The sequence below is a fragment of the Dromiciops gliroides genome, chromosome 3, assembly GCF_019393635.1.
Source record: "Dromiciops gliroides isolate mDroGli1 chromosome 3, mDroGli1.pri, whole genome shotgun sequence".
Taxonomy (NCBI): domain Eukaryota; kingdom Metazoa; phylum Chordata; class Mammalia; order Microbiotheria; family Microbiotheriidae; genus Dromiciops; species Dromiciops gliroides.
Genome location: NC_057863.1, coordinates 346,177,618 through 346,249,706, shown reverse-complemented (window position 1 = coordinate 346,249,706; position 72,089 = coordinate 346,177,618). Strand labels below are relative to the sequence as shown.

Below are 72,089 nucleotides of genomic sequence, written 5' to 3'. Positions count from 1 at the left end.
TTAAATTCATTACTGAGTTGCTAACTCAAGCTTTGATTAATATCACCACCCTCAGTCTTCTCTCCCCTCTGATTGGAGGGCAGAGTGCCAAATTCCTCACCAAACCTTTATTTTTAAAAAGTAGAAACTTCGGGGCAGCTAGGTGGTGTAGTGGATAGAGCACCAGCCCTGGAGTCAGGAGGACCTGAGTTCAAATCCAGCCTCAGACACTTAACACTTACTAACTGTGTGACCCTGGGCAAGTCACTTAACCCCAATTGCCTCACCAAAATTTTTTTTTAAAAAAGTAGAAACTTCTCTAAGATCACTCACCTTTGCTTCTTCTGCTCTTCCTGGTTTTAACTTCACAGAACAAGTAGTCCCTTTGTGCCCCCCTGACTAGACTTTCCTGCCCCCATTTATGTGTTGTCTCCAACTTCGGATAGTAAGCTCCTTGAGGGCAAGGACTATTTTATTTTTTTATTAATTGTACCCCCAGCACTTAGCACAGTGTCTGGTACACTCGATGTTTATTTAATTGGATTTGATTGAATCAGCCATCTTTCCATTTAGCTTCAACTTCCTTAGGTCTTCTGGTTTAACTTAATTTTGTAGAAGACCAATGACATCACAGGTGATGTCCTGATTTGCAAATGAATTTGATTTAAGTGAAGCACAGCTGCACAAAGTCATCAGCCTTACTCTCTCTTCTTGAGTTTTATCCAGGTTCAGTGGTAGGATAAAAATCAAGACAATGGGTGATAGCCTATAGCCGGTGGGTGATAGCAGTGGATTACCTTGGCATCTTCTATACCTGACCAAGCTCTAAGCACTCTACAATACCTGCTTCAGCTACCTTCATGGCTATTTGAACAAATTGTTCTCATCCAGCCATTCTGCCAAGAAAAGTCTTCATGTGGGATAGACATCCCCCAATTCACTGAAGGTTTTGAGGCATATTATTTACCTTCATCCTAGTTTAGCCCATCTGTTGAGATGGTTTACTGGGGTATGGCTGCTATATACCCTACAGATTCTTGGAGCCACAGGGGAGAACTGGGTGAAGGTGCACATCATAGATGGATGAGCAACCCTGAAAAAGGGCCAAGCAAGCCCTCACACCAGAGCTGCTAGTTTTATCTGAATGCCCCATATAGTGAAAATGTTAGTTTTTAAATATATATTGCTTAGAAGTTAAATGTTAATTCATGCCCTGCTGTCATTTTAATAAATAATTACATTCTTATAGAAAAACATATGACATATTATAATCCTGTTTTAATCCTCATTTATCCACATTTAGGGAAACTCTCTGTAGTGTGTATTGCCCCTGTATCTTATATACACTGTACGTATCTCTTTTGAAGCTGGAAGTCAGAAGAACAACTCTCCTCTCTGAAGTTCTTTCTGCTCCTTACACAGGCATAGAACATTGATTCATTAATCTCCTGAATAATGAGGAGAGTCTTATTCAAATACCCAGACTTGGGTCCTGGATCACTCTTATATAGCCACATATCACTGACCAGATGGAAATTATCCAAATACTAGACTCAATGCCTAGGAGAAAATAAACAACCTCTATGGGACTTGTCTAGTAATCACAACAGTATAAAGCAACAGTGACTATCCCATTGACTTTACAAAATTCCATGGGACCCAAACTATAGATCTGCAAAGAAGGTTCTCTTTCTTAATTATTTTTTTAATTTTCTGCACTCAGTCAGCAAGCATTTATTAAACACCTACTCTTTGCCAGGAACTGTACTCAGTACTGGAAATATGGTGTTCAGTTGTTTTAATTGTGTCCAACTCTTCATGACTCCATTCTGTGGTTTTCTTTTTCTTTTTTTTTTTGGTGAGGCAATTGGGGTTAAGTGACTTGCCCAGGGTCACACAGCTAGCAAGTGTCAAGGGTCTGAGGCCAGATCTGAACTCAGGTACTCCTGACTCCAGGGCCGGGGCTCTATCCACTGCACCACCCAGCTGCCCCTCTGTGGTTTTCTTGATAAAGATACTGGAGTGGTTTGTCATTTCCTTTTTAACTCATTTTATAGATGAGGAAATGGAGACAAACAGTCTTAAATGACTTATCCAGAATCACACACCTAGTGAGTATCTGAGGCCAAATTTGAACTCAGGAAGAGGAGTCTTTCTGACTCCAGGTCCAGCACTCTATCCATTGTGCTGTAAAAAAAAGCCAAAAATATGGCCCAGTTCCTGTCCTCAAAGAACTTACATTCTAATGTGGGAGACACCAAGTGGAAAAAAAAAAACTATGCACATATAAGATATATACAGAGTAGGTAGGCAGTAATAGCAGAGGGAAAAGGGGGAGTGATTGTAGGAGAGAGGGTATAGAGGGCAGGGAAATCCTCTTGCAGATGTGTGATTTGAGCTAACTCTTGAAGGAATATAAGGAAGCTAGAAACTAAAGATGAAGAGAAAGAGTATTCTAGGCATGGGTAAAGTCAGTGAAAATGGACGTAGGATAGGAAGTGTGTTATTTGAGGAACAGCAAGAAAACCAGTGATGTTGAATCATAAAGTATGTAGGTGGTATTAAAATATAAGAAGACTGGATAGGTAGGAAAAGTCCAGCTTTTGAAGGTCTTAAATGCCAAAGAATGGGTTTTACATTTGATTCTGGGAGTCATAAGGAGTCGACACTGGGGTTTAACACAGTGTGCTACAGAAGAAAGGAAATGTACTTAATAACTATTGAATTATTCATAGTACATAGATTTTAATCTTGAAGGGAGCTTAGAGAGCATTTTATTCAGGCTCCTTTATTCTGTATACCAGGAAATGGTGGCCTAACTAGGTAAAGCACCTAGGTTGAGGTCATGTGAGTTGTTAAATAGGAAATCCAGGTCTCCTGCCTTCCTTCTCTTATAGTCTTATGTATAGCATGCTGCTCCTCTTCCTCCTTTCCTCTTCTCCTCAACCCTCCCTTTCCTCCTCTTCTCCCTCTGTCCACCTGAGGAGCTATACCCTTACATGTGGGTGCTCTGTCCAAAGGAATAAAATTTTTGATCACTTACACTTTGCAACATATCATTGGGTTTGGAGAATAGATTCTTTTTCTTCCCTACTTATTTATTCTATCATTGGTGATGTTTCCTTTTTTTAAATAACTGGGACAATTAACTCTTTTGTCTCAAGTAATGTTCATTTATGGTTTCTTGAAATATAGCTCTGAAAAACCAGACTTTGATAAAGTCCATTGGGATTCAAATAGAGCTACTTGACCATGCATTTAAACCGGAAGCACTCTGGCCAATTAATAGGTCCTACCCCAAGTTTCATTTGTTCGTTGTGTGGGTTTTGTTGGCTCAAAGTGAGTGTAAATAGCAGTTGTTCCTGTTCTAGCCAGAAACTCTGAGGGTCTTCAAATTCCAGATTGATTCTTTTGTGAAGGCAAACTAAGCCATCTTTTACCTCCATTCTTACTCAGCCTTCAGTTATTGAATCATACAAATGGAGACCTGGGAAATACCTTAGCCTAAAAAGACCAAGGCCTCCCATTACGTCAGAGGCCATCACCAATCATCCTGACATATATCTTGCCCCTGGGTTCCAATGACCCTGGAGGAGAGAGCATGGCTGATAAATTTGCACAGTTTTGCTACACTTAAATTCAGTTCACTTGCAAGTCAAAACATCACCCTCTTCAAGAAGGAAGAACAAACAACAATATCTTTCTCATCTCACCTTATCTTATCTCACCTTATCTTATCTTATCTTATCTATCATGCTGAAAGAGTTTTAATTTTAATTTCCTTGGGGGAAGAGGTGCTGTAAAAGTATAACATAATTGTCACCACTCACTGTTATTGCTACTATTAAATTTTAATTTCTTAGATCTTAGTACAACATTCTTTGTACAGGCATTGCAGGTACTAAAGGTTGTATTTAGTGACAGACTTACCTGTGATTCTCTGGTTTGTGTTTTTAAAAAATAATTCTGTATCAGGAGTCCTCATTCTAGCTCCATAAAAATTAGTTGTATGACCTTGGGTAATTTACCTGATATCTTTCTTCTTTGGTTTCTTTTTTCATAAAATGTCAGGATTGAACTATATTAATATAAATCTTTTCCTGGTGTCAAATTCTTTGATTAAACACATGAATTTATATATTGCTAATGAACAACAATACTACATTGTCAAAATGTTAAATAATGCTTTATAAGTAATAAATGTGTTTAATATACTTAACCAAGCAGTGACATATTAATCGACAATCTCTGGGACTTCTGAGTCTTCTTGGCCTCTAGAAGCTCAAGAAGTCTCTCAGAAGCCATAGATTGTAAAACCTGCATTTGGAAGGTGTCAAGATCACCTAAGGTCTAAGGCTTTAACCCCAGTCCAGTTCACTGTGTTCTATAAAGTATATTCTTCAGTGATAAAAACCAGGAAGAATATTCTTATTTGGTTATACTTTGGAGGCAGTAAAGATATTAGCATCCAAGGGTCACAAGGAGGAAACTGCTTCTAAAGAAATATCAGTAGAGATTTGAATCAGTTCCAGTGACCTCCAATTGAGTCACAGTTCAGCTTATTAGGAATTCAAACTTGTCTTGAAACTTCTCTCCTTAGAACTTACTCTTGGTCTTGTAGATTTGGATTCCTTTTCACTTCCTCAATTAACCTCCTAATGCTGAGAACTACTAGATTCTAGGGACCTACTTTTGCTTCTGTTCTAAATCACTATCAAGTTACTAATTCTCTTAGTGCAGGTACATTTTCCTTCAAGTGAAAGAGCTTGCCCTTAGAGAACTCTGGCTGTAGGTAGTTTTCTGCTATTCACTACTGACACTGATTGATACCACTGAGTCATTACCAAGTTATCCAAGCCTGTTAATTCAACATAATCCCATGAGATCCAGGGAGCCAATGGAAGTGGGGATACAAAGAGTATTAAGGAGGTTGGTATACTTAGTCAGGCATGCTCCTTGTGGTACCATATGGCTACAAATCATGGAATACCACAATGGAATCACAAGTGAAATTGACTCAAAGAGCAATGAAGGCCTTGGGGGTGCAGGTGGTGGTGGAATTATGATATGTTCTACTACCAATGATAATATGAATCCAAGGGTTGAGGAACAAAACAACATCAAGGAAATGTTTGTCTGGAAAAGGAGAGTGGTTAATTATGTAGCAAGAACCTTGTATTAGACGACATCCCTGTCTCACGCTGCCAAATATGGCTGTGCTACTACTGGAGCCCTATAAGACCCGTGACACTCTATCTCATCTTGGATTTTCCATACTCATTCCTCTTATGCTTCTTCCTGGTGTGTGTGTCTGTGTGTGTGGGGGTTGTATCTTGGGCTCTTTCTTAAAAGCTCTGCAAGTAGTGTCTGGAAGGTCTTACTAAACTAGGAAGAATTTGTGTATGAAGTCAGTGAAGGACCATTCTAGGATAATTTGGAGTCTGGGTTTCAAAGAGCTTATTCTCCCAATTCTAGTAAAATTTAGGACAAAATGACTCAGTGGTGGCTAGATGTCAGATTTTTACTTCTTCAAATGAAACTCACTCTCTCTCTCTCTCTCTCTCTCTCTCTCTCTCTCTCTCTCTCTCTCTCTCTCTCTCTCTTTGGCAGGGCAATGAGGATCCAGTGACTTGCCTGTGGTCACACAGTAAGTGTCAAGTGTCTGAATCTGGATTTGAACTCCTGTCCTCCTGAATCCAGGGCCAGTACTTTATCCACTATGCCACCTAGCTGCCCCTAAAACTCTTAATTTTGAAAATAATTCAAATACATGAAATTGTACAAAGTGGGAGTGATGATGGTACAGTGATATACTGTCCAATAAGTCAAAATATGCTAAAAATCATACTCATGGAAATTGAGATTTGGAAAGGAAGCTCAGATGCACAGTGCCTGACATAGTACGTACCATATAAATCATTATTCTCTTCCATTCCCTACCTATTCCAAATCATTCAGGAAAGGAAAATCTACTGTAGCATATCGGGCAAACAGTTATTCAATCTCTGCTTGAAGATCACCAATGAGAAAGAATTTATCACCTCTTGAATAAGCTCATTCCATTTTTGGACAGCTTTAATTGACATCTAGTCTAAAGTCCCTTCTCTTTTCCCACAGAAACTTGAAGTAGAAATGACCCTGTTCAATTATTGGGATTTGGAGTAGGGATGATATGTTGGCATTTCACTGTGACTATAAATTTTCCTTTGTAAATTATCATATGAACATAATTACATAAGTCATCTTATATAGATCCAAGCAGAAACAATGACTCATGACCTTGAGGTAGAAATGATTAGATTCCCACCCAAGGATAAGTGAAAGCCATTAATCTATTTGTTCCAGTTTGTACCCATTAATTTAGCTTGTTAATGGAGAGGTAGAGGTAGATTTACTTGAATCTTCAAAATAAAAACTAGAGAACTCTGGAGAGACTTTGGGGGGAAATATGCTATAGGTATACATTACTCTTAGAACAGACTCAGGAGGGAATAAAGGCAAGGTGAGAGCACAAGTAGCTTCCAATGGGGCCAAAACAGAAAACTCCAGAGAGAGTAAAGGTATTATTAAGACCTGAAACCAAAACTTAGGTAGGTTTGGATTCCAGATAGGGAAAAGTTACTAGGAGTTTGGGTGGTGAGGACATTTATATAGACTTTCTCAGACCATGATCAGTCAGGGTCAGGTGGATGAATCTGAAGGTGAATGATCTGGGGCAGGATAGGGTTTGGGGAAGGTAGGAGTTATAAGAGGTAAGCCCCTGCCAAATTCTTATATGTCAAATAGAGGAGTAGAAAAGCAGATTTACAGAGGGCATGAAAAGGAATTATTTGGTCATCCAATATTGTGGAATGAATAAACAAATGAATGAATAAATGAAAAAGCATGCATTGAAGTGCTTACTATATGTTAAGCACTAATACAAAAGCAAGAAAATCCCTGCCTTCAAAAGGCTTTCATTCTAATAGAGTAGAAAATCATACAGGTGGTTATAATTTCAAGGCCTGGAGATGATTGGGGTACATCCCTACCATGTTGATGGATTGAGAATAGAGATCAAATCAAGGTCTGAAACCAAGAAATACAGGCAGGAAGGGGTTAAGGAGATTAGGTAATGTGAGAAAATAATTATTAATGAGTTTCTTGGGGGCACCCAGATCAGTTTCAGTTCCTTTCTCCCCCCACTTCAGAAAGTTCAGTTCTTGAACTTCAGTTGATTTAGGGTGAATCCAAGGTGCACAACAAGAATGGAAATAGATTCTTTTGTCTTTGAAGGACTGATGGGATTAAACCACACCTAGATAATGGACTTTGCCATGAGCACCTCAGGGGAGAGTCTTTTTGCACACTTTCCCCTGATGACTTTTATAGAGATCATTTTAATTTGGACCACTCTCAAGTCATGTCAACGAATGGAATTGAACGATTCTAAACAACTAGCTTTGATCAGTGTATAGTGACCCACCTCTATCAAAAGAGAATAAAAGCTGAGATCATGTGAGGCTCAAAGTGGTTGCCATCTTGGCTTATGCTCTTGCCTTGAGATGGTTTTCTCTTAGGACAGGGTAGGTTTGTATGCCATGTGCTCTCTCTCTCTGAGAGACCATATGGTACTGGGGCTTTTCTGCTTGTGTTAACTGCCATGTGGTCAATTTTTTTTTTACTGCTATTTAATATTAATTAATACTAAATAATTACTGATAAAATGGGTGCAATAGCCATTACTATATAAATAGCCATTAATATATAAGTAATAATTTAGAAAACCCAGATTAGCCCCAATAATTTGAAAAACACAGTAAATATGCTAAAAGTTTTTGTAAACCCTAAGCTGTTAAACTTTCCATCTGTTGCTGTAAGCAACAGCATCCCCTCCACCCCAGCCCCAAGTGTTTCATAGCAAATTCTTTTAAAATCAACAAAGAAATTGGTTTTCTCCCTATATGGCGGGGGCTTGGTTATGGGGAACCCCAGAACTCTAAGGGGAATAGTGACAGCTCAAAATATGCAGGGGAATCAGCGTGTCAAGGCCTGTGACTATGGGTAGGCAAATGATGGAGTTGTGGGGTGCAGGCAGCCTGTTGCACCCTCTGGCATCACAAGAGGAGGTTTTCATATCTCCTTAGCTCTAACTCAAAACTCTAAATTGGCCTTTCAAATAGCTGGAGGTTCTTCTGTAGGAGGAATATAGGTATTAAAGAGCTTATCATGATAGCTATAAATCCATTCATACTAAGGAATTGGTAATGTTCACATGAGACACTAAGAGAGAAAGCTTAGTGATATCAGTTCTGTCTCCAATTAAAAGCTAATAAGTTTCTCATAATGTAAGTAGATCCCAAAATGTGAGACTGTCCATCTTAACTGTATCATTACAAATGAGAGTCCTGAACGAAAGAGGTTATTATTTCAATTTATTCCTCCCTAGTTAAACCACATCTGTATTCAGTCCTAGGCAACACATTTTATTTTTTTTTTTTTTAATTATTGCTGCCTTTTCTTCTTTATAACACAGTTATTGTTTTTTCCTGCTACATTTCTTCCTTTGACCCTACTTTTGTTTGTTACCCCCCACCCCAAACAAACACCATGGAATTCTTTCTTGTTAAAAAAAAACAAAACAAGAAAAGCTACTGTGTGGGACCAAGAAGATATTATTCTGTATGTATAGTCCCTTAAAGAGAAGAAGGAAGTATATTTCATATTTTATTTCCAGAAATGATTGATCATTGTGATATAGGAGGCAAAAAGGGGTTAATAGAAAAACCTAAGATGCAAGCTCTAATTCAGATATTAGCTCCAAAAGGGAGTTAGACCCCAGTTAATGGATAACTTATGCTAGTTTATCATACCCACAGTGATCAGTACCCATAAATGGTCAGGAACCATAATCAGGAACCATAAATGGTCAGGTCATATAACAATAAAGGAAATGACAAGGGCATAGAAATTCTATTGAAAAATGGAGATATTTTGAAACTAGCCATAGGAATCAGAAAGAGACATGCACAGAAAAAGCCAAATTTGTCCTGATTCACCTTATGATGTGTAAACCCTAGAAACACACCTCCACTGAAAAAGGTACCCACCTTGGGGATTGGCTTAGGACCCCAGGAACTCAGGATTATTATTAGGATAAGCCCTCCCCTGTACCTTCACAAGGTGGAGAATATTATAATGAATATGACAGGCCCTCCCCTGTACCTCTCCAAGGTGGAGATTATTATAATGAGACTGATAAATCAATTTATCTATACCATAAATATAACTGTCTTTTCTTTCCTTATTTGAGAGATACCTTCCCACTTTTCTGGTTCTCTCCCTGTGATCACTCACAGCATTGCAATAAAACTTGGTAAACCGAGTCACTGAGTCTTGTAATTCTTTTGGAACAACTCACTATTAATTTGACCCTAATTCAATCCCATATCAATTGTAATTCATCTGAGTTTGGCTTGGACAACATCTTTTTAAAAGGACATTTGTAAACTGGTGTACATCCACCAGAGCAAGACCAGAAAGAGAAGTACATTTAGCCATACTTAGTAGTTGTAGATGAGAAGCTAACAAAAGACTTAGGCAGGGTCATGATAGCATTCAAGTATTTGAAGGGATTAAAGTTGTTTCTTGGCACCCAAGAGCAGAATTCAGAACACTGGATTATCTGATTTAAGTAATATATGAGGGTGGGGAGAAATTTTATTACAATTAGAACTGTCCAAGAATAGAATGGACTGTATTGTGAGGAAATGAATACCGCTTGAGAGGAGATCTACCTACAGGAGCTGGATAGATCACTTGTCAGAGATGTTAAAAAGGGATACTTCACTCAACATCAGGGGCAGCACAAATTCCCGATTCTCCTCCCATCTCCATCCCATTCATTTTCTAGATGTTGGATTGGACAAATGAGCTATTAGAACCTTTCCAGACATGAATTCCAGTTATTCTTCTACCCTGTCCTATACTATACTTCAACTCTAGGGTATATCAGTAAGGAAAAACCGATTGTTAGGGTCAAATGAGAGTAAGATGCAAGCTTCTTCATGTCATGGACTCAATCTTGAAAACATGTGGCCCCCAAGAGCGTCTCCAAGAAAAACTATCCTGTGAGCCCACATCGGTTCAAAACCAGAGCCCATGAGCCCTCACTGATGTGCTTACTTTTTCCAGTTAGCCAGAGGATATTAAAAGCAAAGGCATATAACAAAATCATATGGTAGGGTAAATAGCCCAAAGCTTTGACACACTGTGTAACCAATACACACTCCATGAGTGGGAGAAGTGGATGTATCTGGGGAACCCACATGAAGAGGGATTCAAAGAAGAAACATGAAACCAGAAACTGCACATGGAGGAGACATACATATAGCAAACATATATGACCAGGACACATCAGGGGAGGGACAACTCAAGTCTATACCACTGGAGCACCATGCAAATCTTTCAGGATTATCAGTGCCCTTTTCTAGCTATCTCTGTTTGCCAGTAAGTGCAATATGACATCATATCTGCTTCCTGCTCCCTTCTCCAGGCATCACAGCTCTGCTATTGTTCACCTCTATGTGTTCATTGTGCTTCTGTCAAAGCTGTCACCTACTAGGACTCATCTTCAACCTTTAGCTATGTCACCTCCATAAAAAGAGAAGAATGGACTCTACCATTTCTATTTTAGCTCTAAGCCCAAAGTCTATGTTTTCACTCTCTGAGGCAGTGAGGTGGCACAATGGATAGGTTGGAGTTAGGAAAATCTTAGTTTTAACCTAGCCTCAATCACTTACTAGCTGTGAAACCTGGGCAACTAGGTGGTACAGTGGATAGAGCACTGGCCCTAAAGTTGGGAAGACCTGAGTTCAAATCCAGCCTCAGACACTTGATACTTACTGTGTGACCCTGGGCAAATAACTCTGCTTACTTACTTACTTATTCATTTATTTAGTTTATCTATCTATCTATCTATCTATCCATCTATCTATCTATCTATCTGTCTGTCTCTGTCTATCTATTCATTCATCCATTCATTTATTTAACCATTTATTTATTCATTCATTTATCTATCTATCTAGTTATCTATTTATTCGTTTATTTTCCATTCATTCATTCATTTATCTATCTATTCATTCATTTAATTATTTATTTTTGTTTATTTATTCATTATTTATATATCTATTTATTCCACATTGATTTTTTAAATCTTTATTTTCCAAATTTTATTCTTCCCTCCCTCCTCACCCATCCCTAAGAAATCAAGCAATTCAATATAAGTTATACATGTTCAGTCATGCAAAACATCTTCACATTATTCAGGTTGTGAAAGAAAACAGACAAAATAACTTTAGACAGAGGAACTAACAAATAAAATTATACTTCAATCTGTATTCTGATACCATCAATTCTTTCTCTGTTGATAGACTGCATTTTTCATATGTCCTTCTGATAGCATCCTGCTCATCATTTCTTTCACAATTTCTATTGCTAACTTCTCCATCCTATTTGCTCTCCTTGACATTTGCTCTATTTTCTATCTTATCTCACCATACCCCTCCTCAAAAGTGTTTTTTTACTGTCCCCTCCCCCAATCTGCCCTTCCTTCCTTCACCTCACTCCCCTTATCCCCTTCCCCTCCCACTTTCCCTCAGGGCAAAATATATTACTATATCCACTTGAGTGTGCATGTTATTCTCTCTTTGAGCCAATTTTGATAACAATATGGTTCACTCACTCCCCCACTCCTTCCCCATTTTCCCCTCCACTCCATAAGCTTTTTCTTGTTTCTTTTATGTGAGCTTCTTTCCCCAAGTCCACCTCTACCTTTCCCTTTCTTCCAGGGCATTCCTCTTACCCCTTAACTTTATTTTAAAGATGTCATCATGGGTCAGCTAGGTGACACAGTGAACAAAGTACCAGTCCTGGACCCAAGAGGACTCGAACCCAAATCTGGCCCCAGACATAACCCACCCCACCCTGCCTGGACCACAAAAGACAAGGATAAGCAAAAAATAAATGCTTTACATTTATCATCCCTTAATATTCAATTCATACCTGTGCCCTCTAAGTATATTCCTTTCAGCTGCCCTAATACTGAGAAAGTTCTTATGAGTTGGAAGTATTATCTTCCCATGTAGGAATGTAAACAGTTTAACCTTTTGATATCCCTCATTCTTTCTTTTTCCTGTTTACCTTTTTATGCTTCTTTAGGGTCTTGTATTTGAAAGTCAAATTTTCTATTCAGTTCAGGTCTTTTCATCATGAATGTCTGAAGGTCCTCTTTTTTATTGAAATCCCATTTTTCCCCTGGAAGATAATACACAGTTTTCTAGGTAGGTGATTTTTGGTTGTAATTCCAGTTCCTTTGCCCTCCAGAATATCATATCCCTTGCCCTCTGGTTCTTTAATATAGAAGTTGCTAAATCTTGTGTTATCCTGACTATAGCTCCACAGTATTCGAATTTCTTTTTTCTAGCTTCTTGCAATATTTTCTCCTTGACCTGGGATCTTTGGAATTTGGCTATAATATTCTCGTAAGTTTTCCTTTTGGGATCTCTTTCAGGACATGATTGGTGGATTCTTTAAATTCTTTAAATTAAATTGGTGGATTCTATTTTACCTTCTGATTCTAGAATATCAGGACAATTTTCCCTGACAATTTCTTAGAAGATGATGTCTAAGCTCTTTTTTTGTCATAGTTTTCAGGTAGTCCAATGATTTTCAAATTATCTTTCCTGGATTTATTTTCCAGGTCAGCTGTTTTTCCAAGGAGATAGTTCATATTGCCCTCTATTATTTTATTTATTTGTATTTGCTTTATTGTACCTTGATTTATCATAGTCATTAGCTTCTATTTGTTCTATCCTAATTCTTTTTGTGTGTGTGAGGTAATTGGGGTTAAGTGACTTGCCCAGGGTCACAAACCTAGTAAGTGTCAAGTGTCTGAGGTTGGATTTGAACTCAGGTCCTTCTGACTCCAGGGCTGGTGTTCTATCCACTGCACCATCTAGCTGCCCCTGTGCTATCCTAATTCTTTTTTTTATTTATTAACCATTTATTCATCCTCTCAAGGCCCACTGCCCCAAAGCCCTTGATGCACCTTCTCTTGGACTGCCCACTGCCCTAAAACCCTTGGCCTCCTGTCTGGGAGAAGTTGGTCTGGCTTGGAAGAAGGCTACAGCTGAGGCCCATGGGACAGAAAGGCTGGTTCCAGCAAGAAGGGGCTGAGGGACATTTGGGCTTCTCTACTTGTCACCCTCTTCCTCCTCTTTTGGTGAGCAAGCCCATGGTGACCACACTGGTGCTATGAGGGGCCATCAGGAGACTAGGTAGCAGCTGGGGTGTGGTGGCTCCACTGGCTTTGGAAGGTACTCTAGGCATCATAGGCAAACAGGATGGCTGCCACCAGCCCCAATACCCCTCCAACCATACTGGCATCATCCGCATATTTGATAATGGTGATGAGTGAAGTGATGAAGAGGACAGATTTGATGAGAGCTCAGAAGTCAGTCCAGGGCCAGTTAATGAACTGTATCTGGTGATGCATGTTCAACATAAAGATGGCAAAAAAGACCCCAGTGAAGACCATCTGCAACACTGGTAACGTAAGGTAACCCATAACTCAGGAGGCAGAATAACAGATGACGATCAGCAAACAGCACCATCTTGGCTATGAGGAAAATCCCCTTGCAAGTGTGGGAGAACACAGTGCAGGTGGCTGAACAGACCTTCCCTGTCACCCTTTTAAGAAGTCTTTGGCTGGAAAATGGTTTCCTTCTGTTCTTTTGTGGGTTCTGCTGCTCCAAGAATTGTCTTATGTCATTATTTTGAAGGTATGTGGATGGCTCATGCTGGGAACTCCAAGGGTCACAGCCTTTCCTCCATCATTTTGGCTCTGCCACTTCAAGCAAGTCACTTAACCCTCATTATCCCACAAAACAAACAAACAAACAGAAACAACCAAGGGAGCATTGATTGCTCCTGAAGAATGGCTAAACAAATTGTGATACATGAATATAATTGAATATATTGCAACATAAGAAGGATAGATATGGAGAATTCAAAAAAGCATGGGGAGGTTCAAATGAACTATGGAGAATAAGGTTAGTAGAAGCATATACACAATGACTAGGATAATGGAAAGAATGACCAAAAACAAAACAAAACAAAAATGAAGGTGGTATAATTATCATGACTCAACTTTGCTTTTGAAAAGTGCTGAGATGGAGGAAAGGCAGTGAGCTCCCGAACTCATGACATCATCGTTCCAAAATACATCCAAATAACGCCATAGGAGAATGCCTGGAGCAGCATAACTCACAGAAGAATGTGCTGAAATCATCTTCTAACCAAGAATGGCTTGGAAGGTCAGAAGGAGGGAGCTGCTGTGCTGATATAGGAGTCAGGCCCAACCCCACAGTTATCCTGATACAGATCCAGTCTCAGGAAGTCCTCACCAGAGAAGGAGACCCCCAGAGTCTCTGAATCAGCTGAAGCACCAGTATCGTCTGGAACTAAGCTCACAGTCTGGTGAGTGGACTGAGCCCTGGGCAGGGGAGAGACTACAGGGGTCTATGCTGGTGCTAAGGGAGAACTTGGATTTTACACCCCTGCTGAGAACCAGGTGGTAGGCTCGAGTAGCAGTGGCCCAGGGTTGGGGAGGGGCACAGGCTCATCAGAGCTAACAACCACAACACACAAAACTGGTTGACTAGCAAGTTGGTCTGGGGTCATCTAGGACCAGGAAACAGGCTGAGTGAGGGAAGAACCTGATCCTCCTTAAATCGTACCACCTGGGACTTCTTAAGCTTGGGATACTGCAGCCTGGAAATAGTGCCCCACTTTAAGGAGCTAAAAGTCTAGTAAAAGAAAGGCAAGATGAGCTGACAGAGAAAGGTGAGGACCATAGAAAGTTTCTTCAGTAACAAGGAAGACTAAGGGGCACCCTCAGAGGAAGATGTCAACATCAGATCTACCATATCAAATGATAACTCATAAATCTCTTATGGATCAGCACCTATTCCATTGAGATTGCCGCTAATTTCATTCTAAACTTCATGTGACCTTGAAAAGATTATTCTCACACATATAAAGTAGATTGACTAAAGCAGAATATAAAATAACAAATACGAATTGGTCTCAGGCCATAGAGGTGTTCAAAAAGGACTTCGAAGATAAAATTAGAGAGGTAGAGGAAAAAATGGAAAGAGAAATGAGGGTGATGCAGTAAAGACATGAGAAAAAGTCAAGAGCTTGAAAAGTCAAATGGAAAAGAGGTACAAAAGCTCTCTGATGAAAATAATTGCCTAAGAATGAGGATTGAACAAATGGAAGCCAGTGACTTTATGAGAAACCAAGACACAATAAAGCAAATCGAAATGAATAAAAAAATAGAGGGCAATGTGAAATATCTTCTGGGAAAAACTGCCAACCTGGAAAATAGGTCCAGGAGAGATAATTTGAAAATTATTGGTCTACCTGAAAACCATGATCAAGGAAAGAGCTTAGACACCACCTTCCAAGATATTCTCAGGGAAAATTGCCCTGAAATTCTAGAAGAAGCAGCTAAAATAGAAATTGAAAGAATCTACCGATCACCTCCAGAAAGAGATCCCAAAAAGAAAACTCCTAGGAATATTATAGCCAAATTCCAGAGCTCTCAGGTCAAGGAGAAAATATTGCAAGCTGCCAAAAAGAAAGAATTCAAGTACTGTGGAGCCCCAGTCAGGATAGCACAAGATCTAGCAGCTTCTACATTAAAGGACCAGAGGGCATGGAATATGATATTCCAAAGGGCAAAGGAAATGGGATTACAACCAAGAATCACCTACCCAGCAAAACTTAGCATTATCTTTCAGCAGAAAAAATGGGACTTTAATGAAAAAGAAGACTTTCAGATATTTCTGATGAAAAGACCTGAACTGAATGGCAAATTTGACTTTCAAATAAAAGACACTAGAGAATCATAAAAAAATTGGAGATGGGGGACATACCTGGGGTCGTACAGTGGGTGACTGTCTGTGTCTGAGACTGGGTTTTGGCTGAGATCCCCCTGGGTCCAGGGGTGATGATTTGTCACTTAGCTAGATGATAACATCTTTAGGGTTAAATTGAGGGGTGAAGGGAATTCACTGGGGGAGGGGGAAGGGCAGAAGTGAAATCCTACAGGAAAATAACAGGAAAAGGCTTATGGAGTAGGGGAAGAGATGGGAGAGGAGCAGGGCAGTAAATGAACTTTAGACTCATCAGAAAAGGCTCAAAGATCTTAAACTCATCAGAGCTGCCTCAAGGAGGGACTAATAGACACACCCAACTGGGTGGAGTAATTTATTTAATCTGGGCAGTAAATGAGCCTAACACTCATCAAAATTGGCTCAAAGACCTCAATCTTATTAGAATTGGCTCAAGGAGGGAATAATGTACACACTCAATTGGGTGGAGTGATCTCTATAACCCTGCAGGAAAATAGGAGGGGAAGGGGATAAAGAGAGAGAGGGACAAAAGAAGGAAGGGCAGAGTGGGGATGGGGACAGACAGAAGCAAATCCCTTTTGAAGAGTGATAGGATAAAAGAAGATGGATAATAGAATAAATATCATGGGAAAGGGAATAGGATGGAAGGGAAACAGTTAACAATAGTAATCATGAAAAAGAGAAAAGGGGGGAAAATTGTACAGAAAATATTTATAGCAACTCTTGGTGGAGGCTAAGAATTGAGAATCAAGGGAATGTCCATCAATTGAGGAATGATGGGAAAAGCTATGGTATGTGATTGTAGTGGAATGGACTTGTGCTACAGGAAATGACAAACAGGATGATCCCTGAAAAACCTTGAAAGACTAATGTACATAGATGTATGGTGAAGTGAGCAGAGCTGAGAGGACATTGTGCATAGTGACAGCAGTATTGTTCAAAGAGCAATTGTGAATGACTTAACTACTCTCAGCAGTGCAATGATCCAAGACAATCCCAAGGAACTAATGAGGAACCTTACTATGCACCCCTATAGAAAGAACTGATAAAAAGAACATTTGCGGATTGTACATATATAAGTTGATTGTGATCTTGTGGAGGGGGGAGGAAAGGGAGGGAGAAAAATTTGGAACTCTAAATCTTATGAAAATGAATGTTGAAAACTACCCTTACATGTAAATGGAAAATAAAATAAATGTTTGTTGCTAAAAAAAAAAAAAGAAAGAAAGAAAAAAAAAGTGTTGAGATGAACTGATGCTGAGTGAAATAAGCAGAACCAGGAGACCATTGTACACAGTATCAACATTGTGTGTTGATCAACTGTAATAGACTTGACTTTTCTCAGCAATCTCCAAGATAGTTTCAAAGGATTCATGATGAAAAATGCTCTCTAAATCCAGAAAAAAACCAAAACACTATGGAATCTATATGCAGATTGAGCTATACTATTTCTATTTTGTTTTTGTTTTTCTTTTTTGAGGGTTTTCCTTTTTGCTCTGATTTTTCTTTCACAGCATAACTAATGCAGAAATATGTTTAATGTGATTTCATATATATAACCTATATCAGATTGCTTGCTGTTTTGGAGAGGGGGGAAGGGAGGGGAGGGAGAGAGAAAAAAATCGAAACTAGAAATCTTATAAAAACAAATGTTGAAAACTATCTCTACATGTAACTGGAAAATAATAAAATACTTTTATGGAAAAAAAGTGATGAGAAAATTCACCTCCTTCCCTACCTTGAAGAGTAAGGGCAAGATGGATATGAAGCTTTGCAAATACTGTTAGATATAGTTTATTTGTTGGTGAGTTTTACTGAATTATTTTTTCCTCTTTTTTTTTTATTATTTCTTACAAGAGATGGCTTGCTTCATAGGGGTTAAAGGAGATATGTATTCAGAAATAAAGGTGATATAAAAACAAAAGACTTTGAAAAAAAAACAAACTAAAATTAAACCAAGGCAGAAGGTAGACAGTGCTTTTTACTACTTTTGTAAAGGTAAGGTGTGAATCTTCCAATGTATAGCCAATACTGAAATTTTCTTTCCTGTACCCCTTTACAGACTCAATTCTTTGGCTGTTTTCTTGTGTACTGCACCTGTCTATGCTTTACAATCACAATTCACCTACTTGTAATATCACCTTCAAGTTGTTTACTCCAACTGATAATGAAGCCCAACACTTTGACATTTTGCACTAAGCCCCCACATTCTATCTCTATAAATACTGACAATTTGATTGTGAGCTTTTGTCTTAACCCTGTATGGTTAAAATATATTTTGTGATCCCTAGTTCTCTACTGACTTGGCTCAGCTCCTCGTGCTGACTACTCTTGACCTGCTACCATCACAACCAGGCTCTGATATTTTCTCTCCTTTTTTGTATTAGACTTAGAGTTGTGTAATTTAAAATTCTAAATGTGGGTCCTAATCTGTTCCCCCAGTTTTGGGGGAAACTGATTAAAATCACTGATAAAATGAGTTTAGGTTTTTAAGGGTTTATTGAAAGATAGTAAAAGAAGAGAAAGATTGAGAACAGAATTCCCACAACCTGGCAATGCTATCTTTCCTCAATTCCTCTGTGTAGTCCTCTGCTGCCACCACGGTGAAGTCAGGAACCCAAAAGAGACAGCACTCTCTGCACAGGCTCTCCTTCCTCCTTCTTGTCCCCTCCCAGAAATGGGAGGTTCTTCAAGCTGGTTGGTTTACTGGGCCAGAAGTTCAAAATTTTTTTTAGATTCTGAGAACCGTGCTTTTTTAAGTACTCTCAAGTGCCAGCTAGATGTGCTTAGAATCTAGTCAACTAGTAATCCAGTCAAATCAGCTAGTAATCCACTCAGGTGGGATCCTGAGTGTCTGCCAAATCTCATCTATCACATTCCATTATCTTGACAGAGTCAATAGATATGGGGTCTGGGATTCTTCTGCAATCTACCTAACTTTTGTGAGTTTTACTTTCCTTACCTATAAAGTAAGGATTATAATATCTGTCTAATCTAATTCAACAATTGATTGTAGATTTAGAGCTGGAAAGAAGTTTAGAGATCATCCAGTTCTTTGTTACATGTGTATAGTTCTCCTTTACATTCATTGCCAAGGAGGTTGCAATGCTGGAGGGAAGGAAGGAAGGATTTAGTAAGTGCTTAATATTCCAGGAACTGTGAAAGAATGACAATCCTTGCTCTCAAAGATCTTACATTCTAATGAGGGAAGATAATATACAAAATGGATCTGAAAAGTGAGGATCAATGATAATAAATGTCCCCAGAAGGACAATGCAGAAAATCAGGAACAAGGCTGAGAGGGGAATGAAGGTAAGCTGGTCTGGGTCCCTTCACAAAATGAAGGCTCTGGGAAGAACTCGCCAATGAGAGAAGGGAATGGGCCCTTCTAAAGAAAAATGCCATGGTAAGGAGACCACAGAAAGTGGATGATATCTGGTTGAGGCAGAAATTTCACCAGTATTCCAACTACCTTGACAAGGTCAAGGGGCACCATATACAAGTAATGAAGCAAAAGACCAAAATATTAAACGATTTGGCCAAAATCCTACAGGTAGTATGTGGTAGATTCAGACTCCATATTCAGGGCTTGTGAATTCAAATTGCGGTTCATCATATATTCCCACTGCAAAGCACTGATTATTATGGAGCTTAAATATAATGAGTGAATGAAAGAATGAATACATGAATTAAAATGTATTTATTACATGATTACGATATGCCAAGTTGTATATTAAATATTAGGGTTACAAATAGAAAAATGAGGATAATCTTTGCCTTCAAAAGAGCTTGTATTCTAATTCATGGAGATACTATATATCAGGGATTGATGAACATAGAGGAAGGTTTTGGGTTGGAAAGTTATGGGGATGGTGGTGGAACCATAAGGGAATAGTTAATAAAGTTGATTTTATTACAGTTCCAGAACTGGAAAGCATGGAGAGGGTTGGGAAGGAGGAAACCAAGTGGCACTATGGCCAAGAAATGAAGTGAAATGTGTCAGAAGTCAAGACCAGATATACTTGGTGATCCAGGCAACTTCCAATCAGGCCTTTATTTTGTTGTTGTTGTTGTTGTTGTGGGGCAATGAGGATTAAGTGACTTGCCCAGGGTCACACAGCTAGTGTCAAGTGTTTGAGGCCAGATTTGAACTCAGGTCCTCCTGAATCCAGGGTCGGAGCTTTATCCACTGCACTACCTAGCTTCCCCCCAATCAGGACTTTGAATTGAAGCTAAAGAGTAGAAAAATATGGTAAGCCAAGACAGAATCTTTTCTATATCCTTTAGCTTTGAGACCAAAATTCTTGAAAGGGCAGTCCATTATAAATAGGGTTTTGTTTTTGTTTGTTTGTTTGTTCGTTTGTTTGTTGTTTTTTGCGGGGCAATGAGGGTTAAGTGACTTGCCCAGGGTCACATACCTAGTAAGTGTCAAGTGTCTGAGGCTAGATTTGAACTCAGGTCTTCCTGAATCCAGGGCTGGTGCTATATCCACTGTTCCACCTAGCTGCCCCATTATAAATAGTTTTTGAGTGAGCCTGGGGAAAACCAGATCTTGGTAACCAGGTGGTGTGTGTGTGTGTGTGTGTAAGATTACCAACTCTTTTCAAGAGCAAACCCATTGCTCCAGATGTTTTGCTCTGTACTTTGTTATTTTATATTCTGCTTTAGTCAATCTACTTTATATGTGTGAGAATAATCTTTTCAAGGTCACATGAAGTTTAGAATGAAATTAGCGGCAATCTCAATGGAATAGGTGCTGATCCATAAGAGATTTATGAGTTATCATTTGAGTTATCAAATTGATATAGTACTGGAAAAAAGTGAAAGTCACAGAAATTTGTATTTCACACATGCTCTTTGATTAAGGTGGTATGGTTCAAGGTTTCATTGCCACCTAGTGGTTTGACTGTATAGATCAACCTACCTAGATAGTTGTTCATTTGTGCTTGCCCAGTGAACTGAAGCAGTTCAGGCCAAGATTGCCACCTTATGATTTATCTAATCACGTCTCAGTACTATTATCTTGCCTGTGTCAAAGTGAAACAAAGTATTTCATTTGGAATACCTTTGAAGAAGGAATTGCAAGGATGACAACTTGTTGTCAGAAGGCTATTAGGAGGCAATTCGAATAGTCCGAGTAAGAGGCAATAAAGACCTTGGAGTTTGTAGACTAGAAAAGAAGAAATAAGACTTGAGACTCATTTCAAAAATAAGAATCCACAACACTTGATGATTATGAATGTCTGTTAATGGTAGTCAGCCCTACTTGAGTAAGAAGGCTTTGTCAGTTCCCAAAAAGTAGTTGCAAGTAGGTTCAATTGAATCCATCCCTACCCTATTAAATTAATAATATTCCATGGATTCCATGTAGTTAATTGGTTGATATTCTCAGCTCTACTTTTTTTTTTTTGGTGAGGCAATTGAGGCTAAGTGACTTGCCCACGGTCACATTGCTAATAAGTTTCAAGTGTCTGAATTCAGATTTGAACTCAGATCCTCCTGAATCCAGGGCTGGTACTTTATCCATTGTGCCACCTAGCTGCCCCTTCATTTTTTTTAACTTGCCACTTGCCATCAGGTACTTTCTACCCATCTTTCCTCTCCTGGTACCATTTGGTCTAGTATGTAGTACAATACCATGGATTGGGTTTGGACTTGCTTTTCTTCTTTCTTGGAACTTCTCATCTGTATCTTTCTCCCTATCATTTCAGGCCAACTTCTTGATCAGGCTCTCAATATCCTGTCCATTTAAGTACCTATACTGGGCAGTGATGAACCATGAAGAACCTGGTATTAAGAGTGATTAGGGGCAGCTAGGTGGTGCAGTGGATAAAACACTGGCTTTGAATTCAGGAGGACCTGGGTTCAAATCCAGCCTCAGACATTTGACACTAGCTGTGTATCCTTGGGCAAGTCACTTAACCCTCATTGCCCCCCCAAAACAAAAACAAAACAAAAGAGTGATTAGATGGGAAAGAGTAGAGTAGAAAATGACATTGATTCTCAGTAACTAGAAGGATTGTATTATCATTAACACTAGCAATTAAGGCATAAGGAAGAGGTTTTGGGGAGCAAGATGATTAGTTCAGCTTTAGACACATTGAGTTTGAGGTGGCAGGGAGACATCCAGAAGCAATTAGAGTCTGGAGCTCTGAAGAGAAATCAGGGCTGGCGATATAGATTAAGGAGTTATCCACATGGTGACTTTATCCATAGAAACATAAATTTAGTTCATCAAAACCAATCTCTTCATTTTATTGAGAAGGGGAAGGAGCAAACCTATTTGTGAGGCATTATACCAATCATTTCACAGTTATCTCATTGATCCTTACAATAATCCTGGGAGCTAGGTGCTGCTGTGATGTGCCTTTTAGTAATGAGAAAAGTGAGACCCGGAGAGAGTAGCTTGCCCAGAGTCACAAAGCAGAATTTGCATCTCAGTCTTTCTTATCCCAATTCCTTATTTCTGTCCATTCCACCACTCTACTTTAATATAGATTGTTGTCATTATCAACCTGATGCATTTCCAGTATCATATGGAATATGATATTCTGGAGGCAAAGGAACTGGGATTACTCAAGGATGTGGAAAGCTATACCTGTCAATGAATATCCTTGCTGAGTGTGTGTGTGTGTGTTTTGGCAGGACAATGAGGGTTAAGTGACTTGTCCAAGGTCACACAGCTAGTAAGTGTCAAGTGTCTGAGGTTGGATTTGAGCTCAGGTCCTCCTGAATCCAGGGCCAATACTTTATTCACTGTGCTACCTAGCTGCCACCTGAGTATGTATATTTAGTTTTTTAGAAGGTGGCTCTTGGGGTTTTTGGCTTTTGCTATTTGCCTCATTAACTCAATCTTTCAAAATGCAAACTGTGTATTTGATTCCAAAATGCCCCATCCCCAAATATTTCATGTGGCCCATAGGATTTTATGATATTGACAATCAAACCACTGTAGGATCAATGGGCTGTGTTCAGGGAAAGCTGGAACCTCTGGCATGAGGGCTTGCTGAGCTCTTTTCAGAGCTGCTCACTTTGGTATCCACCTCTCACCCAACTCTTCCTTATGTCTTGTTAAGGGCTAAAATTCTAGCTAAACTGTCTAAAATATCTAATGAGTGGTCGCCAATAAATTATAAGCTTTAGCAAGAGTTAGACTTTTAAGCATTTATTAAGGAAAAGAAGAATTTGGTAAAGAGAGAGAGAAAGGCCTAGATTCCTATCTATTAAAGGGAGAGCACATTTCTAGCTCCGCTCTCCACCAGAGTCCAAAGGAAAGAGCCTGAGACCGAGCGCCCGTCTCTTCCTTCCTCCTCCCACTAGTCCGCGTCACTTCCTGACTCCTGGTCTTGCCCTCAAAGACCTTCCCTTCATGGGCAGAACTCTTCTACAGTAAGTATCCAGCAGGTGGCGTTATTCCAATCGTTACAGTCCCCCCTGTTGTTCCTCAAGAAACAAAATGTTTCCTTGACGGAACAGTAAAAAGAATATAATAACTATTGCTAACTAATAATATGTGAACAACAATATAGAAAAGGAAGAGAGGAAAGTTTTGTCCAGAGGGGCGATTTTTTTTTGTCCTCATGAACCGACGCTTTGACATTAGTCTTGCAAAGGGAGGGCCTCTGCAGAGAATACACGTTACAGATGGTGTATATTATAACAGAAAGAGAAAAAACACAACAAAAACAACAAATCAAAACTGTTCATTTAAAGTCTCTGAAAGTCTTTTCTCAGATGTCCTCTAGGTGTAGTCGTGGAATGGAAGTCTTTTCAGGGGTTGATGTGTGGATGCTGGTAATCAGCCAGGAAAATTTCCTACAAAATTGAGCTTAACACAACTTTAAAATAGCTTTGTCAATAATCAAATCAAACAATGAAAGTTCTCAATAACATGTCTAAGGGAATTCAGAATCTTAGTTGTTACACATGAAACATATAATAAAACAAAAATTGAACCATTCTTTAAAATTATAATATTACTATAGTCCCCCCCTTATGGAGGGTAATTGAGAAGACAATTGCTGCGATATTAATTATTAAAAATAATTTTTTATCTTTGTTTCATCACTTTTTGCATCATCTGCCTAATTATCCTCATGCCATTATGAGAAATTAAAAAATCTAATATAATTGGTAACAGGTGTCAAGGCCAAATTCAACACTGTATTTATCATGACACCTGAGATAATTATGGGGGTTACCATAAAAGAACAGAGAAATGATAGGATATGAGCATTCCCACACTTGAGCAATATGTACTGCCCATACAGTATGCCAGGCTTAAAATAGGTGGATGGAATATACGTCCATGCCACCGAACATATTGGAGGAAACTGAGTCAGACTTAATCAGATGCATGGGATTGAGATGGTCCATGGCATCAGGCATATAGGAGGGAGCATAGAAGCCAGGTGTAGAAGTGAGATGGGTGGGATCAATACTTCCAGCCATCTGTACAATATTGTGGGGAAAAATAAAATAAAATAAAATATTAAACCAAGAGAATCCAACCTCAACATTTGTCAAAAGCCGTTCCCTTGGCCATACCTTGACTTCGTGCATGTCTCCCCTCATGTGACAGTTCAGTGTCTACTCTTGCATGTATTCCTCTTGTGATTGGATGGCATCTTGGCCAACTGGCATCTGATAACTCAGAATAAAGGCAATTAATGTCTTAAATGATAAGTTCCCATAATCCAAGTCTCATATGGATTTAAAAATTGAGGATAATAAATGATTGCAAAAAATGTGAATACATCTTGACTCAGAACACAATATATAATTATGCAACAATTTCAAATAATACCCCTTTTTTTTACTTAGTATACAATTACTTTTTTGAAAAATCTGAACATATTTAAATAAAAGTTAAAGCACAACACAATCTCAAAGACAACTTTTACAAATGTTCCCCTCTTTTTTTTTTTTTTGGAATATGCTTATCAAAAATAATACTTCTAGAATCAATTTACACTTGCCATGGCAAACAATTTGCCAGGGAAATGCTTTAAAGAGTTTGATCAAATAATCAGTTGAGAAAAAAAAATAACAAAAACAAACAACTCAGAATATGGGAGCACAATACTCCTAGAATTAACATTGTATTATGAAATCAAAACCATGTTTCAAAATTAGATAGATGAATGAATAGAAGAAAATACACGTGGAATAATAAAAGACAATGAAATTCAAACTAGGGAAATCTAAATGAATATGAACTTAATATTAATAAGAGTATTACAAAATATAAACTTGATCGCATGACTATAAAAAGCTTTTACAAATATTCTCCTTGTTTTAGAAACTAAGTATAAGACACGATCTCAAAAGCATGAAAATCTCTATGAAAATAAACCCATACCATTAATTTCAAAATGTAGGTGTAATAGCATAGAAATTCTATGTAACCTCTGAACTGACATTAATACTCTGAGTGAATTCAGAACACTTCTGATTTCGGTATCTAAAATCCCCAATACTCATATCAATACCTTGCTGCTTACTTCTACATTTCTGTAAAATATATACCCTTCCATGGCAAAAGAAGCAGAGTCTTGAACTATGTTGATGATTGTCATTCTTATACAGCTTAAATTTTTCTTCTTTAACCCCTCTATATTGTCTGTCAGCCTTTTCACCATACAAATGCTTTATAAGATTACTAATTAAAGACAAAAGCAGGTTAGCAAAATTATGAACAAAACGAGCATATCTGGAATTTAAAGAGCTTTCTAAGATTGTCTCAAAAGCACAGCCAGGCCGGGGAAGGGCTGAGCCTGAAGCTGCAAATGCAGGTAGAAAAAGTTTAGCATGCGCACCAGATCTCTGGACTTCCCAGGCAGGGGAAGCTATGGGCTTGGCCATAGGAGGAGTAGAGGGTGGGGTCTGGAGAGGAGGGGAGGGACCAGAGCAATTTGAATCAGACTTGATTTTGAACTCAGGCCTGGATTCCTCTTCCCCCACTTTGCCTCCAGGTGCTAGGGGATTAAAAGCTTCTAGAGGGTGGGTCATTGCCTCCAGGCATGCAAAATTAGAGCAACAATTAGTGTTAGAATTGGGAAAAGCTGCAGGAATCTCTTCAGGTTTCTCTGAAAAAGCATGGTTGGGAGAGGGAGAGATATTTCCTTGTGTGAGTAAGTTGCTGGCTCTTTTAACAAAAAGAAAAAGAAAAATAGAAAATCCACAAAAACAAAGCATTAACATGATCTTATCTCCCATTTGTCTGGTTAAACAGACTAAAATCAAAAATAGGATAATTAGGGAGTTTAAAAGGTCCATTTGAAAAAATTTAAAGGGAAAACACCAGGCAATTCAGCAGTACTTAAGATTTAAAGGGTTAGGGTAGGGAAAATTTCTTACCCAACCGGAAGATCAGAAGTGAGGTTCAGCTTTCCTCTTCGTGGTCAGCCATCTGTTAAGGGCTAAAATTCTAGCTAAACTGTCTAAAATATCTAATGAGTGGTCGCCAATAAATTATAAGCTTTAGCAAGAGTTAGACTTTTAAGCATTTATTAAGGAAAAGAAGAATTTGGTAAAGAGAGAGAGAAAGGCCTAGATTCCTATCTATTAAAGGGAGAGCACATTTCTAGCTCCGCTCTCCACCAGAGTCCAAAGGAAAGAGCCTGAGACCGAGCGCCCGTCTCTTCCTTCCTCCTCCCACTAGTCCGCGTCACTTCCTGACTCCTGGTCTTGCCCTCAAAGACCTTCCCTTCATGGGCAGAACTCTTCTACAGTAAGTATCCAGCAGGTGGCGTTATTCCAATCGTTACAGTCTTCATATCAGTAGACAGGCTAAACCAGACTCAAGGTAACCAAGGGGCCTCAAACCTGTCATTGAGTTAGGAGGATGTCTACCCCAAGCATGTGAAGACTTCCCCTTGTGGAATGGGCAGATTAAAACAATTTGTTCCTATGGTTATGAAGTCCCATTTTTTCCCCTGAAAGATTATACTCAGTTTTACTGGGTGTGAGTTTTGGTTGTAATCCCAGTTCCTTTGCCTCCAGAATATCATATTCCATGCCATCTGGTCCTTTAATGTAGATGCTGCTAGATCTTGTGTTATCCTTACTGTAGCTCCACAGTATTCCTTTTGTCTAGCTGCTTGCAATATTTTCTCCTTGACCTGGGATCTCTGGAATTTGACTATAATATTCCTTGAAGTTTTCCTTTTGGGATCTCTTTCTGGAGATGAATGGTGGATTCTTTCAATTTCTATTTTACCTTATACTTCTAGAATATAAGGGCAATTTTCCCTGAACAATTTCTTGGAAGATGATGCCTAAATTCTTATTTTGATCATGGTTTTCAGGTAGTCCAATTATTTTCAAATTATTTCTCCTTTATCTATTTTCCAGGTTAGCTGTTTTTACCAAGGAGATATTTCATATTGCCCTCTATTTTTTTATTCATTTGGATTTACTTTGTTGTGTCTTGGATTCTCATAAAGTCACTAGCTTCCATTTGTTCAATCCTAATTCTTAGGCAATTATTTCTTCAGAGAGCTTTTGTATCTCCTTTTCCATTTGGCTCTTCAAGCTGTTGACTTTTTTCTCATGACTTTCCTGCATTGTTCTCATTTCTCTTTCCATTCTTTCCTCTACCTCTCTAAATCTTCCTTCTATCTCTCTTACTTTCTCCTCAAAGTCCTTTTTGAGCATTTCCATGACCTGAGACCAATTCATATTTTTCTTGGAAGCTTTGGGTGTTGGAGCTTTGACTTTGTTATTATCTTCTTCTGAGGGTGTAATCTGGTCTACCTTGCCCCAAAGAAGCTTTCTATAGTCCTCTGCTTTATCTGCCTACTCATCTTGACCCAGAAGCAGATGTTTGATTGAAATCTGATTCTCTATGTTCAGAAGCTTGGCATGCCTGTTCCCCTCCCCCACTGGGTCACTGCAACTCAAATCAGTTTACTGGTTCAGAATATGGGCACTCCACCTTAACTCCAGCAGAGATCACAGCCATTTCACCCCAGCCAACTGCTGAACCCCCTCACTGGTCTGTGAGCTGAATTTCAGAAGAAGACGCTGGAGTTGAAGATTCTAAGGCTCTAGAGGTGAGTTTTGCAACATGTACTGAGCACCTCTCTCAGCCTTAACAGCAGGTGATCCCAGTCACCTAATTAAGCTGTCTTTGGGGGCAGGGGGGTGGGGTTTGGCTGCTCTGAGAGTTGTCTTATGACATTATTTTTGGAGTGTGTGGATGGGTTTGTTGAGAGGTAGGGGGAATCAAAGCCTTTCCTCTGCCATCTTGGTTTTGACCCCTGTTCCTTATGATTATGAAAGCAGCTTAAGCAGGTACTCTGGAGTGCTTAGAGCTTGGTCAGACATCAAAGATACCCAAGGTCATCCACTGCATTCTGGGCTATCAATGCCAGTCATCTTGACTTTTGCCTTGCCACTGGACTTTGATTACTCTGAAAGAGAGAGAGAGAGGCTGATGACTATGTGAAACTCTGTCTCACTTAAATCCAATTCATGCACAAGTCAAGACATCACTCTGTGATGTTATAGGGCTCTTCAAAAATGAAGGCTGAAAAACAAAAGGGTCAATGGAGATTGTAAAGGAAGGAATGATAGGATGTTCCCAATTCCTAGGGTGGAATGAATTGGTCACTATTGCATAGACACTGCAGACATGAAAAACAGGGAAGAGGACTATACAAGAAACTGTTATTTTCCATGTGCTGTGGTATATATTTATGTAGATATAGCAATATGAATAAATTTAACAAGGTAGTTACACATTGTTTTATTTGTACCCATTTCTGTACCTTTCTTATCTTCCCTCTGTAGGAGTAAATAAGATTATCAATGGAAAGAACAAGAAGAGAGAATGAAGGACAAAACCATGATAAACACTAAGAGATAGAAAAGATGATGATTCAATGAAGGGGATGGAGGTAGGAAGAAAAACTGCAAAGTGTGGTATCTCTGAAGCTGAGCCAAGAGAAGGGGGTGGTCCACAAAAAGCTAGGACTTGGTCAAGGAGAATGAGTGAATAAAAGGTCAATAGATAGGGTAATTGGGTGGTTAAAAGGGACCATAACAAATCTTTCATAAAGTTCAGGGTTCAGATGCTGGATTGAAAAGGGTTGGGGATAGAGTAGGTAATAAGGAAGTGGGTTAGTTGGGCACAAACAACTTTATCAAGATGTTAAAGTGAGAAAGAAGAAAAGAGAAGGGATAATAGCCAGTGTACCACTTTAATTACAACAGAGTATGTTAAAGGTTGTATTACAAAATAAGAATATAAAGGAAAGCAGGAACCTTCCATAATATGTTGCTGAGGAATATATATATTTTATTCTAGTGGCACTTTTTAGATGGCAAGGGGGAGAGTAACCGGACCTGTGATTTTATTGGTAAGAATAAATCCTAGTGACAAAATTCTTTCTACCAGCAGAGATTGAAACCTACTCTTCAATTTATAGTTGAGAAAGTTAATTGTACTACTTAGAGATTGTGACTTATCCAGACAACCAGTATGTGTCAGAGATACAACTTGAATTCTTGTCTTACTAAACAGGTCTTCCTAATGGAGGCCAGTTCTCTATTCACCACAAAAAACTACTTCTGACCTCACAACTTAATAGAGTTGAAAAGGGTAGAGGAGAAGGATTATGTAGTAGCTATTAGGGCCAAAAATCTAATATGATCTGAGGATGCATTAATAGAGGGAAGATGATAATCATTCTTTACTTCTTCCTGGTCAGAGCACATCTAGAATAGAGAGTTGATTTCTTAGTGACATGTTTTAAGAAGGACACTGAAATACTGGAATGTATTCCAGAGAAGGATGACAAATATGGTAAGAGGTCTTCAGCCCATTCCAAGAATACTGTTTGAAGAAACTGAAGATATTTAACTTAGAGAAGAATAGATCTAGGGGAAATATGATAACTGTCTTCAAGAGGCATAGTAGACAAAGCACTTTATCTTCTTGACTCAAGAAAATCTGAGTACAATCTAACCTTAAATACTTCCTGGGTGTGAACCTGGGCAAGTCAATCAATCTCTTTCTGTCTCTTTTTCCTCATTTGTAAAATGAGAATAAGAATAGCACCAATCTCTGAGGCTTGTTGCGAGGATCAAATGAGATATTTTAAATGCTTTGCAAAACTTAAAGTGTCATAGGTTAGTTATTATTATTATTAGGCACTCAAAGACCTGTTGTGGGAAAAGAGATTAGACTTGTGTTTAGCCTGAGGGGGCAGGAATAGGAACAATGGGTGTAATTGGCAGAAAAGCAGATTTAGATTTAATATGAGGAAAAACTTTCTAACAATTATAGCTGTACAGAAGTGGAATGTGTTTCCTCAGGAGGTAGTGATTTTCCCTTAACTGGAAAATTTTTATGAATGTTTTTGGTAATTTTACTTTTTTTCAGTTAACAAGCATTTTTTTTCTCTCCCTCTTGTCTCCTTCCCCATGGGAGGGACGGGGAAGGAAAGAAAAGAAAGAAAAGGAAAAAACCAAACTGTTGCAAAAGCAAATAAATATGCACAAACAAAATAAATTACATGTCGGCCATGGTCAAAAAAGTGCATGTCTCATTCTGTATCTTGAGTTTATCACCTTTTTATCAGGAGGTAGGTAACAGGATACATACTTTATCACTGTTGTTCTGGAATCACGGTTGCTGGAGGTTTTCGGGGCTTTTTGTTTTTCTTTCTTTCTTTCTTTCTTTCTTTCTTTCTTTCTTTTTCTTTCTTTTTTGCAGGGCAATGAAGGTTAAGTGACTTGCTCAGGATCACACAGCTAGTAAGTGTCAAGTGTCTGAGATCAGATTTGAACTCAGGTCTTCCTGGATCCAGGATCAGTGCTTTATCCACTGCGCCACCTAGCTGCCCCCTTTTTTTGGTTCTTCTTTCTTATTTTAGAAGGTTTTCAATCAATGGTTGAATGATCAGTTGTCAGGCATGTCATAGAAAGGATATGGATCCTGAAGTATGGCTTAGATCAGATGGTTCTCTGAGGTTAGTTACTTCCAATATTAAGATACTGAAGTTATAGAAGCCTAGAGATCTCTATAAACAACTTCTCTTCAAAAGTGTTGCTCTATAACTCTTTTCAGTCTATAATTCTTTGTTCAAGTAATATTTCTACCTTTATAAATCCTTGGATTAAATACTTGGATTATTTGTATTTCACTTATAGGATTAGAGGATTTTGTTGGAAGGTGGGGAGTAAAGATGACAGATGAGTAAAAGGTAACATCTTTGTCACAGTTCACCCCAAAACTTTTTCACATGACCACAAAACATGTGCCAAATTAAATTCTGAGCAGGAAGATCAAGGAAATAGTCACAGTGAGTTGTTTCTCTAGACCAAGGCAGCTTAGGAAGATAGACAGAGACATCTATGGACATTGGAGTATGTGTTGACAAGCTGCCTAGGCAATGGATCAGAGGAAGGAGGCTGCTCATGAGGTCATAGCCATAAGAAATGCCATTGGGTAGTGGTAGCAAAAGTCAGGGAGTTAAGTCTACATCTTGAAGTTTTAGCTTTAAAAAGAAATAGTTTCCCAGTTCACCCAAACTGCATAGGAAAACATTACTTGTGACTGGAACAGAGAAAAAGCATACTGACATCTAGCGTCTAATTTTAACAGTTAGGTAATACTTTATATGCATCTCCCATTTATCCACAGAAGGGAACCAAATGAATGATGATCAAACTTTTCTTGTAAATGGAATTTTTCTTCTCTCAGAGAAATTCCTGTTCATGCTGCATGTTTCTTTCTTGAAGCAGTTAAGCCTTCTTTGCTGTTTTACCAAGTTAACCAAATGCTACATTTTGTGGTGGTTCTTGGTGTACCAAGAATGCACTATAAAGAATATTGAGTAGAAAGTGACCCAGATCTGGGCTGAATTTTACTTCTGACACATGCTGTCTGTGGAACTCTGGGCAAGTCATTCAGCCTCTCAGTGTTCTAGACAGTCCTCTAAGACTAAAAATTGCAGAGAGATTTCCATCCTACATTGGTAGAGGAAGTTTCCTCACCTGTGAATTCCCACAGATCTAGTCTCTATCTTGTTGCTGTTGTTGTTGTTTGTCCTTCATTCTTGAAGAGGCCCGTGAAATCAGGATGATGTCATGACTTGCTGTGAATTGGATTTAAGTGAGGGAGGGCTGTGTAAGGTCACCAACCTCACTCTCTCCTTCAGAGCCATCTGGGTCCAGTGGTAATATCTATCTATCTATCTATCTATCTATCTATCTATCTATCTATCTATCTATCTATCTATCTATCTATCTATCTAATCAGAATGACTGGAGATGGCCCTGGTTGTTTAAGGCAATTGGGGTTAAGCAACTTACCCAAGGTCAGACAGCTAGAAAGTGTCTGAGGTGAGATTTGAACTTAGGTCCTCCTAACTTCAGAGCCTGTGTTCTTTCCACCATGGCCCCTAGCTGCCCCTAGTCTCTAAAAATACACCAAAATACCTAATTTCACTTTTGCATAGGCTGCCAAAAAGAGATGCCCCTGAAAAGGTCAAGGCTGAGGAAGGACTTAGTAAGAACATGTCTATAGGTAACAGGAAACTTAGGTTCAATACCTTTGTTCTTCTCTCCCTGATTATTTAGTGGGTTTGAGCATGGCTAATATTATGTTTGAATTATATGGATAACTGAAACCATAGATAAGACAATATTACTAAATTCTGATTAGTGTAAATAATAAATCCTCTGAAGTGGTCACATTGAAAATCACTCTGCATATTTCCACTGGACTGGAACCAAGTAGAACACATTGCCAAAGGTGGCAGCATAAGTATTACAGTGGCAGACATGCTGGCAGTACTGGGTGCTGATTAATTTCTCTTCTCTGGGCCTCAGTTTCTTCATCTGTCAAAGAAGGAGATTGATACACAAACACATCACCACCTTTCTCCCTTCATAACTCCCTCTATCTTCAATTAAAGCCTTCCTTGTAACAAAGCAAAACAAATAATCAAAACAACCAATAACTGAGGCCATGTGTGATAATATATGTGATATTTAGCCCCTGCAATGCTCTATCTCTTTGCTGAGAGGAAAAGGGTATATTTCATTATATGCTCTTCATGACCAATATTGTTAGAATTTTTCTGAATTGAGATTGTTTTTAGTGTTTTTTAAAAATTTGCATCATTTTATGATTTCATGAGTTGTTCACCTGGTTCTGCTTACTTCATTCTTCAGTAGTTAATATAAATCTTTCCATGTTTCTCTGAATTCCTCATGTTCAACATTATCCCAGCACCTAGCTGAGTGTCTTGCACACAATAAATGCTTGATAAATACTTGTTGATTGACTTATTGTTTTTTTTACAGGGCAATGAGGGTTAAGTGATTTGCCCAGGGTCACACAGCTAGTAAGTGTCAAGTGTCTGAGGCTGGATATGATCTCAGGTCCTCCTGAATCCAGGGTCGGTGCTTTATCCACTGTGCCACCTAGGGGCACCCCCTGTTGATTGACTTATAATAGTATTCTGTTACACTCATGTACTACAAATTATTCAAAATACCTCAATTAATAGAATTTCACTTTGTTTCTAGTTCTTTGCCACTGCAAAATTGCTGTCAAGACAATTTTGACATATATTACACCTTTCTATTTTTTATTGTGTTGGAGGTATATGCCTCATACTAGGATTTCTGGGTCCAAGGGTTTAAATATTTTTTTCTTGCATGATTTCAGATTGTTTTTCAGAATGGATAGACCAATAGTTCCACCAATTATGTATTAGGACTTTTCTAGCACTCACTGCTCCTATTATTTGTAGTCTTTTTGTAATTTTTTGTAATCCAATTTCCTGGTTTTGAGGTAAAATTTTATAGGATCATAAAAGAATAGATTTAGAGCAAGAAGGGACTTTTAAAGTTCATCTAGTTCAAAAATGAGGAAACCAGGGCCCAGGGAGGTTAAGTGATATGTTTAAGATCATATTAGTAGTATGTAGAAGAAATAATACTTGACTCCAGGTTTTCTAAAACCAAACCCGGGAACTGTTTCCATTTTCTGCCTTGTCTTCTTTGTCATGAAGCCCAGTGAGTTCCTATAGCCACAAAAGTATAGAGCACTTTCTAACTGCAAGGAGAGTATATGCTTAAAAACCACCATAGCCATTGCACTTTGTATTTCCTGCTCTGGGATATAATAAGAGTATCAAGCACCAAGGTGGGTAGGGTTTATTATGCCAACTCAGGAAAATTTACTTTATGGAGGTAGATTGCACTTTGTAGAGTAACCCAACAGCAAGGATGAAAAGGTGATTGTGGTGCCTCGTTAGAAAAGGTTGGAGAAAAGATTGTCACCATAGCAATTCCTGTAGTCAAGAAGCAATCTATATTAAGCCCTCAAGTGAAAAGAAAGGTAGTCACATGAAGGTCATGGACTTACTGAGTATATGGAAGCTGAGATAAAGAATGTCTCAGGTCAAAAGTAGGGTATATTTGGAGCCTCTGTAAAAGACCTTGAGGACATATTAATGCCCTAATGGCCAGAAGTGACTTTCATTGGAACTGGTTCAGGCTGGGGTTATGGGGAAGGAGGAAAGATTGTTTTAATTATAGTTCTTTAATTATTAGTGAGTTACTGCATGTTTACATATTGTCATTGGTAGTCTGACATTTTTCTTTTGAAACTTTTCATAGCCTTTATATAATAGAAAATGGGTGATATAATGTCCAATATATATATGTCACTTTCTTATATACCTTGGATATCAAATTTTTTATGCTCTATTTTATGGAAAGATTTTTCTTTTCTAATTCATTCTATTTTTATTTTGTTTGTGCAAAATATGTCAAATTTCATATGATTTAAATAGTTTATCTGTTATGTAGCCTCTGTCTTTTGATTAGCTAAGGATTCTGACCCTAGACATAGCTATGAAGCTTACCTCCTATTTCCCTCAATTTTTAAATGGTGTGAATTTTTATATTCTAATAATTTATCTATTTTGAACATATTGTGCTACATTCTGTAAGATGTTAGCCAATGTAATTTCTTCTAAACTGCTTCCCAAATTTCCCAGCATGTCTTATCATGTAAAGAATATTTTACCTAATAATTTATGTTATTGGATTTATTAATCACTAGACTACTATTTTTGATTACCTCTGGTCTTTATTATTTAACCTCTTCCATTGATCTACTTTCCTATTTCTAAACACTACCAAATATTAATATAGTAATTTCTGCTTCATAATAGAGTTTGAGGTTTGGTAATGGCATGTGACCCTTCATTTTAACTTTTTTCATGGTTTCCCTTGAGATTTTCAACCTTTTCTTTTCATAAACAAATTTTGTTATTATTGCATGGAACTAAATCTATGGTTAATTTTGGTAGTATCATCACTTTTATTATGCTGGTAAGGCTCAACTATGAGTGCTGTCTCTCCAATTATTTGTCTTACTTTATTTTTGTAACAATATTTTGTAGTTGTATTTATATATGTCCAGGATGTCTTGGTAGGTTAGCTCCCAGATATCATATGCATTTTGTAGTTATTTTGACTTGAATTTCTCTCATTATTTTTATTAGTGTTCTTAGAGTCATCCTAGATTCTTCCCTCTCTATAATGTGCCCTACTATCCAATCAGTCTTATTTTTTTTTTGCGGGGTAATGAGGGTTAAGTGACTTGCCTAGGGTCATACAGCTAGTAAGTGTCAAGTGTCTGAGGCTGGATTTGAACTCAGGTCCTCCTGAATCCAAGGCCAGTGCTTTATCCACTGTGCCACCTAGCTGCCCCTATCCAATCAGTCTTAAATCCTACTCATTCTAATTTTATAAGATCTCTTGCATCTGTCCCTCTCTCTCCACCCACACCTCAGACCTTAATCACCTCTCTCCTGGACAACTATAATTTTCTCCCAATTAGTCTCCCTAGATTCAGTAAATCATCCATCCATTTCTTCCTTCACACAGCTGCCAAAATGAGCTCTCCCTTTTAAAAATAGTTTAGTTATTATCTTTGATTTTTGCATCATAGTCCTAGACTTTTAACTACCACTCCTTCACATACTAAACAAACCTCTTCCTTGTAACAACAGCAAACATTTAAGCACAGCCAAAGGATATAATACCATGTCTGCTTATTCACACTATTTTCCACGATATGTACCCCAATCCTGAGTTTTGTAGGACTGAGATTATTGCCCAAAATGCATCATTTTGATTGTGTTTCTAAGTTATCTTTTACATTTTTGAAGTCATTATAAATATTATTCTCTTGGTTCTATTTTCTGTTCTCCTCTTCTGTCTCTATCAAGAAGTCGACATCTTTGTTGTAAATCTAATGAGAAACAAAAAGGAATACAAGGTTTAAAAAAGGTATGGCTAACAGAAATTTATTAGAAATTACAGGTTAGGAAGAAGGAATGAAAAGGACCAAAGACTGGTAGAAGCCTCATTCACTTACATCATGAAAACACTCTTTTAGAAAAGTATCCGTAAATATCAGAAATGATGAACACTAAATATCATCACACACATAGATAAATTGATTAAATTTTAATGGACAGGAAAAAAAATTTGTTATTGATGTCAATTGTAACTAAGGTGTTGTAACTAAACCCTGTGCTACGGTATGAGTTTTATTCTAATTCAGCTGTGAGGGAACTGAAGGGATTAGAAAGCCAGGGATAGAAACTGAGTGTACCACACTGACTCTGATTTGTGACTTAATTCTAGAGCTAGCTCAGTTCCCTTTCTATTCAATTATGTGTCTAGTTCAATTTCTTTTCTGTGAGAAAACTTTATTCAATTGTGGGGAATTGTGAGAGGACTTTTTTGCGTTGTTTGAATTTAGCCCAGTATGGCTGGGAAACTGGATAGTAACTACCTATTGCTTACAGACCCTTAACTAAGGACCTACATCATGCTGACCAGAAACCCAGCCACATTTGAAGATTGGTAAAAAGGGCTTTATCATAATTATACATCTCAAGCAATCCATGTGTCTTATGTGAAAACTGGCCCCATACTGAGTACATTTTTTTTTTTTTGTGGGGCAATGGGGGTTAAGTGACTTGCCTGGGGTCACCCAGTTAGTAAGTGACTGAGGTCGGATTTGAACTCAGGTCCTCCTGAATCCAGGACCGGTGCTTTATCCACTGTGCCACCTAGCTGCCCCCCATAATGAGTACATTTAAAGAAGAAAATGGAAAGAAAACAACCCTCCCAAAATGGAAGAGCTATGCAAATGTACCTACAATAAACTTTTTTCAGCGTCAAAGATAATAGAGCCATCATATTTGGACTCTAGAATCACAGTTAGTTGTTATACGATATGCTTATTCTAGAGCGATAGAGAGTTAAGAAGAGCAAAGTTAGCTGTGTGATGCTGGGCAAATCACTTAACCTTCATTGCCCTGCAAAGAAAGAGAGAGAGAGAGAGAGAGAGAGAGAGAGAGCGAGCAAAATTGATGAAAGTATCTGTATTGGACCAAGTATACATGCAGGAGATCCATGCTGGAGGTGATACAGTTGTGAAGCAATTGAGAGATTAATTTAAAAGGAGAAAAAGACACTAACATCATGGGAAAACATCTTAGATTTTATTAGTACCCCCAAAATGTAACCATAAGAACATTAACATATAGGCGTGCTTTTTCATCTATGTAAATTCTTTTTGAGAATCTTTTACAGAAGCATTAATTGCATACTTTTTAAGAGTATTAGAAGGAAATAGGTAGCTTTTCACATGAAGTATTTGACAATGAACCACATCATTATGATATCACAATTAATTAAAAGATGTTCAGAATACAATATACTTATATTTTGTTTATTATAAAAAAGCACCTGATTTAGGAGAGCAAAACACTGCAATAAAGTCTCACCTTTAACAAACTCTCTTATCCACACATCTAAATCAATCAAGATTCTTTGAAAGATATAACAAGAAAGATAACCTTGTTCAATGATTCTCCAATCATAATCATCAAGTGAGGCAAAAACAAAGATATATATGCTTGCAAAAATGTTTCCATTGTATTGGAGGAGATGCAGCAAAAAGTCCAAGCTGAAGAGGCATTCCCTTTATGACGAGGTTCTAAAAGTGACCTAGTTTGTGGATCTCACTGTGCTGGTTGTGTGAAGTTCCAAACAGATAAGTAGGGGCAGCTAGGTGGCACAGTGGATAAAGCACTGGCTCTGGATTCAGGAGGACCTGAGTTCAAATCTAGCCTTAGACATTTGACACATACGAGCTGTGTGACCCTGGGCAAGTCACTTAAATCTTATTGCCCTGCAAACAAACAAACAAACAGATGTGTAACAACTCAAAAGAGGTTAGTGTTACCACTGACACTAGAAATACAAAGTGGATGAGGAATGTCTACTGCCCAGATTATGACATGCAATTGAATGGGCAACCTATAGAGTCTCTCTCTCTTTGTGTCTCTCTCTGTGTCTCTGTCTCTGTATGTGTCTCTGTGTCTCTGTCTCTCTCTGTTTCTCTGTCTCTGTCTCTGTCTGTCTGTCTGTCTGTCTCTCTCATTCCTGCCTTTTCTTGCTTCTTTGAAGTCCCAGTGAAAAAAACTACCTTCTACATCAAGTTTTTCCTAATCCCTCTTAATTCTAACACCTTTCCTCTGATAATTCTGATTTATGTTGTATATAGCTTATTTTTGCATAGCTTTTCGAATGTTTTATTCCTTGTTATAGACTTTGAGCTCCTTGAGAGACTGTCATTTGCCTTTCTTTATGTCCTAGCATTTACTACAGTAACTGATGCATAATAGGCTCATAACAAATGTTTATTGACTGGTCCATATATTTATCTGTCCTAGATGGGGGTGAAATTTTGCTATGGCAAAATCAAATTTACAAGATAAGTCTCACAGTGGCTTTGTGTTTCTTCTTCAATACTAAACATGCTGTTCTACCAGCTGCTGGAAGATGAACAGTGGTGCCTATTTGTGTTACCTTGGCAGTTATAGCTGAATTAGGAAAAGCTAATGAAGACTCTTTAAATTAAAAATAACATTTAAAATTTTTAAAAGGATAATACTGTGATTTCAATGGTATAGCGAGCTTTTAATTAGGAAACTCAAACAATATAGATTTAAACCTCTTCCATTAGGGAGACCAGGAGGTAGAGATGGGGGCGGGGCATGCCAAGAATGGAGGACAGTCAGTGAAAATGCCTGAAGTCAGGAAATAGAGTTTCTTGTTGGAGGAACAACAATGAGGCCAGTGTTACTAGATCAAAGATCAAAGAGATGTGCATGTGAATGGGGAGGGACAGCCAGGTGACACAGTCGATAGAGTGTAGGGCCTAGAGTCAGGAATATTCATCTTTCTGAGTTCAAACCCAGCTTCAGACACTTACTAGCTATGTGACCCTGGGGAAGTAATTTAATACTGTTTGCCTCAGTTTTCTTATATGTAAAATTATCTGGAAAAGGAAATGGCAAACCACTCCAGTATCTTTGCCAAGAAAACCCCAAATGGGGTCACAAGAGTTAGATCTGACTGCACAAAACAACAACAAAATGTGGGTGATGAAGTTGTAAGGAGTAAGAAACCTGAAAAGGAAGGAGAGACAAGTTATGAAGGGCTTTGAAAGCTTAACAGAATATTTTCTATTTGATTCTGGAACTGACAGGGAGCCTTGGAACTTATGAGGGGTTGAATAACTTTCTCAGGTTTATATAGACAAAATGTTGAAAAGGAACTTGAACCTAGGTAATCCTGACTCTGAGGCGGTTTTTCATACTAATGTATGACCAGAATAATAATGTGAATTAATGACTACAGGAAATGGAGAAAAACTTTGAGGATGGGTAATTCAAGTTGATGTGGAAATTTTCTCTAGTTACATAGATTGGAACTCTTACACAAGACTAGCTGAAAAATTAATCATGCTGCAGCCAAAGTAGAGATAACTCTCTCTGAATTTATCCAGGTTGGTCATCAGACAAAAGATGCAGTTTGTGACCAGACCTACACTTGAAGCCTTTCGATAGAACATAAGCTCATTGAGAGCCAGGTCTTTTTCACTTTTGTTTTGGTATCTCCAGTTTCTAGCAGTTGCTAGCTTAGAGTAGGTGTTTAAAAATGCTTGTTGACTGACTCATTCCAATTGAAAGGAGGTAGCCAAAGCTTTCTTTCACTAGGAAAATCTTTGAGAATCTAGTACCAACTCTACAATATGCACTGGAGTTGTTCATCATTCCTTTTTGAAGAGGAACAATGACAATCATCAGTGATGTCTTGACTTGGGTGTGAATTGGATTTAAGTAAAGCAGATCTATGCAAAGTCAGCCGCAAGTCCAGTGGCAGGTCAAAAGTCAAGATGACTGCCAATGGGATTTAGTGGATGAAAAGAAGAAATAAAATAAAATACAAGTTCCTTCAATTTGTAAAATGAAAGAATTAGGTAACCTTGTTATCTGAAAAGAACATTCCTAAACTATGGCATCTATAGAGGTAATGTTTCTATTATCATTTTCTCTCCTACTATGAGTGGAAGGCTATGCTAGGCCACCGCTGCTTACAGCTGTGAGCCAATTCATTCTCAACTCCTTTTCCCTCCTTCAAGATAAATGGGTCTCAATATCTTGTTTATTAACTTCTGAGCCTGGATGTTTTATAATTTGGTTTCGCTAACATTCTTTAACTTAAACTTTTTTCTTCAGATATTTTAAACCTATTTGGTACCTTCTTACAGTATAGTTTGTCAGAAGTTCTTTAGGCAGATTGATAGCACAGTGGACAGAGAAATGGGCTTAGGGTACAGAAGTTGTTGTTGTTCAGTTGTTTCAGTCATATCTGATTCTCTGTGATACCATTTTGGCCGTGGTTTTTTTTTTTGGGGGGGGGGGTGCGGCAAAGATACTGTAGTGGTTTGCCATTTCCTCCTTTAGCTCATTTTGCAGATGAGGAAACTGAGGCAAATAAGGGTAAGTGACTTGCCCAGGGTCACATAGCTAGTAAGTATCTGAGGCCAGGTTTGAACTCAAGAAGATGATTCTTCCTAATTCTAAGCCCAGTGCGCTATCCTTTGAACTACCTAGCTGCCCTGGTATTAGTAGTAGTAACATTCCAAGAGCAGAACTATTACTTGGGCCTTCCTGACTTTAAGGCCAGCCCTCTATATACCACAACAAGCTGCTTCTCTTTTAGAAAGTTATATACAGTTTTCAGAAAAGGGTTAGTTGAAGTACTACATGGAGGGACAAAGGTTGCCTAAATGCGTTTTTTTTTTTTTTTGGTGGGGCAATGAGGATTAAGTGACTTGCCCAAGGTTACACAGCTAGTAAGTGTCAAGTGTCTGAGACCTGATTTGAACTCAGGTCCTCCTGAACCCAGGGCCAATGCTTTATCTACTGTGCCACCTAGCTGCCCCCAAATGCTTTTTAATAAGATTTCCATTAACTGGGATTCTAAATTTCAATCTAAACTGGTTTGGATTGGCATCTGAAACACAGCCATGATAACTAGTTCAATATCCCATTATAGATACTCTGAAAGAAGGATAACAAATAATTTAAAAATGAACATTTGAAAAAGGAAGAATGCTGTTAATCCCTAAATCCTAATTGTGATGATTATAGCAAGCACTTTCATGGCTTATTAAGAATTTGAAAGAATATTCTAAATAATTATTTGACTAAAACTAAATTCAGTGTATTGGAAATAAGTGTCTCCCTATCAGTTCTAACAAAGATGGAGAAGATTGAGGGGAATGAAAGTCAGGTCTGCCTTCCACATGAGTGGTCTATCAGTGGGAAAGCATGCCTCTTGCCTCTTGGCAATGTGATGGTGGATAATTAATTATTAATGAAATAAATTAACATTTATCCAAATGTTTAGTCTTTATTTGTGTGTGTTAATATAATCCCTGGATTTGGCAGGTAGACTCCCAGGTATTTTATGTCGTCTGCAGTTATTTTAAATGTAATTTTTCTTTTTAGCTCTTCTTGCTAAGTTTTCTTTGCAATATATAGAAATGCTAAGGATTTCTGTAGGTTTATTTTCTATCCTGAAAATTTTCTAAAGCTGTTAATTGTTTCAATTAATTTTTTCATTGATTCTCTAGGCTTCTGTAAATGTACTATTATGTTATCTGCAAAGAGTGATAGTTTTGTTTTCTCTTATTTTTATTCCTTCAACTTCTTTTTTCATGTTTTATTGCTATAGCAAGCATTTCTAGTATAATATTGAAAAATAGTGTTGATAATAGGCATCCTTGATTCACTTTTGATCTTATTAGAAAGTCTTCAAGTATATCCCCATTAAAATTATTTGCTTCTGTTTTTATATAGATAGGACTTAGCATTTTAAGAGAGCTTCTATTCCTTTCTAGTGTTTTTAATAGGCAAGGGTGTTGTGTTTTGTCAATGCTTTTTCTATACCTATTGAGATAATCATATGATTTTTGTTGTTATTGTTATTTATACGGTCAATTACATTGATACTGTTTCTTATATTGAGCCAGTTCTACATTGCTGATATAAATTCTACCTGTTCATAATGTATGATCTTTGTGATATATTGCTTTAATCCTCTTACTAATATTATTGAAATTTTTTGCATCAGGATTCATTAAGGAAATTCCTTTACAGTTTTCTTTCTCTGTTTTTGCTCTTTCTGATTTAGGTATCAAAACTATATTTGTGTCACAAAAGAAATTTGGTAGAACTCTTTCTTTACTTGTTTTTAAGAAAAGTTTATATAGGGGGCTGCTAGGTGATACAGCAGATAAAACAACAGCCCTGGATTCAGAAGGACCTGAGTTCAGATTCGGGCTCAGACACTTGATACTAGCTGTGTGACCCTGAGCAAGTCACTTATCCCTCATTGCCCTGCCCCCAAAAACGTAGTTTATATAGTACTGGGATTAATTGTTTCTTAACTATTTGCTATAATTCATGTGTGAGTCCATTGTACCTGGAGATTTTTCATAAGTAAGCTCACTTAATGTTTGTTTTTTTAAATTTTATTTTGCTGAGATTGAGTTATTTAAGTATAATACACTTTCTGTTAATTTAGGGAGTTTATATTTTTATAAATATTCATTTCACGTAGATTGTCAGTTTTACTGGTATATAATTGGGCAAAATAATTCCTAATAATTACTTTCATTTCATCTTCATTTGCAGTACATTTACCTTTTTGCATTTTTGATACTTTTAATTTGTTTTTCTTCTTTTAAAAATCAAATAAACTAATGGTTTGTCTATTTTATTGTGTTTTTTCTCCATTTTTTGATTTTCAGGATTTCCATTTTGGTATTTAATTGAGGATTTTTTATTTATTTTTTCTTTTTTTATTTGAATTTCCAATTTCATTGATCTGCCTCCCCCCTCTCACCTTTATTGATGTATGCATTTGGAAATGTAGATTTTCCTCAGTACTACTTTGGCTGCATTCTACAAATTTTGAAACGTTTCATTGTTGTCATTCTTTTTAATGAAACAACTGATAGTTTCTATGATTTGTTCTTTGACTCTATCATTATCTAGGATTAGATTAGTTTCCAATTAGCTTTTAATCTATGCATCCATGGGCCTTTATGAAATGTAATTTTATTGCATAGTGGTTTAAAAAAGGTTAATTTCTGCTAGGTTTATATCCCAAATATATTCCAAAAAAGAATAAAAGACCTATTTGTACAAAAATATTTATAGCAGCTCTTTTTGTAGAGGCTAAGAATTGAACATCAAAGGAGTCCCCATCAATTGGGGAATGCTTAAACAAGCTGTGGTGTATAATTGTGAAGGAATATTGTTATGCTATAAGAAATGACAAGCAATGATTTCAGAAAGGCCTGGGAAGACTTGTATGAACTAATGTATAGTGAAGTGAGCAGAACCAGGAGAAAGTTGTGCACAGTGACAGCAATATTGTTCAATGAAGAACTGTGAATGACTTAACTATTCTGAGCAATACAATGATCCAAGCTAATCCCAAAGGACTAATGATGAAGCATACTATCCACCTCCAAAAACAAACTGATATTCAACACAGACTGAAGCGTGTTATTTTAAAATTTTCTTTCATTTTTTCTTTTATTCAAGTTTTCTTATATACAATGACTAATATGGTAATGTTTTGCATAATTGTACATGTATAACCTATATCTGGTTGTATACCATCTCAAGTGGGGGGAAAGGGGAAGGAAGGAAGGAGGGATAATATTTAGAACTTTAAATAAAAATGTTTATTATTAAAAATAAAATTAAAACTATGATAAAAAGAAAAAGATGAATTTAATATTTCTGCATTTGGTTGTGAAATATTTGTGAAGGTGCCATGTACAGCTGAGAAAATGGTGTATTTATTTCTATTCTCATTCAGTTTTTTCCAGATGTCTATCATGTCTAACTTTTCTGATTCTATTAATCTCCTTGACTTCTTTCTTATTTTATGATTAAATTTATCTAATTCTGAGAGGGGAAAGTTAAGGTCCCCCACTAGTATAATTTTACTGTCTATTTTCTCCTATGCCTCATTTGACTTTTCTTTTAAGAATTTGGATTGGGGCAGCTAGGTGGAACAGTGGTTAAAGCATTGGCCCTGGATTCAGGAGGACCTGAATTCAAATTCGACCTTAGACACTTGACACTTACTAGATGTGTGACCCTGGGCAGGTCACTTAACCTTCATTGTTCCCCCCGCCCCAAATAATTTGGATTCTATTCCATTTGGTTTATATATGTTTACTATTGTTATTATTTCATTATCTATGGTTCCTTTTAGCAATATACAGTTTCCCCACTTATCCCTCTTAATTAGCCCTATTTTTGCTTTTTGCTTTGTCTGAGATTATGATTGCTATCCCTGCCTTTTTGTTTTTACTTCAGCTGAAGCATAATAGATTCCACTCCAGCCTCTTATTTTTTTCCTTTCTTTTTTTCCAAGGCAATGAGGGTTAAGTGATTTGCCCAGGGTCACACAGCTAGTAAGTGTCAAGTATCTGAGGCTGGATTTGAACTCAGGTCCTCCTGAATCCAGGACCAGTGCTTTATCCACTGTGCCACCTAGCTGCCCCCTCCAGCCCCTTATTTTAACTCTCTATGTGTCTTTCTGTTTTAAGTGTGTTTCTTGTAAACAAAATATTGCTGAAATCTGATTTCTAATCCATTCTGCTATCTGCTTCTGTTTTGTGGGTGAATTCACATTCACATTCACAGTTCTGATTACTCACTGCATTTTCCTTCATCCTATTTTCTTCTGTTTATTCTGCTCTCTCTTTTTTCATCATGCCCCTCCTCAAAAGTCTGTTTTGTTTCTGACCACTGCTTTCTTTTATCTGCCTTCCTTTTTGTCACTGCACACCCCTCCCCCCTTTCTCTTATCCTCTTCCCCTTTTACTTCTTTGTTGGGTAAGATAGATTTCTATTACCAATTGAGTGTGTGTGTGTACACATATACATACATATACATATATGTATATGTATATGTATATGTATATGTATGTATGCATGTATATGTTGTATTTTTTTTATGAACCAATTTAGATTTGAATGAGGTTTAAGCATTGCTTACCCTCCCCCCCCAATTTCCCCCTCCACTGTAAAAGCTCTTCCTTGCCCAACTCTTTTATGTGAAATAATTTTCCCTGTTCTTCCTCTCTCTTCCTCCTTTTCCAAGGCATTCCTCTTTCTCACCTATAGACTTTTTTTGCATCATCCCAACATAATTGACTCACCCTTGCACCCTCTGTCTATATAGAATCCTTGCAATTGCCCTAATAATAAGTTGTTAAAACATGTGTGTCATTTTCCCATATAGAAAGGTAAATGGTTTAACCTTATTGAATCCTTTATGCTTTTTCTTTCATTTTTACCTTTTTATGCTTCTCTTGAATCTTCTGTGTGAAAGTAAAATTTCCTATTCAGCTCTGGTCTTTTCATCAAGAATGCTTGAAAGTCCTTTGTTTCATTAAATATCCATTTTTTTTCATTGAAGGATTATACTCCATTTTTGTGGCTAGATACTTGTTGTTTGTAATCCCAACTCTTTGCCTATGGGAATATCATATTTCAGGCTCCCCTGTTTCTTTAATGTAATAGCTGTCAAATCTTGTGGGATCCTGACAGTGGATCCACAGTATATAAATAATTTCTTTCTGGAAACTGGAAGTATTTTCTCTTTAACCTTGGAGCTCTAGAATCTGATTATAACATTCCTGGGGACTTTCATTTTGGGTTCTTTTTCATGTGATGATCAGTGGAGTCTTTCAATTTCTATTTTAATCTCTGGTTCTAGGATATCAGGCAATTTTCCTTTATAATTTCTCGAAATATGATATCTAGGCTCATTCTCATGACTTTCAGGTAACCCAATATATGTCTTAAATTATTTCTCCTTATTCCATTTTCCAGGTTAGTTGGTTTTCCAATGAGATATTTCACATTTTCCTTTATTTTTTATTCTTTTGGCTTTATTTTATTGTTTCTTGATGTCTCATGGAGCCATTAGCTTTGAATTTGCTCAATTCTAATTTTTAAGAAATTATTTTCTTCAATAAGTCTTTATACTTTTCTCCCCATTTGTGCAATTCTGATTTTTAGAAAGTGCTTTTCATCACTGAATTTTTTATTCCTTTTTACATTTGACTAATACTTTTTTAAAGATATTTTCTTCAGGACTTTTTTGTGCTTCTTTTACAAAGCTGTTAATTGTCTTTCCATAATTTTCTTTATTTTTTTAAATTTCTTTACATATTTTTTTCTGCTACCACTCTTATTTGATTTTTTAAAATCATTTTTTAACCTCTTCCTGGAATTTTGGTTGGGCTTGTGTCCAATTAACATTTCTCTTTGAGGTTTTGCTTGTAGCTGTTTTGATTTCATTGTCTTATTCTGAGTTTGTGTCTGGATCATACTGTCACCATAGTAGAATTTTATGGTCAGGGTTTTTTTTTTTTTTAATATTGTTTGCTCATTTTTCACCCTATTTCTTGGTTTGGAAATTTATGTTAATGTTGCACTCTGTTCCCAGCTTGGGTGTGGAGGGGAGAGAGGGGATCTGTCTCAGGCTTCAGCCTTTTTCCGACTGCTGTTTTTAGGACAAGTTCTGGGGGTTTGACATTTTCTGTTGCTTGTGTGACTTGGGGAGAGGTATGATCACTGTTCTCTTGGTCTGCATTTTGCTCCTTACCCAGAAAGGGCCCCAATCCCTTGGGATTATACAATCTATATTGCTCCCCAGGACCCCTCCTCCCTTGGGACCAGAAACAATACTATTCCTCAGGGTCCCTGATCTCTTTGGGCTGGAAGTGATACTGCCCTTCAGGGGTTTCACTGTCTCCAATCTGCCCTTGAACTATGACCCAGAAGTAGGTATAGGAAATGTAGTTGCCAAACAGTTGCCCCTTAGGGTTTCCCTTTCCTCTTGACTGAATATACTTCTCTCCATCCTTGAAATATGAACCAGAAGTGGATATAGTAAATGGAATTTCCCCAAAGCATCCTGTTCTGCATCCAATACCAGCACAGAGGCCCCATGTAATCCCTTTCTTAACAATTGTCAGGTTTGCTTGCTGTCTCTGGCTTGAAAGTCCCTGAAGCTTCTGCTTTTTCTGTCACCACCACCTAGTCCCACCACTGGTGTTCTCATCCACATGGGCTCTAGACCAGCCTCTATCCTCATGTCACAGATATCCCTTTCTGACCTTTTGTGTTGTCTTGGGCTGGAAGAATGTCTCATTCTGACCTTTTGTTGGCTCTACCACTCCAGAATTTGGTTTGAGGCAATATTTAAAATTATTTTGAGGGGAGTGTTAAGAGAGCTCAGTTAAGTGCTTCTCTACTCTACCATCTTGGCTCAGACCCCACTGCAGTTTCCTATTAATTACATTTTGAACTTATATTGTCTCCCTTCTCTAATCTACCTGCCAAAGTAATCTTCCCAAAGCTTAAGTATGGCCATATGCCACCCCCTTCAAGAATTTTCCATGTCTTCCTATCATTTTAAGATACTACACAAATTCCTCCGACATTTAAAGCTGTTCCTGCTTTTGCTCTAGTCTCCCTTTCCAAACTTATTTTATATTACTCTTTTATGTAATTTATGGTCAAGTTAAATTGTTCTACTTGCTGTTTTCACATCTCCCTTCCCTGTTCTTTTTCACAGATATTAATAATTTCTGAGATGTATTCTCTTCTTATTTCTTTAGCTTACTTCAAGACTCAAGTTATGTGCTACTTCCTACAGAAAGTCCTTCCTAATCTCCCTGATTGTTAATAGGCAATTTAATTTAGTTCATTTATTTATTTAAGTGTTATAGCCTCCAGAAGACTGTACATCCTTTGACATCAGGGTTTCTTTTTTGTTTTATATTTACATTCCCAGTACTTAGCACAGTGTTTTGTTTATAGTAGGTGCTTAATGCTTATTGTATCACCAAAAAAAATTGGATCAATAAGGAGTTTTGGCACAGAAGAGAGAGCAAAAGGAAACAGGTGTACTAGAATGTAGACTTGACCCCAGAACCTTACCATCCTAATGGGTGTGAAACAATTTACAGTTTCTGTCTCTGGTATTTCCTTGCTGCTTAGATTTGTCAGGTGTGAATGTGCCATTTTGTTAGTTGTCAGACCAAAGCCCTCAGAGCTGCCTGGGTGTTTTCATGTAAACACCTGCTATTTATTTACTGCAAGCCTTATGTTTAAGGTTGTAATGAAAAACAACCCAGCTTTCCTAGAGCAACTGCCCCATATGAAACACCATTAAGATAAAGTAACACATAAGTGGCCCTAATAAAAGGAATTTATCACAAGACATGGAGAGTAAGGTGTCTTTATTCACTAGGTGAATAACACCAGGCATTGTCAATGTGGCTTTTCAAGGCACAGAAATTATCATTCATTCTCCAAATTACCAACTGCACAAAAATTACTAAATGGTCCGTTATCACTACCTCTCAGTGAGAGAATGCCTTTGTTTAATGTCTGATTACAAATGGCTTTCCCATGATTATCGTCAATAAATCACAGGTAAGTGCATCCATCGGGATGGGGTGGGGGGAAGGGCGGAGAGATTTCTGAGCTTGTGGAAAAAGCAGGGAAAAAATTCAACACAAGCTGTGCTGTGGCCAGCCTCTAGGAGGGGCAGCCACCCTTTTAGGAAGTCTTTTCCTTATTCTTGATTTATTTTTGGTTGCCCAGGGGAAACAATCTGGGATATATATATATATATATATATATATATATATATATATATATATATATATATATATATATATATATATATATATATATAAAACTAATGAATTTAAATGAAGTAGAAGTTAGTGAAAAATCTAAACAAGGTATAAAAAAAGCTGTAATAGATTTTCAACCTATATTTTTATAAAGGAAAATTATCAGTAAATAGCACAGTGCTTTACATGCATGTATGTTGGAGGCTAGAGTTCTGAATCTGCTATTCTATCTGTGTAGAGTCTTCAGACTGAGAAATTTAGCACCAAAAATAGTTCACTGAGAGTTTAAGCCCAAGATAAGTAGGGAAAAGCAGATTATTAGAGAGTATTCTAACTCAATGGATTATTATTGGGACCCAACAAATGACCTCCCAGGGTGCTGAAAGAACCAATGGATATAATCTTTTAGACCCTGCTAGTCATCTTTCAGAAACAATAGAAAACAGGAAGGAGATAAACAAATACAGCTATTTTAAGGCAGATTCTTAGCCTAGCAGACTTGACTAATTTCTAAATTTTAACTAAAATTTAATAAACTCTAATTCTAAAATCATGGCTACATACCTATAAAGGAAAATGGCAAACACTTTGAAATGCAAGGGGATGATCCCTAAAGAATAGTGTGGGTCCATTAAGAGTAAGTAATTTTTTTTTTTTTGATTGGGTTGTTTGGTGGATCCAGAGAATGTCATAGGCACGATTTGTCTAAATTTCAACAAGTCATGTAAAAGAGTTTTTGATAATATCCTTTGTGAGTAAGAGAGAAAGATGTGGGTTGGATAATAGCAGACATGGATTTGGAATTGGTGGGAAAACCAAACACAAAGATTGAGGATTATGTGGTTGATATTAACCTGGAGGGAGGATTAAAGGCCTCTGGCTTTGGCCATATTCTGTTTGACCTTATTTAGCAGGGACTTATGAAGGCATAGATGGTCATGAAGCCATTAGAAATGGCTCACAGAATAGAATTAAGTATTTCAAATTATTTCAATAGGTTACTGATGATTCAGATCCAATAAGATTAAAATGATTAGAATAAATGCAAAGCTCTACTCTTGAACTCAAATGCACAATTAGCTATTCAGGGAGATAAGAATGGACAAGTGGTCACATGAAAAAGGCCTACGGATTTTAGTAGACTAAAAACTCAGGATCAATGAAATTATTAACATTGGCATAATGCATTACAAAATACTTAAGGTACACTCAACCCCAAAATCGTTTTCCAGTGGCTCATTCCTATGTGGAGGCAAACCTGACTTTTCAAAGGCCATGATAGTGGAGCAGAAACTCTGCCCAATTATAACAGGTAGGGTTTCAAGTATGGTTCCAGGAACAGACTGTCTACTCTCTAAGAATAATCCTGGCTAAATACAGAGAAACTCATTAATGGGTTGGCCTCTAGGCCATGAATTCTTTATTTATGGTAACTTAGAAATAAAGACAAATACCAAAAGACTCTCAGTGCTGAGTCCATCTTTTGTTTAGGAATATATGGGAGCAGAACTGTAGAAAATGAGGGAAAGAAAGTCCTAAGAATCACACAGTTTTGGACAACTTGTAAATATTAACTACTGTTATTTTCTACATGAGACCTTTTTATCCAATGGCCAATGCTTCTGGATGAATTAACTAGATCAATATTAATTATCAATTAGCCAGTACATTAACAAAAATTTTAAAGTGGTCACTTTGTGCCAAACAACGTTAATTCCTTGTAATATGAAGACAAAAGAGAAAGAGACTTCCTCAAGCATCTTAAATTATACAGGAGGAGATAAATGGATATGAAGAGGACATGTATCTATACAAAATAGATAACAGAAATATTAGCTAACATTTATATAGCATCTACTATATGCCAGGTACCGTGCTAAGCACTTTACAAATATTCTGTCATTAGATCCTTAGAGCAAACCTGTGAGGTAGGTGGCATTATTATACCTATTTTACATTTGAAGAAACTGAGGCAAACAGAGCTCAGGTTACCTCCCCAGGGTCACAAAGTAAGTGTCTGAGGCCAGATTTGAACCTAGATCTTCCTGCCTCCCATCCCAGAGATCTATTTACTGAGTCACCTAGCTGCCCCATTGTTAATAACAACAATTCTTGAGAGGAAATGTGTTAAAATCTGGGAGAGTATGAATGTCAAATGTAGAAAGTGAAGCATGAGGATTCAAAGAGATGGAGGGAAGAAAGAAGTGTATTCCAGGCCTGGGGAAAAGCCAAGACAAAAGCATTGAGACAGAAGATGGAAGGTCATATGTGAGGAAAAGTTTAAAAGTCAATATGGCTAAACCACAGAGGATGTGGAGGGCAATAAACATGTGAGACAGGCAGAAATGGAAGTTGGAGCTAGGTTTGAATACTCAGTTTGGGAATTTATATATAGTCATAGATGTGATGGGAAGCCATTGAGAATATTGAATAAAGGAATGACATGTTCAGACCTTAGTTTCAGGAACTTCATTTTAGCATCTGGGTGGAGGGTAGAGCTTAGAGTGAGGAGAAACTTGAATTAGGGTGAACAATTAAGAAGCTATTGCATGGGGCAGCTAGGTGGTGCAGTGGATAGAGCACCGGCCTTGGAGTCAGGAGGACCTGAGTTCAAATCTGGCCTCAGACACTTAACACTTTCTAGCTGTGTGATCCTGGGAAAATCACTTAACCCCAATTGCCTCACCAAAAAATAAAAATAAATAAATAAAAAAGAAGCTATTGCAATAGTTTAGATACTAGGTGACAAATAATTGAAATAGGGTGGTGACTTTGTGAATGGGGTATTTGGCACTGAAGTCCTTTCTCAGGCTGAACTGCCAAGCATTCAGACTCTACTGCAGAGGGTGCAATTCCAATGGTCTGGCTATGTTGTTTGAATGCCAAACGTATGTTTGCCTAAAAGACTAATACTCATATGGAGGTCAGAAGAAGCAATACAAGAACACTCTCAAGGCTGAACAACTTTGGAACTGACATGGGAAACATTGGTAAAGGACTGCCCAGCATGGCATGCCCATAGAAAAGAAGGCTCTATGTTCTATAAGCAAAGCAGAATTGCAGTAGCTCAAAGGAAATGTGAGATATACCATTTAGAGACATCTCTACTCTAAAATGTTGATATAGACTGTGCTCAACCTGTGGTACACCCTTCTCAACTCAACTTGGTCTGATCAGCAACAGTCAGACACACTGAACCTTGAGCCCAAAAGAGTAACATTATTTTGGTCTTTTTGAGAACAAAGGACAAGAAGCAATATTCTGACATCAGTCAGATGTTTCCCCCACTATCTTTTTCCTCATTCTGTCTTCTATGATGAAATGACCCTTCTCCTTGCCTAGGCAAACCCCTTTACATACAAAAGTGATATCATTCCATCTTGTCTTCTCTAGTAGATTGTCCCCTCCTTCCCCTCCATTATCTTTTTCCTGGTCTATTGGCAGCCTTCATGCTACCACCAAACATTCCCATGTCTTACCCATCTTTAAAAAAAAAAAACTCAGGGGGCAGCTAGGTGGCATAGTGGATAAAGCACCAGGCCTGGATTCAGGAGGACCTGAATTCAAATCCGGCCTCAGACACATGACACTTATTAGCTGCGTGACCTTGGGCAAGTCACTTAACCTTCATTGACCCACCAAAAAAAAAAAAAACCCTCACTTGGTCAGACCACCCATTAGTTATTATCCTATATCTCTCCTCCCCTTTGTAGCTAAACTCCTTGATAAACATATTTCCAAATGCTGCCTCCACTTCCTTTTATCTTATTTGCTTCTAAATCCTCTGCAGTCTGGCTTCCAAACTCATTATTCAACTGACATTGTTCTATCCAAAGTTACCAATGATCTTTTTTGTTGTCAAATGCAATGGCATTTTCTCAATATTCACCCTTGACTGATTTTCTGCATTTGACACTTGAACACTATCTTCCCCTGTATATTCTCTCTCCTCTAGGTTTTTGTGTCATTGTTCTCATCTGGTTCTCTCTTTTTACATTTTTTATTTATTTTTTCAATGAACAAGAATTTCTTCTTCTTCATCTTCTTCCTCTTCCTCTTCCTCTTCTTCTTCTTCTTCTTCCCCCTTTCTCTTTGCATATAGTCTCATTCAAATTTGAGCTTCTTAAGTGCTAAGATCATGTTTTTGCTTTTCTTTGTATCACTAGTGTTTAGCAGAATGTCTGAAACATAATACTTAGCAAATAATACTTCCCTGAGAAAGGTTGGACCAATTTATATCTTCACTTGACATTTATTAGTGTGCCTATATTTCCATAACTGTTCATTGACTCTTTCTATTTTTTGTCATTATTATCAATTTTCTGAGTGTGAAGTATGACCTTAGAATTGTTTTGATTTGCTTGTATTAGTCATTTGGAACAATCTTTCATGTGGCTGTTAATAGTTTGCCAGTCTTTTTTGTGTGTGTGGGCAATGGGGGTTAAGTGACTTGCCCAGGGTCACACAGCCAGTAAGTGTCAAGTGTCTGAGGTCAGATTTGAACTCAGGTCCTCCTGAATCCAAGGCCGGTGCTTTATCCACTGTGCCACCTAGCTGCCCCTGCCAGTCTTTTTTGAAAACTGTTCATAAACTCTGACCATTGAACATCTGGGCCATGGCTTTACATATTTCTGACAGTACATATTTGATCCAAAGATTTGATTGCTTCCCTTTTTATTCTGGTTGTATTTATTGTGCTGTTAAAAAAGCTTTTTATTCCCTATAATCAAAATTACCTATTTTATCTTTTGTAATTCCCTCTATCTCTTGTCTGGTTAAAAATTCTCTCTCTAACTATAGCTTTGAGAGATACTTCATTTAGTTCTTTTCTATGAAACAATGTGACTTTAATATTCAGGTCCTACATGCATTTTGAGTTGTTTATGACATATAGTGTAAGATGATAGTCTAACCTAATTTCTACCAAATAGCTTTCTAATTTTCTTATTAATCCTCATCAGAGATGAAGTTCTTACTCAACTAATTTTTTCCCATGAGTCTATTAAACACTGGTTTATTGAGTTCAATTGCTTCTCTTTCTTTCTAGTCTAGTTTGTTCCATAGGTCTTCTTTCCCATTTCTTAACCATCAAAAATTGTTTTGATATTTACTATGTGATAGTAAATTTAAGGTATGGAAGTGTGCTTCCCCTTTTATTACAATTTTTTAATTTTTCCTTTTGATATTTTAGATATTCTCTTACTCCAAATATATTTGGCTATCATTTTGTTTACCTGTATAAAGTATCCCCTTAATTGTTTTGTATAACAAACAATTTGTAAATTAATTTATGTAATATCAATAGTTTTTATTATGTTGGCATAGTCCAGTCATGAACACTGAATATTCTTCTAAGTGTTAACCTTTTTATTTATTTATTTAAGGAATATCTTGTAATAAGAAATTTTAAAGTATTGAGTGAACATCTTGGTAGAGCAACTTGGTAGAATAGACCTGGATATTTTATGCATTTTGAAGATATTTTGAATGGGGCTTCACTTTCCATTATTTTTCTTCAACTTTATTATTGCTATATAGAAATGCTTTTGATTTTTGTGGGTTTATTTTATATCCCTCAAGCTATTTTCTCAATTATTTTCTTTGCTGATCCTCTAGGATTTGCAATCATACCATCAGCAGATAGGAATAACTTTGTTTCACCTTTGTCTGTCTTTATACTTTTAATTTCATTCTCTTGTCTTACTGCAATTGTTAGCATATGTAGGGCTATTTCATACAATAGTAGGGAACCAAAATAGTAATTATTTACTCATATTTATTGAGAATTATATATGCTTATTTATGTATAAAGATATATAGAATATCCTCATATTATACACTATATATAATGCTAGCTTTCACTAATGATCTCTTAATTGCTTTCTGCAGATTATAATCTTAAAAGGTTGGCTAGAGCACAGAATTTAAATGACTTGCCAGACTCAGATAGCCAGTATGTGTCAAGGCGAAAGGTTGTCTCTGGATTGACATCAGCCCTCCTGTGGCCTGCTACAAATCACTGCTTGCCTCACTCCCACATGTGTAACTCTTTCTTCCCCCTCCTCTATCCACAACCACTATACATTGCTGTCCAAGCCCTGGAGTACTCCACTCTGAGGCTGACTCAATGATTGGAGAGTCCTTACCTAGAACATTCATAAAGTGAAAAAGCTGCACACCAGCCTGCCCTACCTTCACACCAGCTGCATGGCTCCCTGAGGACAATGATAATCTGACTGAACTCAGTCCTAAATGACTGGCACACTGTCACCCCACCACACTCTCCCCATCCTGGTGATTCTGAACTCTGAGCTTTCAAATCACATTCTCTGTTCTAATGGCCTACTTCCTTGTTCTCAATCCTATCCTCCCAAGCTCCAATTTAGATCTACACAATCCTTCCTCTGTTTGCTTTGGAATGCCTGCTTCATAGGTAAAAAAAACTAGTTTTTTATCTTGTAACTATTGGAATGACGCCCCCTGCTGGAGACTTACTGTAGAAAAGCTCCCGGATGAAGTGAAGGTCTTTGAGGACAAGACCAGGAGTCTTTTCTTTGGTGTCAGGAAGTGACGTCTGCTTGTGGGAGGAAGAAGGGAGGAACCTGGCGCTCTGACTGGGGCTCTTTCCTTTGGACTCTGGTGGAGAGCGGAGCTAGAAATGTGCTCTCCCTTTAATAGATAGGAATCTAGGCCTTTTCTCTCTCTCTTTACCAAATTCTTATTCTCCTTAATAAATGCTTAAAAGTCTAACTCTTACTAAAGCTTATAATTTATTGGCAACCACTCATTAGATATTTTAGACAGTTTAGCTAGAATTTTAGCCCTTTAACAATTTTAAAACTTTTCCTTTATCATTCTGTCTCTCTTGTACTCAATTGAGACCTGGATCTCTCCTGATGACACTGCATACTTAGCCATTCCTTCTAGCTCTGATTGCACTTTCATCCATACTCTCCAATTCACTTGTCATGGTGGGGGAGTCAGACTATTCCTTACTCTCCATTGCTACTTCCAAACTTTCCCTCTATCTCTCTCCTACTTAATAATTGCTTCTCTTTTGAAGTTCGCTCAAGCTATGTGTTTCACCCAGTAAAGATTCTAGTAGCTGCCATCTAACTTCATCATTCAACCAAAATAGTTATCTCTGTAAACAATTGTTGTTTTTCAGTGGTTTCAGTCATGTAGAACTCCTCCTGACCTCATTTTGGGGTTTTTCTTAGCAAAGATGTAGGAGTGGTTTGCCATTTTCTTTTCCAGATCATTTCACAGATGAGGAAATTGAGGCAAATAGGTTTAAATGACTTGCCTGAGATCACAAAACTAGTAAGTGTCTGAGGCTGGATTTGAACTCAAGTCTTCCTGACTTTCCATTCCCTTTATAAAAAAAAAAGTACCAACATAATTCTGATCATATATCCATCAAAGTATTCAAAGTATAAAAATCATTTTCCTCAGAACAATATGAGACAGATAGTGTAAATATTAGCCTTGCTTTATAGATAAAAAAACTCAAGCTCAGAGAGATTTAAGTCTTGGATCAGTGACATCATGTGTCCTTTCAATAACGTAATGTAGCAGCCAAAAAGTTAATGTGACCTTGGATTTCCTTACCCATAAAATGAAGTGGAGAAGGAAATGGCAAAATGTTCCAGTATTTTTTTTTAAAATAAAGATCTCAATGTTTATAAGAAAGGATAGTTTTAGCATTTTTTGGGGGGGAGGTATGAGGCAATTAGGGTTAAGTGACTTGCCAGGATCACACAGCTAGTGTTAAGTGTCTGATTTCAGATTCGAACTCAGGTACTCCTGAATCCAGGGCTGGTGCTTTATCCACTGCGCCATCTAGCTGCCCCTAGTTTTAGCATTTTAAACTTCATGCTGAGAGAATGAGTTGAACTACCAGAGAAGCATGTGTCCAGGATAAAGGAAATTGATGGTATTTTCTTACCCTGCTTAAATAATTTCTGGAATACTACTGAATTCTGATTGACAAATTTTAGGGAGTATGCTGGCAATCTGAGACTCATTCAGGGGAAGATGACCAGGGAAGTAAATATTTATAGCTATGCTATTTGATAATCTATATTGAAGGAACTGGCAATATTTAATTTAGGGAAAAGAATACTTTGAGAAGTAGCTCAGAACATCAGCAATTTCATCAAATATTTTGAGGGATGTCATGGAAGTAGGATATAACTTGTTTTGTTTGGTCCCATACCTAGAAGAAATGTATAAAAGTTTCAGAGAGGCAGATTCTGGCTTCACATAAGCAGAACAAAAACAAAAATTAAAACAAGGAATCAAAAAAAAGCAAAACAGAAACCTGTTCTAACAGTTACATTCATCCAAAAGTAAAAATGGTTTATGTTGGAAGATGGTGAGTTATTTTTATTGCAATTATTGAAGTATAGGTTTCGATGAAAGACAATATTAGGGGATTCATGTTGAAATATGATTGGACTATATGATTTCATAGAACCTTTTCCAAATCTGAGTTTAAATTATTAGAATTAGACTGGGAAAGAGTAGAAAAAAGAGAAAATGAAACAGAAAATTAGTAAGAAGCAAATTTTATTTTTAGTACCTATAAAACTCAATTTCTAAACAAGTCAAGATTATTAAATTGCAACGTAGACTTTCTCAAGAATCTGCTCTTGGGATTGGTTTTCTGAAACTATTTTTTCCTCATAGATTTCATCTCATCATCTATTTTTAAAATGAAACATCTTCTACAGGGTGTAGTCAGGGAAAACATTTCTTTTGATGACATAAATAAGCCAATAGACCATGGAATCTCCATAGCTTAAGTTGAGCTCTTTTGATGATGTAACAAGAGTGTATTCAGGGATCATATTAAGTCTTTGTATATGTACTCTGTGTTAAACTTTCCAAACACTATTCTTTCTCTTCTACTTAGCCATAGACCTCCCTGGCATTCTTCCCACAGGAGCACTTGCTTAGCTGCTTTCCTTTACAGAGGGATCCATGGGACCTCATGGATAACTTCCTTATTATATATAATTATTGCTTAAATGTTGTTGCAGTAAGATTTAGTAGAATTTTTATATTATAGCAAAGCTTCTTAAACTGTGGGTCACAACCCCATATGGGATCATGTAACTGAATGTGGGGATCATGAAAAATTTGGCAACAGTAAAAGGCTATATATTTCTAGTTTATATACCCAGGGTCATGTAAAATTTTCTCAGGCAAAAAGGGGTTACAAGTGGAAAAAGTTTAAGAATCCCTGTATTATAGCATCATGGATTCTGGGTCTTCCTTTGACTTTAGGTTTTTATATGTGTACATGTGTGTGTGTGTGTGTGTATGCATGCATATATATGTATGTATGTATCCTATTGTCTTGGTGTATCAACCAAAATATATTTACTTATATTTTAAATAATTGGTTTTAGATTCTTAGTTTCAATATTTTGTATGTCAATTTATGTGGTATAGAAGCCAAACCTGCCTAGATTTTCTTCAGTTCTCAAATGATATATAGATTTTTCTGCTTAACAATGGAACATATTCTGTGTATGTGTATGCATGCTTGCATGTATGTGTATGTGTATGTATCTGTGTACAAATAGATAGAGATTAGATAGATAGACAGATAGATAAATAGATAGGTGATAGATAATTTTTGGTCAGAAAGGTTATATACATATATACATACATGTATATATCCTTTCTGACCAAAAATTATTTGGACAGTAAAATGCCTAGGCTTTTATAAGCTACCTGATTAAAAAATAGTTCTTTTTATTTATGCTTAGGTGTAAGGGAAGAATCATTTGGGCTCCGAATTCCAAGTTATGATCCCCATCTCTTGGGTCCTACTTGGTCCAGTAAGCCATTATTGATAAAGGATGGGAAGTTTGACTGAAGTGAATGTAGTTGTTGACATAGTACATTTCAAAGTACAGATCCTGGGTATTGATGTATGGTGCAGAGAGCAAATCATATATTTAGGCTATGGATAAATGTGTACTCACCCCAACAGTTTGGGTAGTGATCAGTGAATTTTAATGGGAATAATAAATGACCTATTTTTTTTTTCCTTTCACCTAACTTCTATCTTGGAGCAATATCTGATTTATACGTCCTTATATACAAATACATCCTGTACTGCAATTAATCTCTCTCTCTCTCTCTCTCTCTCTCTCTCTCTCTCTCTCTCTCCATCTATCTGTCTGTATGTCTGTCTTCTCCCCCCCACCTTTTTTTTAAACCACTAAGTGATTTCTGTATGTACCTTCTTAGTGGTTTAGGGTAAAGAAGAAAAACATCCCATCCCTCCTATTGGCCTATGGATCAGATCTCATTTGAAGTTAGCACAGGACGTGCAATTCAGGATTAAGGATATCTTGAAGATTGACCAATCAACACTACTACAAGTGAACGTGGTTCTCTGACATTACCCTATGGACACTTCTTCACTTTGTGAAACTAAGAGAGGGATGGGGAAGAAAGAGGGGTAGGTTTGATTTTGATTTTTAAATGTGCAGGACCTCCTGGTTGGTTGGATGTCTATTGTATACAAGATTCCAGCATTCTCTGGCTCAAATGGTAGCTACCTGTTTAATGAGGGCCCAGGCATTTGTGTGTCCTTTCTCTACCATCTCTATTAAATAAGTGAAACCTTATTGTTAATATGATGAATCAGTTCCTTTGTCTAAAGCTTGAAAGAACCTGGTCTCATAAAAATAAGACTGGGACTATAGATTTTGGAAGTTTGTGTCCTTGGGTTTATTGAATACTTGATGGCTATATTCAAGTTGCTTCTGGGTTTTGCTACTCTAGTCTGTTCCAGTTGTATTACTGGAAAGTATATTCTTTCCTATTCTTACCCAGAATTGAATATTTTTGATGATTACAAGCTTATAATGTAACTTGAGATCTAGTCATGCTATGCCACATTCGTTATGGCTTTTCATGATTTCCCTTGAGATTCTAGGACTTTTATTCTGCCAAATGAATTTTGTAATTATATTTCCTGGTTATAGTCATTTAACTGATATAGAACTATATATGTAAATTATTTTATGTGGCAACATTATTTTTATTAAACTAGTATAACTTGATCATGAATAAGAAATCTTTTCCCAATTATTTGTCTTTATTTAGCTTTTTGTATTTGTATTTACGTCGTAGGTAATTATTTCAATGGAATTTCTCTTTTTATTAAGTCCTGTTGTATGCAGCATGGTTTAATGGATACAGGGCAGGTCTTAAAGTCAGAAAGACCTAGGTTCAAGTTCCAACATTAACATATACTGATACACAGGCCCTGGAAAATCACTCAACCTTTCAGCATTCTAGAGAACTTTTAGAATTATAGATTGCAGAGAAAATAATCAGAAATTGGTAGACATTGATAGAGTTTTATTAACTGGGGATTTCTATATACCAAAGAAACCAAAAGTCAAGTCTCATTGTTAAGACTGAATCTGAATGCTAACAGTTTTATGGATTTATTTTGTATGCCATTACTCTTTTTAAACTATTGATCCTCTTTATTTGTTTCTTCTAGATATAATATTTTAGGAAGGTCAGTGATAAACTGGTCAGTTTCTAGGATGTTGAGAGAGCTGAAAACCACATCATACCAATGTCTTTGAAAAAACTGGGCACGATTAGCTTATAGAAGAGATATCTTAGAAGAGAAATGATAGTTATCCTCAGATATCTGGACTAGCACTTGTAGAAGGATGAGACTTGTTCTGCTTGGACCCAGAGGTCTAGAGTTTGGAGGGATCATAGGGACCATCTAATTCAGTGCCCTCATTTCCCAGATGAGCAAATCAACTAACAAAGTTAATTGACTTGCCCAGGGATATATAGGTAGTAACAGAGCTGGGATTTTTAACCCAGACCTTTTCATCCAAATTCTATGTTTTCCACCTGTTTTGTTAAGGTGGGGATAAGTGGTGAAAAGGTGGGAGTATAGCATGTAAAGGGTAGATGTACATATCCAGCCCTAATCTTTCTACTGTTCAGTCTTGCATCACCAACTTCCTGTTAGTTTTTTTAAAATGCATTATGTCCAAAACCAAATTCAGTATCTTTCCCACTAAATTCTCCCCACCTTCCAAAATTTCCTATTATTGTCCAGGATAGCACCACACTCCTGGTCTCCCAGGTTCATGACCTAGACATCATTCTTAACTCTTCACTATCTCTCATTCCCCATATCTAATGTGCCACCAAGGTCTGTCAATTTCATCTTTGCAGTATCTCTTGAATACACCCCCTACTCTTCTCTGATGCTGGCACCACCCTGGTGCAGGCTGTCATCACCTCATGCCTGGATGATTGTTAACAGATTGCTGGTTTGTCTGCCTGCCACAAATATCTTCTCACTCCAGTCCACCATCCTCCATTAAGATGCCTAATGGATAAGATATGCTCCAAGTCATACTCAGCTGAGAAGATGTTGAATGAAGAAAATAACAACAACAACAACAAACAAACAAGTCATGGAGTAATTTGATAAAGGGGTGGGGATTCTGAGACACTGAAGACAGAAAAAGGTCCCAACATCAAGTGACTTTGCTCAGGTTTCATGGCTGTGAAATTGAACTAAATAGCTTCCTACTGTATGGTAACTTATCTCAGCTAGACTGAGAGAGGCAGTTAAGTCAGAGCACCAGTGCCAGAAGCCTCCCTGTTTCTGGTTCTTAAACTTTGGCATCATAGGCATAATCATTGACTGACAAGAAGACACCTCACCTGTGCTTTCTGTATGCTTTCCATAGCACACCTATAGGTTCATAGTCTCTATGTGTTTTTTTTTTCAATCTTAAGAGTATTTTATTATTTTCCAGTTATATGTAAAAGATAGTTTTCAATATTTGTTTTCATATGATTTTTAGTTCTAAATTTTTCTCCCTCCCTCCCTTCCCTCCCCCCTCCCCAAGATAGAAAGCAATTTGATAAATTCCTACATGTTTTTTGTTTGTTTGTTTTTTGTTTGTTGTTTTTTGTGGGGCAATGAGGGTTAAGTGACTTGCCCAGAGTCACACAGCTAGTAAGTGTCAAGTGTCTGATGCCAGATTTGAACTCAGGTCCTCCTGAATCCAGAGCCGGTATTTTATCCACTGCGCCACCTAACTGCCCCCTTCCTATATGTTTTCCGAATCATTTCTACTCTTTGTTATTATTCCATGGTGGAATGGACCTGTGGAGTGATAAGAGCTCATCTAACATCTTTGTTTCATTTTTCAGGAACTAATAATGCTGAGATCTTTCAAAAGTCGTGAACATAAGAGATCCAAGGAACAAGTGGAGGAAGGGGTGTTGTGATGCTCAGATGAGAAGATGGTTGTAAAGCACTTTGCAAAATTTAAGAGACTAAGTCATTATTAGCTGGACCTTCAATTTGGTGATGACTTCATTCCCTGAGCCTCCTACTGCAGTTTTGCTAGGCTCAAGCAATGTTTATTGAACAATACAGGCTTGTGTTGGTAAATGTTTTACAGTTTCTGGGTGGGAAGTAGGTGGGAATGCATGCATATGTACCTTTAAGTTTAACCTGCATTACTGACACTCTTTTGTCTAGACAATCAACAAAACAATAAGTCAAGCCCTGATTTGTAGTGATTGATAGTTTCAGAGGTATAACTTTTCACAAATAACCATTTTCTGTTAAAGCTGGCTTCAGCAAATCCCTAAGTGTGTGAAGGGGGTGGGGGTGGAGGAGCTAATGGTAGTAGTTCCTGTACATTTAAAGAAGAGGAACATTAACTCTTCCTTTAATATTGGAAGGACTGGTACAATGATAATCTTAGAGAGATAAATTGAGATGAAGTTAAGGAATAGCTGAGCAAACACAGACTGGATTTTCCCAGTAAAGTAAAAAGTGAGTCATCAACTGAAATTGGGTAAAAAGGGAGGAATTAAACTGGGGGAGTTGGAAAAAGAAGAGAGTATCTGGAAGAGGTGTTGTGAAAGGTTGTACTAGGAACACAATGGCAAATTAAGAGTAGACTTCTGAGTAATGGCAATTGTTCAATTTAGGCTGAAATGAAGAAAGAGGGTTGTTATGGGGAAAATAGAGTGGGGGGTTTGGGGTAGGGGTTCTTAGGAATTCCTCTTTAAAGAATTACACCCTCTTGCACACAAATCCAATTAGAATAAAATAATAATTTATTTAGGGGCTAGGGAAAGGAAACCAAAAGAGAAATCCTTGGACTTCTCATGGGGAGAAGGCATGGCTCTCTAAGATACCTTTCTCCTCGAGCCGGAAACAGGGAAATCCTTTTATAGAGGACTGATGGGCGTGATTATCTGACTGTGGAAAATTCTCTCCTTGGGGGAGGATCATCTCCCACTGGTGGTGGCTGGGGGAAGTTGGGTGAGGGCCACTCTGGATCTCTCAAGCCATCTCTGTCCTCCTCACTCCACAAAGGCAGCCACACCTAATCTTATCTCCCGAGGGGTGAGAGAGACTGGAATGAAGAGTGGGGATCCTGGAGCTAATTCAGTCCCAATCCAGTGCCACTTATCTCTTTAGGGGTGTGTGTGTCTGTCCTTTGGTTTAGTTTCTTGAGAAGGTTCTTTGATTTAACGCAGAAAACCTCTGAGGTACCCCGGCCCATTCAAATGAGGTACCCCAGCCCATAAAAAGGGTAGTAGGAGAATACATCACTTTATATATTGTAAAGCTGAGGGCTTGGACCCAGATGGAAAAGGACCCCATTTTTTTCTAAAAAGTAATTTTTATTTATAGTTTTTGTTTTTACATCACTTCAATTTCCTCCTCTATGAAACCTCTGAGGAAGCTATCTTCCTATTTTTTTCCCTTCCCACTCTCTTCTGCCAAATAAGAATTTAAAAAATAACAAAACAAAGCAAATTCCCACATTGGCCATGTCTGAATACACACACATACATATCCATATATACACACATGTGTGTGTATGTTTGTGTGTGTATGTGTGCTTTAAATTCACCATCTCTCTAACAGGAGTTGAGTGGTTTCATCTTTATTCTTTTGTCATCACTTATTGTTGTGTTTATCACAGTTCTAAAGTCTTTGGAAATGGTTTTCTTTATAATTCTGTTATCATTGTGTAAATTGTTCCCCTAATTCTGTTCACTTTGTTCTGCATTATTTCACTGAAACCTTCTGAGGTCTTCTGAAAAGTTTCCATTTTGAAGGACCTTATTTCTTCAGGAATCAAGGAAGCTGCTAGGATACTCTTATCCTAGACCTTGGAGGTATCATTAGTGGTGATAATAGAAAGAGGAAGATTTAGCAAAAAGGACCTTTAATGGTAAAGGCAGGAATGGGGAAAGGAAGAAGAGGAGAAGGAGCTCCATAGTTAAGGGGAAATAAAACAGGAATAAATAAAAGGAACTCTATTGTTTTAAATCTGTGTTAAAATAAGTACATGGTATCAATTTCATGAACATAATTTATTTAACCTGTACCTAGACTATATACCCCAAGATTCCATGGTAGTGTATAATCAAACGACTGCACATTTAATACAATCCAAACTATATGTGTTGTCTCTCAATGACCATTGTGTGTGAATGAGAATAAGCATTACCATAGGAAGGAAGGAAAGGGGCACTTATTAAGTACCTACTATATACCAGCCAGTGAAATATCTCATTTAATGCTCACAATCACCCTGGGATTCTTTTCTTACAGTTGAGGAAATTGAAGCAGATAGAGGTTAAGTGACTTGCCCAGGTTCACAAAGCTAATAAATGTCTGAGCCTGGATTTAAAGTCAGTTCTTCCTTTTTCCAGATCCAGAGCTCTGTCCACCTATGTCACCTAGCTGCCTCTAGGCATCTTAGAGGAGGTGAAAAAGGAAGCAATATTGGAATTTGCAATGATGTAGACTTTGGACAGGTCCTCACTACCCTTAGTCCTCAACCTGAAATTCTTGGATAACAGCAGCAGAAAGTCAACTAAGAGAGGGTGTATATGCACCAGGCAGAGAAATATTGTGTTTTAATTCTCTTCTGGGTTGTAAGCTCCTTAAAGGCTGGGCAGCTCCTGCTTTGTTCAACTTTGAATCCCCAATGCCTAACACAGTGTTCTTTGCAAAGCAGATACTTTAAAAGTATGTGTCAAACTGAATTAAATTTAACTAACATAGTTTAAACAGCACTGGATTGTAGTGAGATCTTGACTCAAAGCTCAGCTCTGTTACTTAACACCTGTATCACCTTTGGCACTTATTTAAGGATGTCTAATACATGAAATGAGGGAGTTGGTATAGACTATCTCCAACTCTAACTTCATGATCTGCTGATGTTATGGAATATAATTGAGGTATCTATTTCATTGGGATGGTTGCTAAGCATTTTAGGAAGTTATCTGGGCTATAGTTCATTCATTCTGAGGTGAAGGTTAAGGCCAGGAGAACCACACAGAAATTGTCCTCTTAGTGGCCAAAGGTGCTCAGAGAGAGAGAATTCTAACCTTGCCTGGAAGCAATAACCAAGGAGAACTAGGAAAAGGAAATCAGACTTCTCAGAAGACCAGATTATTCCTCTTAGAGTGAGCAGCTCTAAGAAAAACTTATCTCAGGGTACCAGGAAAAGAAATCCAGAACCAAGGAAATCATTCAGCAATATAATTCCTAAGCTAGGCTCTATGAGAATCCTACCTATGTCAGCCTCTTCTCACAGTATAGCTATACCAAGTTCAAGGTTCTGCTATTTCTACTCAAAATGATAATTTACAAGCCCCAATCAATACACCAACTTGCTTTCCTAGTCAACCAAAGGACTGAGTTAAAAGTGTAGGCATTTGATGAAATAGTTTAGTAATGAGATTTGCACTAGGCCATCCTTTCCTTCCCCTCCTGATACACGAAGGGCACACCATAAATATAAAAACCACCAGTGGGGATCACACAAGAGAGCATGAAACCTGTACATAGGGAGTACATGAGGAGGCCAATTCATATCTTTTTTTTTTTTTTTGGTGAGGCAATTGGGGTTAAGTGACTTGCCTAGGGTCACACAGCTAGTAAGTGATAAGTGTCTGAGGTCGGATTTGAACTCAGGTCCTCCTGAATCCAGGGCCAGTGCTCTATCCACTGTGCCACCTAGCTGCCCCCAATTCATATCTTGATTCCCTTAGGATGTGTTCCTCTTATATTATTGTGCTACTCTCAGTAGGTGTACTCTTCACTGAGAATGATATCTCTTCTGGCTGTATTGCTCTATTAAGATCACAATGTCTACTCATCATTGTACATGGTAGCATATCTGGTGGGCTGATTCCTCACTGAGATTACCAGCTGGGTCTGTTCCTTGATGGACATGGTGACAAATGAGGCAGATTATCTGCTGGATATGTGGTCTCTACCTTTCTTGGTCTTCAGTCTTCTAGATATAATGATGAGAAACTTCTTTGATAGGGCAGGATGACAGCTCTTCAGTCATAGCCACTATACCCAGCTCAGAAGTCAGGCAAAATATCACCATACTAAGATTGGGTCTTTCCTTTTTTACTTTTTTTTTTGCAGGGCAAGGAGGGTTAAGTGACTTGCTCAGGGTCACACAGCTAGTAAGTGTCAAGTGACTGAGGCAGAATTTGAAATCAAGTCCTCCTGAATCCAAGGGCAGTGTTTTATCCACTGTGCCAACTAGCTGCCCCCTCCTTTTTTACTTCTAAGTTTTGGCTGTGGTCAAAATTTTCTATTACCAATAATTCTTTCACCTGAAATCTCTGGTTTAGTTCCAAGTGAATTTGGGCCAAGATTAAAACAACAACAACAACAACAACAACAACCTAATGAAATGACATCAATGTCACTACCCACCTAGTTCACCTTACTGTCTTTATTATTTTTATCTTTCAACAATAAGACATAATTGCTTTGGCCTTGCATTTTAACCAGTGGAAATCTTTTAGTTCCCTGTACTTGTAATTTGCATCCTTTTATGTGGTTGTACCCTGGGGGCAATGAAACTGGGAGGCTGCTTGAAATAGTTTCTTTCGCTCTAAATATCTAGTCTGAATATGATGCCACCTGCCCCATAGGGTTGTGGTGATGAAAGCAAGACTTAAAAATCAATGTAAAAGGAATTGGTGTGATTATTATGATAACTCATTATGGAGAAGGGATAAGGAGAAGATAAAAAATGGGAATATTGAGGACGTTGTCTGAACTGGAGAAGATCATTTCCCCTATGTGTTCAGTATTGGAAGTATAAGTAATGCAATTTATTTGGAAGAGGAAAGAGTATTAGGGATAATCTAGTCAAGCCCCCTATTTTTATAGATTATAGAATCATAGATTTTTGAAAGAGAAGGAACCCTAAAGATCATCTAATCTTTTTCTTTTTTCTTCCTTCCTTCCTTCCTTTTTCTTTGTTTCTTTCTTAAAACTGAAGTGGTTTGCCTAAGGTCACACACAGGTAGTTAATGGCAAAAATTAGCTAGGAACCACTGCTAGGTTTATATCCCAAAGATATTCTAAAAAAGAGTACAAAGATATTTATAGCAGTTCTTTTTGTAGAGGCTAAGAACTGGAAATCAAAGGAATGCCCATCAATTGGGGAATGGCTAAACAAGATGTGGTATATGATTGTGAAGGAATATTATTGTGCTATAAGAAATGACAAGCAGGGGCAGCTAGGTGGCGCAGTGGATAAAGCCCTGGCCCTGGATTTAGGAGGACCTGAGTTCAAATTTGGCCTCAAGACAGTTGACACTTATTAGCTGTGTGACACTGGGCAAGTCACTTAACCCTCATTGCCCCACCCATAAAAAGAAAGAAAGAAAGAAAGAAAGAAAGAAAGAAAGAAAGAAAGAAAGAAAGAAAGAAAGAAAGGAAAGAAGGAAGGAAGGAAGAAAGAAAGAAATGACAAGCAGGATGATTTCAGAAAGGCCTGGAAAGACTTGTATGAACTGATGTATGATGAACTGAGCAGAACCAAGAGAAGTTGTACACAGACAGCAATGCTGTTTGATGATGAACTGTGAATGACTTAACTATTCTCAACAATACAATGATCTAAGACAATCCCAAAGGACTAATGATGAAGCATACTATCCACCTCCAAAGAAAGAACTAATATTGATTGAACACAGAATGAAGCATGCTATTTTCACTTTCTTTCATTTTTTTCTTTGATTCAAGTTTTCTTATATAAAGTGACCAAAATGATAATGTCTTATATAATTGTGCATATATAACCTATATCTGCTTATCACCTCAGGGAGGGGGAAGGGAAAGGAGGGATAAAATTTGCAACTCAAAACTTTAAATAAAATAGTATTTTTTGGAAAACAAAAACACTTAGCTAGGAACCCAGGCCCTTTGGGGACTTCTTGTCCAGGTACTTCTAGCATTTTGTCACAGCTTCTCTTTGGCTGACTGGACAGCAGAGCAGTGCTAAGGGAATCATCACCTAGTCTAGGTCCATCTCAGCAGGTCAAGAGTCATTATTTCTGGTTCAGGTTGTGGTTCAGATTGCAAGAGTCAGGTTGCAGTTGTCCAAGTGGAGAGTTACAAAACCAAACTGAATCATACCTGCACCATTCCCCGGAGTTATATAGGAAATTTCCATTTGTCTAGAGAAAGGTGTCAAGGTACAATTTCATTTTCTTAACCTTTTGCAGAGATTTTAAGCACACTGGATCCTTAAAATACCCTCATTTTTAACATATGTGACTGGACTTTTCTTCTCCTTTTCTAAAGATTTAAAGTGAGAGATTTTCAAATTTCAGAGCTATTGAGGATTTGAATTTGGTGTGGGAGAGAATGACAGAGATAGGGAGAGACAGAGATTAACAGGAGAGGGAGGGACAGGGCTTCAAAAAAGAAATAGACTGTGGAACAGAGACAAAGGGAGAAAGCCATAGAGAAACTGCAGAGAGAAGGGAAAGAGAGAGAGAGAGAGAGAGAGAGAGAGAGAGAGAGAGAGAGAGAGAGAGAGAGAGAGATTGAGGGGGAGAGAATTGAATCAGGTTGGGGGTGGGTGGGAGGGAGGCATGCTGCCATGTGAAGGGGACATAGTGTAGAGATTAAGATCTCTATCAGAGCTTGTGGCTGGAGCGATTACAGTGTATTAGGGTCCTGTCAGTGTTGACAAACACTGCCCCAATTAGGAATTAGTTCCACAAGGCATCAGATAGCAGGGCTGCTGTTGACCTGCTAAATAGAGTGGCCCTCCCTTCCTTCTCTTTTATTCAAATAGGGCGCAGATGTTTCCCTGAACAGCCCAGCCAAGCCCACCCCTCACCATGACTCATCCTTGCAGCCAGCCACTGGGAAACATTAAATGAATACCAATCACCTGGTGTTCTAATTTTTTTTTTCTGCCAGGATTCTGTACAAGGCAAGCATTTTCCCAAAGAATGCATGTTAAACAACCACAGGAGTTCATTCTCCCCTTACTTTATCCAATATTAATCCCAGGGCTAGTTTTACCATTACTTCAAGGACCTACAAGAATGGCCCAGGGAGACACAATTTCATGGCAAGCAGCCAGGAAGCAATTTAAAATGCATTATTCAAAATTATTAAACAATGTTATAACACTGTTAGAAAAGCAGAAAATAAGAGGAAGCTACAGTTAAACCAGGGTGTGTTCTCTTTAGATATTCAATTAATGGCAGAAGGGGTGTAAGAAAACAATCTGAGATCAAAGTTAATTGTCATTTAAATAGATGAGACAAAAAAAAAGATCAGTAGCAGAGAACAGACACAACAGTATTTTAAAATGATTTTGATTAATGACTAATGTAGTTCAGACAGCCCACATGGCAAAGTGGAAAAACTTTCCCACCCCTGACACTTGTTAGCTGTGTTATCAAGAGCAAGTCTTTTCATCCCTCCAGAGTCTCAGTTTTCTCATCTGCAAAATGGAGATAATAATACCTACAGTAGTTACTCACCCAGGATTGTTGTGAAGCTTAAATAAGATCATGTATCTGATATGCTTAAAGTGCTCTACAAATGTCAGTTATTATTATCATTATTAGGAGGAAGGAAGAGCATTAGCATTTATACAATACCTACTGTGTGCCAGGCACTGAACTAAGTGCTTTACAATTATGATCTCATTTGAGCCTCACAACAATCTAGGGAGGTAAGTTACTATTATTTTATCAACTTTAGGGTTGAAGAAACCAAGGCAAACTAAGGCGGTACAGTGAGTGGATAGAGTTTTGGGCCATGAGTCAGGCAGACCTGACTTCAAATCCAGCCTCAGATACTTACTAGTTGTTTGACCCTGGGCAAGTCACTTAACCCTATTTGTCTTGGTTTCCTCATCTGTAAAATGAGCTGGAGAAGGAAATGGCAAACCAGTATTTTTGCCAAGAAAACCCCCCAAAAGGGTCACATAGAGTTGACGTGACTGAAAAATGACTAAACTAAGTGACTTGCCCAGGGTCACACAGCTTATTGGTACCACATTCTTTAAAATTCCTTCTCTGCCTTTCCACCCTCTTTCCAAGGTATAAAATGAAGTAAGGATTGAATTATTTTATTACAGAGATATATCCTTTTCTTACTCACTAGAAGATGAATCTGGAAGCAGGGCCACCTTTGTGGTCATTACATATGTCAGGTGATATGGCCCTGACTTATAAAGGTAGTTACTAGGTGAGGATAGGATCCACGTCTCTGTTTTTGAACCACTATATAATTACATCTCCATGCTCTAATAAGTTGCCCAGGTGAATATCTATAAAATCTATCTCTCTGGAAGATAAATACCTTAACCTTTGAATGGAAACAAAGATAAATTCACCAGAGACGTTATCCCTTGATTCCCAATCTTACTTAAACCTTTCTTTCTTTTTACAAAATATTATTTATTTTTTAACATTTTTTCTAAAATTTTGAATTTTAAATTCTCTACCTCCCTCCAGCACCTTTCCACATCCATTGAGAAGGTAAGAAATTGTGAGAGATAACAATATCACCTTTGATACCTACTGTACTGATTTAAAAGCATTACTGATATTTATGTTTTTTATATAGCATTTTATTTTATTTTTTCCAATTACATGTGAAGATAGTTTTCAACATTCATTTTTGTAACATTTAGAAGACCAAATTTTTCTCCCTCTCTCCCTTCCCACCTTCCCAAAGTCACAAAGCAATCTGATATAGATTATACATTACAATCATGTTAAACATATTTCCACATTAGTTATGTCATAAGAAAAAAATCAGAACAAAAGGGGAAAACCACAAGAAAGAAGAAACAAAAAAAGACAATAAAAAAATTAAACTGTATGCTTCAATCTGCATTCAGACTTCATAGTTCCTTTTCTGTATGTGGAGAGCATTTTCCATCATGAGTCTTTTGAAATTGTTTTGGATCATTGTATTGCTGAGAACTAAGTCTAGTGATTGATATTTATGTTGCATTGACTTAGAACTGTCAATATCTGTCTGAACTCGCCTCCCCCCAAAATTTGGTCTGTCCTAGACTGAATTGACTTAAAGGAGTGGTCAAAGGGAGTGGTGCTATAGCTTATGCTCCTAGCACCAGGGACATTTGCTTGCTAGCCTTTATTATTATTTTTTTGTGAGGCAATTGGGCTTAAGTGACTTGCCCAGGGTCACACAGCCAGTAAGTGTCAAGTGTCTGAGGCCAGATTTGAACTCTGGTCCTCTTGACTCCAGGGCCAGTGCTCTATCCACTGCTCCACCTAGCTTCCCTTCTGCTAGCCCTTTAAACCTGGTATTAATTTGTTGACTGTAAACAAGCAACCAACTTTAATTGGATGCCATCCCTCTCCCCCTCACCAAGATATTTCTTTAGTCCTTGCCTGTCCTTACAGAAAAGTACGGGTGGTTTGATCTTTTCCAAGGGGATGACTAACTGGGTGGTCATGATTTGGGTGGTTCTGATTTTCCAGCCAAGATTAATAGAAACAATTGAGCTACATAAAGCAATGAACATTCCTTAATTGTCAAAGGGGCATAACTATCCACAACCAATTATGATGTTCCCCAATCATCAAGAACTCCTCCTTTTCTGAAACTCAATAAAGAA

General features: G+C 37.6%; 1 protein-coding gene across 1 annotated transcript; it reads right to left on the bottom strand.

Moving 5' to 3' along the window:
* Nucleotides 1-13,301: 13,301 nt before the first annotated feature.
* On the bottom strand, nt 13,302-66,388 carry PLP2 (proteolipid protein 2). The gene is given in 3 exon segments (XM_043993519.1): nt 13,302-13,625; nt 13,627-13,707; nt 66,309-66,388. Coding segments are annotated over 3 exon segments (447 nt in total). The 3' UTR covers nt 13,302-13,339.
* Between the last annotated feature and the right edge of the window lie 5,701 nt (nt 66,389-72,089).